The sequence below is a fragment of the Trachemys scripta genome, chromosome 18 (assembly GCF_013100865.1).
Source record: "Trachemys scripta elegans isolate TJP31775 chromosome 18, CAS_Tse_1.0, whole genome shotgun sequence".
Lineage (NCBI taxonomy): Eukaryota > Metazoa > Chordata > Testudines > Emydidae > Trachemys > Trachemys scripta.
The window spans coordinates 8,079,319-8,151,407 of record NC_048315.1 but is presented as its reverse complement, the minus strand read 5'-3'; the positions used below and the strand labels follow the sequence as shown (position 1 = coordinate 8,151,407).

General features: G+C 44.3%; 1 protein-coding gene and 1 long non-coding RNA gene across 2 annotated transcripts; one reads left to right on the top strand and one right to left on the bottom strand.

The window, feature by feature from the left end:
• Window positions 1–42,877: 42,877 nt before the first annotated feature.
• LOC117867467 lies at window positions 42,878–46,497 on the bottom strand. Its single transcript, XR_004643415.1, has 2 exons — window positions 46,274–46,497; window positions 42,878–43,269 (listed from the first exon to the last, which is right to left on the bottom strand). It is a non-coding gene; the product is annotated as an uncharacterized LOC117867467 (long non-coding RNA).
• On the top strand, window positions 45,428–52,990 carry DYNLL2 (dynein light chain LC8-type 2). The gene is made up of 3 exons (XM_034752522.1): window positions 45,428–45,583; window positions 48,844–48,982; window positions 50,989–52,990. The coding sequence occupies exons 2-3, from the start codon at window positions 48,851–48,853 to the stop codon at window positions 51,124–51,126; spliced, it is 270 nt and encodes an 89-aa protein (XP_034608413.1). The 5' UTR covers window positions 45,428–45,583; window positions 48,844–48,850; the 3' UTR covers window positions 51,127–52,990.
• Window positions 52,991–72,089: the final 19,099 nt, after the last annotated feature.

Below are 72,089 nucleotides of genomic sequence, written 5' to 3'. Positions count from 1 at the left end.
AAAAATACATGTTTCTGTAAGAAAACAGCAATCATGATGATTTACCATTAGAAAAATATTTTCAGTGTATTGTCATACCATGCCAATTTGACTATTCTAAATTTTTCATTTTTCCCTCATAGGTTAAAATACAGTAATATATTTTTCTCTAATGACTTTAAGATTGATATTACTTCTCTTTTTTGCTATTTTTTTTAACGTTTGCTACTAATCAATGAAAGGAGTTATATGAAAACTCTTCCTACAGAAACAGTAGTTTGTCTAAGTATATGATTATTTCCATTTTCATATGTTTATGATTTAATAATTGTAGTGACATCAAAATATAAACTAGCGAGGCAGCAAGAATAGTGTCACACTTCAGTTCTGGGAATAGTAAAGTTTTGGATTCAAATCAAGGGCTTGTTTACTTTAGAAAGTTGTACTAATTTAGCTTGAATTGACGTAAACCAATATATTTAAACTGGTGCAAAGGGCAGTATGGAAACACTCATTTTGGTACAATAGTGTTTCATTAAAGATAGTGTGCATCATCTGAACTGTGTGGTTGTTGAGTAAGTGCATTTTTTAAAATGCAGGTATAATGTTCACAGCTGATTATGTCAATTACTCAAAATATTTTCTATATTTTAAGTTTAAAACATAATACTCTCTTTCCTAGCACAGATAAGTCCCACATCATTTTGCCTGGAAATTAGACTTTATTATCAAAAGCTTGTTGATTTGCTCTATAAGGCATCATCAAAAACGGTGAGTCTGCTTGGTTTGGTAAGACGTTATCACTTAATTGTGTCCTCTTTCTTTTATGTGTTGTTAATCCTTAGAACTATGTTAAAAGACTGACTTAATTACCTTTATGAAGTGTCTCTTTATTGAAATATTTGAATGTGTGAATGTTTTCTTCCTTTTTACACTTCTAAATCTTGGTAAGTGTTATCAACAGATACTTTAAATACAAATGGAAATGCTGTAGAATATTTGTTTACCAAGTGAGAATCACTTTTGGCTTTCTGGTAAAACCCAAAGAGAGTCATTAAAATATTAACTTTGTAGAAAAATAAATTACTGGAAACAGGATGACAAGCACAATGTTATCTACAGCAGTCCCCTAATGTAGCAATAAGAATCAGAGTTGTAGAAGGAGAGGTTTTGCTTTCGAGAATGAGGGTGATATGATGCAAGGCCTTCATATTTAAAATATTGAACAGCAAAACCAATATTAACCACACAAACCAATGTTGGAAATGTCTAAGGGTACGTCTTCACTTACCAGAGGGTCCGGCGGCAGGCAATTGATGTTCTGGGATCGATCGATCCCGGAAGTGCTCGCTGTCGACGCCGGTACTCCAGCTCGGCGAGAGGAGTACGCGGCATCGACGGGTGAGCCTCCCTGCCGTGTCTGGACCCGTGGTAAGTTCGGACTAAGGTACTTCGAATTCAGCTACGTTATTAATGTAGCTGAATTTGCGTACCTTAGTCCGAAGTGGGGGCTTAGTGGGGATCAGGCCTGAGGGTACGTCACCCGAGCAACACTGAAAGGTATTGGAGTAAAATTTGGTCCTAAATGCTCCATTGGCTGCTTCTGGCCCTCCCAAGTACAGCAAGAAAAATAGGTAAGTCTTTGTTTAGCCCTTTGTTCAGCAGTTCCCTAGGCCCCCAATTCCAACCCCCGCGCCCCCTTCAGATGTCTTCCCTGTTTTGCATGATGCACTCCTGACCTTTCCAAGCACTTTCTGAATTCTCTTAGCTCAGGGGTGGGCAATAATTTTCTCAGGGGGGACCACTCCACGAATTTTGATAAGGTGTCATGGGCCACACATTTCTACTATATTAATGAAATTTTTAAATTCTACCCCTCCACTGCAGTGCCATGTAATAAAATAATTCGTGCAAAAACTGAGGGTGCAGGAGGGGGTGCGGGGTCTGGGAAGGAGTTTGGGTGTAGGAGGGAACTCCAGGTTGGTGCAGAGTCTTGGGGTGCAGGAGAGGGTGAGGGGTGTGGGCTCTGGGCTGGGGCAGGAGATTGGGGTGCGAGTTTGGGTGTAGGAGGAGGTTCTGACCTGGGGTTGGGGTGCGAGGTGCAGGCTCTGGCTGGGAGCTCCAGGCCGGCAGCACAGGTGGCTCAGGCTGTAGTAGGGCTGTGCACTAGTAATTCAAGATCAGTCCAGTTATGGTATGTGAAAACGATCAGACTTGGGTTCTGATCCTGCTTTAGTCCTTGCAGTGGGATTTTAAAGAATACACAATTGGGCCCTGAGCGTGTTTTTGGTTCTGGCAGCTAAATACCATTACTCTTGTTGCTTCTTTGGGTCTTCTTGCCCTACTCTGAGTCTCCATTAATGCTGCCTGTCCAAGAAGGTCAAGAAACATCCAGTAGCATGAGAGAGTCCACTGTCACAAAATTCACTACAGCTCAAAAACAATTTTCTCTAATGTGAATCCTCTGATTCAGGATTCAGTGTTGTATATGTTATTGAACAATTTTCTTGGGGCAAACTAGTTCCCAAAATTTGTAACAAAATTGTGGTACTATCTTATTCCGATACTCTTTCTTCACCATGTATTGGAGGCTGAGTTGCCTTGGTCAGTGCTCTAAGCATGCGAGTACAATTTTTAAGTATGTATGGAGAAAATCCCTTTTTTCTCCTCCATAACTATGGTCCTGATTTTGCTACTTTTGTAGGAATTGGATTATTTTGGCAATTCAGCCGTAACAATGAAATACATTGAAGATATCCTGAGAGCATGAAATGATACTTAAGGTGACATTTTACAGAGCGCTCAATTTTAAGCCACTTTTTTTTTCTTCCCCTGGTAATGATTTCCACCATCTCATCTTTATTACTAATTTGCTTCTGTATGGAAAATGTAAAAGTTTGTTTAATTTTTGAACATGACTCACCTTTAATGGATAATCACTGTTTGATGTGAAATGTTACAGAATAAAAGTTTTGCTTATATGGGTTCAATGGGAATGTATAAATCTGTGCAAATGATTCTGTCTGCTACTCTGTGAATATACAAAATGCCATTGGGAATGGATATATTTGGAGAGAGAAAGCGTAACTCAGTGTTCATTTTATATCTTAAGAAATTTAATAATCTCAGTAATTGAAGAAAACTTGTAATAGAGCATGGTCAGTAATTTGGTGGCAAAACGTTGTAGCAACTTTGTAGAAGGGACACTGGGATTTCAATTCCCTTGTGGCTCTGAAGTATATCGGAAGAGTAACATAGCTGAGGGTTTGGCAGCTTAATGTCCTGCTTCTTTGAGAGTAGAGATCAGATTTTTTTTTTCACATCAGTGTTGATATGAGTGTTAGTGGAGTCCATTATTTTTCCACGCTGAGATGTCTGGCGTATGCAAAGAAGGTGAAGATGGCAGTGGCATTCTCCAGAGGAAGAAAATGGTAGCTCTGGAATGACGGGTTGAAAAGGAGCTTGAGACGAGCTTCCTGCCTGGGCCAGCTTTGCTTGACAATTTGAAATTGGGGGAGGGAGAGATGGGGACCAATAATAAACCTTGGATTTGAGAGAACATAGAGGGATTCAAATTATGATGATGGATATGGATGTGAATACAAGGCTGTATTTTATAATATTGACTCTTGGGAGTTGGGGAGGGTAAATGAGAATTCGTGCTTGAAAGCTTAAAATTAGTTTCCAGAAACATTCTTCTAGTAAAACTCCTTTTATTTATTTAGATTTGTACATAAGTTTAAAAAATGCACATACACATGCTCTAGGTTCAGACTTAATATTGAAACATAACTAATGTGCAGCTTGACTGCTCAAATGTTTGCTGAAAGCACATGAAAAAGAGCAAACTGCAGGTATAAAGAATAAGCAAGAAAAGCTTCCTAAAAGAAAGAGCATGCCAAATTCACTGATGTCCTCCTTGGACAGCACTAGATAGGTCTAAATGACTGTATTTAGTGCATTGGAACTCGATGTGCACCTGAGACAGACAAATAGAAGTGAATTCATTAAATCATTTAAATGTATATTTGCAGAGGAAAATTGATATTTTCTCAGCTCTAATAACTACAAGTGGTCAGCACCTTAAAAATTTTTTTTTTTGCCTTATCTGAAACACATCTCTGAACAGTACAGAACCATTTCCAATTATAGCGTATTGGATCAATATTGCTTACATTTGTGCATTGAGTCATACTGCTAGTTAGGCCATGATGTTATTCCCTCATGCCTGAATCCACTAGGGGTATTAAGGAACAAACATTCCAATTTTTGGCTATGTCAGACTGGCCGTAACCTCATCAAATATAGCAATGCCTGATGGTTTTCCAAACTTAAGTAGGAAATTCAGACCCCTTAAAATGTAGTATAAAAAGCCACAAATGAGAGGCAGGCTCATAATTAGAAAACAAAAAGACTAAAAAGATTTTGAAAATGTTTTTTTTTTTTTTTTTTTAAGATGTGGGACTGGAGGATTCCTTCAGGGGAGCATACACTATGTGCAAAATGGTGGCGATGCTAATTGAAACCACCTAGCTTGTTGTGATGTCTCAGCACTGTTCCTTGCAGAATTTCTGAACACAGCTGGCTCAATGTATAAGTGAGACTGCTTCTCTGAACAGATGCTCTTCTTCAGAAGCTTGTTTAATACTGGATGGCTTCTGATTTCATTACTAGTAAGCAAGTGACATTGTTCAATTTTTAAGTCAGCATCTAGACCTGTCAAGTTAAAGGGAGAACTGCGAGAAGGATTATATCGGGGTTCTCAAACTGGGGGTCGGGACCCCTCAGGGTGTTGCAAGGTATTACATGGGGGGGGTCACGAGCTGTCAGCCTCCACCCAAACCCCGCTTTGCCTCCAGCATTTATAATGGTGTTAAATGTATTAAAAAGTGTTTTTAATTTATAAGGGGGGGGGGGTCCGCACTCAGAGGCTTGCTATGTGAAAGGGGTCACCAGTAAAAAAGTTTGAGAACCACTGGATTATATGCTCTGCAAAAGTACACAATATTGAAAACAATATTACTGTAGTATTTTTTCTGTAACTAGTTGTACCATTGAAGTAAAACAATATTTTAAAATGCATTTTTATATTACTAATACATGAATAAAAAACTTTTTTTTAAAACAAAAGTCAAACTTAGTTTTCACAATTCATACTGTTTGTTTTGCACTTCATTGGGCATGATAGTGAAAGTAGACTGGTTGATTTCACTGTCTTTTTCCAGGCACTAGCACTGTAGTTTTCAACCTGTGGTCTGCAGACACCTGGGGTTCTGTAGACAAAGATTTCCAAAGGGGTCCACACTACCATTCAAATTTTTTTGGGGGTCCACAAATGAAAAAAGGTTGAAACCCACTTCATTAGCACAATGTGTGTTCAGGGATGGGGTGAGAGGAGCGTTGATTAGGAAGGAAAAGTTTTACGTTTTAAAAATATTTGTTTTCATTGAACTTTATTTCCATGAAAATATTTATATTCATGAAAGGTTCTGCAATCTCTTTCTTCCCACTCTGCATAGCTCCTCGCCTCCTGATGTTGTTAAATATTGTAACAGCCTGTTTCATTTGTTTTCACTTTGAGTCTGAGACTGGTATGTTCCAAGAACCTGACATTTACAAAGGGAAAACGAATGCAAATGTTAATGAAAATACAACAGAAGCTCTCTTTGTGATATTAAGATATAAATAAATGAAAAGTAAAATTTGTATATTTGATTCACTTATTTCTTAAAAAATAATAACCGTCTCATATTTGAGAGACAGATTAGCCAAAAAAGTGACCAAACAACACTGTCAACTGTTCTTTCGCGGTGGAGGGGTTCAGGGATCACAGAACGAGAAGAAAAAAAAAGGGGGAATACCATAGATAGCAGCTTTGCCCATACCTACTTCCCAAATCCTTGCGGAGCTTTAGCAGAAGGGCTTTCAGGGGGTTGAAGGAGAAAAGGGATGGTGCTCTTACTTCCCCCTCCTGCATCCCCTGCCTGGCCTCTGCTCAATTAAGTTACAGGGTAAAGCAGGGCCATGTCACTGTCTTGGCTTTCTGGATAGGAGAGTACACTCAGAAACATGTATTTGCTGCAACTTTTAATTTGAATTAATGTTTAATTCTGACACTTGTCGGAATGTACTGTACCCTGGGTCTTTTGTAGGGGACAATTTACAGGTACAAGTTGTTTGATTGTGTGGTTTGATTTGCTCTGCCTTTCCCCTTTATTTTTGCTGTGTTTCCCTTTCCTCTGATATTTTATTTTCTGTTCATTTTCTTGAGTTGGCTTTTTATCTTTTGATTTATTCCAGTGCCTGAGGATGTGGAGCATATGTCCTGTTAAGCAGCCTTCATGTGGCTTTGCCAGGGAATTGTGGGTAATTTACTCCAGAGGTCTAACTGTGGGCGCTAAGCTTTGTTGGAGTTGCTCCTTTAGCTCACTTCATTAGCCTGGGGATGCTGACAACCTGGGTTCTGTTCCCAATATCAGCATCTCCCTCAATTAATTATAATTAAACTCAAAGAAGATGAGGGCATCCTGACAGAGGTGCATAAAAAAGAAGTGAGAAAGGACAAAATGCTAAATAAGTTTTAATAGTTAATAAACACCCTAAAATTGAATCAGCAAGGGAGAAAAGCAAAGTCAAGAGAGCATTTTAAATTTGTCCATAGGAACTGGCTTGGATAGCGGCTTATATGGTATGCTTTAGGGTAGTGGGGTGTCTCTTGACTAGGGGGTATGACAACCTGTGTCCCTGCATAGCTTTGATTTGCCATGATATTTAAAATAATGGGCCCACATTTAGAAATCATGACGACTGTGGATTGGCTCTTCAAAGTGTTAAGTGATATAGCTATATTAAGTGAATTATCTCTATGCTTTACTAGTTTCCTTGCCCTGTGTTTGGTATGTTTCTTTGCAGGCTGTTTTTATTCCCTGTTCCTTATCTTGTTTGTGTGTCTTTAAATATTCATGTTGCATCAAATCATTTGCCAACTAGGGCTTCATGGGGTCCCAGGGCTGTGCATCTTAGTTCTTCACAATGGCAGCAAGGATAGAACTCAGATCTTTCTGCTCCAAAAGCCAGAAACAAATCCAAACCTCTGTTAGTTGTTAGCGGAATAAGGCCAATGGCAGAAGTGAGTAGTAGTTCTGATGTTCTACTATAGAGGCCAGCGGTACATATACACTAGCCAATTCATTACAATATTCATTCTGTCCTAGTTAATTGTTCTTAAAAGAGAAACCCAACTATTTTAAGCCTTCAATTTATGTTCTTGTTTTTTAAATAAGAGTGTGGAGTACATGCAGGGAAATGAATTTAAAACCCTAATCCAATCAGAAATTAAGAAAAATTTAAATTAAAACTGATTTTTATTTAAAAAAATTACATAAACATTTGACTATAGTGTTAGAATCACAAACACAATAGGATTATACAAAGTGCCTGAGAATAAAAGAAGCAAAAATGACTAGAAACAAAAATGGGTGAGAATCTTTTATTTGGACCAACTTCTGTTGGTGAAAGAGACATGATTTCAAGCTCCACAGAGCTCTTCTTGAAACAAGTGAAACTGATCAGCTTATTTTTTACAACCCAAGCCAAATGAAAGGCAAAAAAGTAAAAGTATTTGGTGAAAAGTAGATTAGATATTTAAAAATGAAATTGATGTGGGAGAGGTGGCTTTACTTATCCTTTGCATTTCTCCTATTCCTGGCCCAGTCCCTGGCATTTGTTGCAGCAGACTCAGCGTTTTCAGGTGGTGCATGACTCCCAAACTGCTGTTCTTGCAGCTAACCGTGCTCTGAGTGTACCTGTTACACTGGAGGTTGGCAGAGAGACTTTTTGCTGATTCTGCACCACCTGGGGAACCCTCCTTTTAGGTTGCACCCCCTTTATAGCCTCTTTACAATATGAAAGAGAAAATTGTGCAGATGATGGCACAGAATTGGCAGATATGGCTTTGTGCTTAGCATAGAGGCTCGCTTTGCTGGTGCTATTTACCTGGGTGGGGGGAATGAGCTTGCACCTGCAATACTGCCCCCTATGCATGAACAGAACTGGTGCAAAGGGGTGTAGGGCAAAGCTGAATCTGGCCCTGCCATTTGGTACTAAAAGGCCCATCTGTAAAGCTGGTTCAAACACTACCGCATTTCATTGCAAACACGAATTAAAAAATAAACTGAAGGAGCCGCCAGAAATGCAACAGCGTCCATGGCTTTGCTGCTAGCTGGTCTCCATATGCGGCACTCCTCTGCTCTCGTTTTCTGCCTGTCAGGTTTCAGAGCTAAAATCTCTCTCCTAATTATAAACGAATATGATGCTTAATTATAGCAGGGCAGTTTGCAGTGTTATAGTTAAAGGTCTGTCGGGTTCCATTATAAAACACTTGGCTGCAGCTCAGCATATGCAAGGCCTTAGTCTGCAAGAGTTTTTACTGTTAAATGTAAAGAAAGATAAATCCATTCATAAATCCATTCTGCTGTTTCTGAGTTGCAGGAGCAGAGATAAATAGCAATTTCAGTTACTTTTGTTTGCTCCTATACCATAAAAAATACCTATTTGCCCCCCCCCCCCCCCCCCCCCCCGGAGGCTCTGGGCTTTTAATTCCTCCTTTGCCTGATAGGATGTTCAAACTCCACACCCAGTAATGAAAAGGAGCAGTTAAGGCTCCATCCTGCAAAGTGCTGGGTTCCCTGGCCCTGAGCCAGGAAAACACTTAGCACCAGAAAAGCACAAGAATAGTTCTATGAATGAATAGGATTATTTGGTGACAATATATATTTCCAGACCAGTGGCACTGCCATGGGCACCTGCATGGCCCCACAATATGCCAACATTTTTATGGCTGACCTGGAACAACGCTTCCTCAGCTCTCGTCTACTCACGCCCCTTCTCTACCTACGCTACATTGATGACATCTCCATCATCTGGACCCATGGGAAGGAGACCCTGGAAGAATTCCACCATGATTTCAACAGCTTCCAGCCCACCATCAACCTCAGCCTGGACCAATCTACACGGGAGGTCCACTTCCTAGACACCACAGTACAAATAAGCGATGGCCACATTAACACCACCCTATACCGAAAACCCACCGACCCCTATGCCTACCTTCATGCCTCCAGCTTCCACCCCAGACACACCACACGATCCATCATCTACAGCCAAGCGCTGAGGTACAACCGCATCTGCTCCAACCCCTCAGACAGAGACCAACACCTACAAGCTCTTCACCAAGCATTCTCAAAACTACGATGCCCACACAAGAAAATAAAGAAACAAATCAACAGAGCCAGATGTGTACCCAGAAGCCTCCTACTACAAGATAGACCCAAAAAAGAAAACAACAGAACTCCACTGGCCATCACCTACAGTCCTCAGCTTAAACCTCTCCAATGCATCATCAGTGATCTACAACCCATCCTGAACAATGATCCCTCACTTTCACAGACCTTGGGAGGCAGGCTAGTCCTCGCCCACAGACAACCCGCCAACCTTAAGCATATTCTCACCAGCAACCACACACCGCACCATAACAGCTCTAACTCAGGAACCAACCCATGCAACAAACCTCGATGCCAACTCTGCCCACATAGCTACACCAGCAACACCATCACAGGACCTAACCAGATCAGCTACAACATCACCGGCTCATTCACCTGCACGTCCACCAATGTTATATATGCCATCATGTGCCAGCAATGCCCCTCTGCTATGTACATTGGCCAAACTGGACAGTCACTACGCAAGAGGATAAATGGACACAAGTCAGATATCAGGAATGGCAATATACAAAAACCTGTAGGAGAACACTTCAACCTCCCTGGCCACACAATAGCAGATGTTAAGGTAGCCATTTTACAGCAAAAAAACTTCAGGACCAGACTCCAAAGAGAAACTGCTGAGCTCCAGTTCATTTGCAAATTTGACACCATCAGATCAGGATTAAACACAGACTGTGAATGGCTATCCAACTACAGAAGCAGTTTCTCCTCCCTTGGTGTTCACACCTCAACTGCTAGCAGAGCACCTCACCCTCCCTGATTGAACTAACCTCATTATCTCCATACTGATTTATACCTGCCTCTGGAAATTTCCCTTACTTGCGTCTGATGAAGTGGGCATTCACCCACGAAAGCTTATGTGCCAATACTTCTGTTAGTCTTAAAGGTGCCACAGGACCCTCTGTTGCTTTTTACAGATTCAGACTAACACGGCTACCCCTCTGATACTAGGATTATTTTGTGTGCTTAAAGTTAAGCGTGTGCTTAAGTGCTGTGTTGGACTGGGGATAGAGTGCCCAGCATCTTGCAGGGCTGAGCTCTTGGTGAACCTCTGGGGAAGGAAGGAAAAATATTTCCCCTTCCTGGAAGGGGAGCATCGGAGTTGTCAGTCCTGAAGGGAGAGCTTCATTAGTGAAGTAGACTTTTAAAAGCCAGTAGTCGGACTAGTGGAGAGGCCCTTGTTTTCTAGGAGGAATATGTCATCTCTGGAGCCAGATAGTCTTTCTAGGGGTTGGCCTGCATGGAAGGGTTGAGACTGCAGGTACTTTACTTTGGGACTGCTGGACCCTTTTAAGCCAGAGGCATCTGTTGTGAGTTAACCAGTCTGTGAAGTCTGGACTAAAACTATTTCATGCCTAGAACTGCATCATTCTTCACTTGGTGAATCTCAGTGATCAAGGTGGGACCTTTACACCTACTGTGAGCCTCAGGTGAAGGCCTTCACCTCTCCAGCTGAGGAGGGCAGGAAGCATTTCTCCCAGGAGTCTATCAGTGTTCACATCTAGCATTGCTGACGAGGAGTTGCAAGAGAACAAGGCAATTTCAGTCACTACTATTCCAGGGATGAGTCCGAGTCTCAAATCTGACCCTTCCTGCGCCCCACACATGCTGCAACCTCGACGTACAGGCCCTGCCCCCAAACAGCTTTGTATATGGAATAACTGAGCTATAAAACACTAGCTGTTTTACTAGCATGGGAATCTTTCCCACAATGCATGTAGGGTGTGCCTCAGTCAAACAGAGGCTAGTTCTTGAGGAGTCGGCTGCTTGTTCTGGAGTCGCTGCTTTACTGATGCAGTGTTGGCCTGGCAGATAGTTCTGCTTGCAGCTCTTGTTTTCATTATAGTCTGTATCATGCAACATAAGCAGTGCCAGCTCCTCTGATGTAAATTTAAAATACAAAACCCTAACCTGAATAGATTTCCCCTCATCCCCATAAAGTGGACTATATGTCTGTAGATTTATTGCATGGGTTGTAGTATGTTTCCACCACATTCTGGTACAGGAGGAGAGGTCACTGCCTTGCAAAGCAAAACAAAGTCACCAGGAGAGTGGGCTTTGAACGGATAGAGAATATCTGTTCTACAGAAATGCCTTGGTGGCCAGAATTCAGACCCCTTCCTTTCAGTGCAGCTGGTAAGAACTTTTAAGATAGCTCCTAAGAGCAGCTGTTGTGTCAGGGCCTATCAAATCTATAACTTTTTTTATGCCAAAGAAATCCTTTCAACCCATTGTGCAGGTCTGGTGGTTAAAGCAGAGGATTGGGAGTCAGGACTCCTGGGTTCTATTCACATAATGTGTGATCTTGGGCATGTCCGTTAACCTCTCTTTGTCTCAGTGACAATGAGAGATGTGTCAGACATTCACACGCTACAGCGGAGGGTGCAATGCAAACATTCAGATATACAACAACGGACAAACAAATGGATTTCAAGCCATTGTAGTGCTGCTTATTGGATGTATTTTGCTTATCCAGAGGCAATCCACAGTATATCTGCCCTCCTAATACTATTTCCTTATCAAATATTCTAAGCAGGTGTTACATGGACTTAAACTCATAAACTCTGGCAATATATATATATTATATACTGTAAACCTCTACTCTTTTTGCTTGCTGTGGAATGAATTCCTTACACCTCCTTCCCATATTTCAGTGATTAATAACTCTCAGACTGAAGAAAGTGACTGGACTTTGCCTAGTAATTCACACCTGGGTGGGTTGTTAGACAAGAGACTGAAGATCGAGTGCCATTTATGGCATCCAGGCATGAATTATTACACAATAATTCAAGCCCTGAAAGGTTTCATTGCATGCAGGAGACAGAGTGAGAGGAAATATATTGCACAGCCGGCTGTGATCTATATGGCAATATACCTACATCAAGGGGGTCAGACAACATCATGTAAGCCATGAGCATAGCTCGAAGGGTTGTGATCTCATCCGATGACGGTGTAACTTTGCAGGTGGTGCTGCTTTCTATGTTGGAAGGAAATTGTAAGTCTTTATAACAAGTAACATATGTTTTATTAAAATCAGGCATCAAATGTTAGTTTTTCCTCTGCCTATTTCTTTCATTAGTTTTTGTAAAAGTTGGTTTTATTCAGAGAAAAATACTGGATTGATTAAAAAAGTTAATTCTGGTTTTAGAGAGATTACTGGTTCTAGAGTGATTCCTTATTCTTAAAGTGCTAGAGTCAGTAATAACTCTAGAATTGGGATGGACTTGGTAAAAGGGCCGATGGTATTATGGACTCCGCTTTAAAAACATAATGAATAGATGATTGTGGAGTGAAAGCATTGGGATTGAGGCATTAGAGGGGATAGAGCCAATTGCAGACTTAACCCTACCTTATGTGCACTGTGCCATCTTGTTGAAAGGGCTGTGGAAATCAATACAAAAACCATATTTGTGCAAGCCATATATTTACCCTAGAAGTTGGCCAGGTCAGCACAATTTTGAGGTGGCTCTAAACTTTGATTGGACTACTCACACGAGTGAAGATACTGACGGGAAGCAAAATTCAACCTGTGCACAACGTCCATGCACCAGTTAAGGCCCACTTATGCCTTATTTTGACAGCTGGTGGTCTGTACAGGGGTGAATTTCACCCCGATGTGTGTCTCTGCAGGATTAGATCCAATGTCAGGGAACTCGCATTCAGATGCTTTGAATAGATCCCATCTTATGCAGAGTTAGCCTCAGCTATATCACCAACAATAAAAACAGAATGCAGCCAGTTTTCCAGTATCAGCTGAACAGCTGCTCTGTATTTACATGGGAGATAAGTGAATAATTTCAATTCTTTGTCTGTTTTGCCTCGAGAATACGTGCGTCACTTTTCATACTGCCGTGCCTTCAGCAAGAGATCAAGCCAAGTCAAAAGGGGGGTGGAGATTAGAAGTAAGCTGATCATTATACATTTTTCTGCCCAGGGTTAGAGGTGCCAAGAGGGAAATAAATATGACTCGAACTCTGCTCTCAGTTGCATTGGGGCAACCCTACTCTTGACTTCAGTCAGGCCTTGGGTTTGCTGTTGGCAAAGGCTAGGATCTGAACAACGCTGCAGCCTTCTTAGTGTGGTGGAGTCTGTGTATCATTGGAATTCATTTTTTTTTATTTATATTTTTAGGGCAGATTAAATGTTGGGTATGGCCACTTTAAGTATCCCTCTAATTAAAATGAAATCCCTCTAGGAGTTTTAAATCCAAAGAGGCATTACATATTTAAGGGATATACGAAATGTATATGTATTGATCTGCGCAGCTGTAGTGGCTCCTTGCATGCTATTAGAGTCTATCGTATATAAATGTGTTATTGACAAGAATGGCCACGTGAGCACTGAAGCGGACATTTGGCTGAATGTCTACTTAAATCTGTGACCTATTGAAGGCTATGCCCAGCTGCTTGTTACATCTACGTATTAATGATGTGCAGGTAGGTGGTAGTGATCAGTTAGCATGTGTATTAGGCTGTAAAAGGGTCACGCAATCTGGCATCAGACCCTTTCACTACCTCAGTTCTCCCTTCTTGGAATTCCCAATAATGGCCCCCAGCCTCTCCTGGGTTATTACAACATCACAGCTCAAACCTCAACTTAAATCAAAACAAGTCTTTCCCTGACTCCGCGGTTTCTTCAGCTCCTTGCTGGGCTCATTAGCTTTTCCCAAAGCCCAGCTCCTGCTGCCTGGAGTTTCCTAAGGCCTCTTCCTTTTCAGGTTTCTGCTCCTGCCCCTCACTGGCTTAATCTGGCTTGGGTGGAGAGACCCTTTGCTGGTTCTTTCTGATTCTGCGGAACCCTTTTTCTCCTCAGTGACAGAACAAGCTCCCGCCTATGGGATAATCCCACCAATGAACAGCCTCCTACATACTAGGTGATTCTGATCATCTGACTCAGCCAGTGGCCCAATCCCAAATCCGTTGCTTGGAGCCAGATAACTAGACATAGGTCAGGCTGAGCCCAGTTCCCTTAAATGGCTGGCCCACCCTGTGATATAGGTGCTTTTAGTGTTTTTTAATGGGCTTCAAACTTGATCGTGTCCCACTGAAGCTAATTGGAGTTTTGCTGTTTGACTCCAGTGAGACCAGGCCCATGCCCACTTTGATCTTCCCCTTTTCTCCCCACACACTAGTTCACTCATACAGCTGGATTCGGTATTACCCATTAGCCCCTTTAAGGACCCATAAACAAGGCAAAAAGGCCTCTCCTTTGGGGAATACCACTGATGTAAGCAGCTCCTGGGCCCACCCCAGGAAGCTCCTTCCAGGCTTTAGGTAAGCAGGGGGTGGACTTGGAAGGAGCTGGGGTGGACTTGGACCTTCCGTGCCACAGGGGCCATTGCAGCAAGGGTGCAATTTAAGGCAGCCCTCAAGCTAGACTGGGCGTGGATTGGCCCCAGATAATCCCTGCGTAGGGGAAGCTTGAGCTTTTCCTGACAGGAATGGGGCCACTCGAGCTGCCCAAGAGTATTCAGCCCTTCCTGCTGCAGTTGCTACCTTCTTAAAAGTGCACAAAAATGCTTCTGGGTCGTCACTTGGGCCCAATTTTGCCGGGCCAGGTACTGGTCTAGCAGAATTTTTTTTCCCCCTCCCAAAACTATCCAGGTCCCTGGGGTCTGCTTTGCTAGGCCTGGCAGGAGATGTTCTTGCTGAGCCTGTTGAGGTTCTTGCTATTGTTGCAGCCCTTGTAATAGAGGCAACAAAATAGCATGTGTCTGCTCCTGTTGGGCTGCCCGCAGGAAGGCTACATCCTCCATGTTCCCCACGGGGGGGAAAAGCCTTAGTCTTTCCATCTGCCACTCATCTTTAAGGTAGTTGGTAGAGAGGGATCCTCTCAATCCCACTTCTAATACCAACATATGGTGGGGCACACTCCCCCTTGGAGCACCTCCTACTGTCCAGGTGCAGTGTCACTGGTATCTTCAGTTCCAGTGCCCCCTGCTGGCTGTTTGCCTCCGGCGGCTCACCCCTGTGGCCAAGTCACAGAGTTCAAATCCCTTCTGGGGTATCGTGAACAAGACCAAACAAATCTGAATAATTCTTCTGCCCCCTTGGGCAACTGAAGTCTTCTTCTCTTTCTACTTTCAAAATCCCTATCTCAGGGCTTCCTCTGCAGTAGCCTACCTTGCCCCTATAGCGTGCTTCTGTCTCTATCCTCCTGTTAAACACTAACCCTAGCTCTGGATTTCTCTAAACCAGAAAGACCTACCTCCTGGGCGGTGGGGGTGGATAAGAGAGAGAGTGTGTGGGTATGTCAATTGAGCTCCTTCAATCTACCTATTATGGCTAGGAACCAATTAGCTATTCACCTCCCCAGGTTCACAGCATGATTAACTGGACGCATTCGCCAGCCTTGCAGGTGATAGGGGTTAAGCCCCATCACAATAAATCATTCTCCATTTGTCCTCCTCCCTAGCAGTGCTGGCACACTCCATCCCAGAGGTAGTGACATTTTAGTAATGGGTGAAGTGATCTATGCACATGCTGTCTCTAAAACCCTTTGGGTTGAAATGTACTAACTAAATAGAAGATATCTGTGCACGCAGGCATGTTGTGATGGGCCCATTCATAAAACAAAGCCGAGCATGCATACTACACTAGTAAAGATAGCGCAGACTCCGTTTTTGAATGATCAGCTCTCACAAGATGTTACCATCAAATCCTGTATGTTACTACTTTTGTGCCACAGCAAATAAAACAAAACATAAACTCATCAGAGTCACCTCATAGTCCCTGAAAAGGCAGACCTACCTTCAGGCCACAATGTACGGTATTTCAAAATTGCTCTGTTAAATGTGCTTTGGCATCACTTGATTGACAAAACCCTCAGTAGATGAACTGAGAGACAACGCAGCGGGGCGTTGAAGACAGTGTTGTCTAGTCGCAAGATCAGGAGAGTTCGTGTCTCATACCAAGGTCTGCACTAGATCTGGTCGGAAAAATGTTAACTAAATACTTTTTGGTTGTAATTTGTTGATTTCTTGACATTGAAATGTTTTGTGGAGAAGGTTTGATTTTGATGAAGTTCTGACAGAACCCTACCTGCCATGCAGCTTTACATTGCAAACCCACCAGGTTTCCTGCTGGCTCACCCACCTGGCTCTCTGGCAGCCCGCAAGGCAGGCTAATGGGGGGGAGAGGAGCTGAAGAGCCCTGGAGACCTGATAATATCACACCGCTAACCACATTAGCTGTGCTTGCAAAAGCCCTGGTAGATACAGTTACACACCCCTCCCTTGATATAACGCTGTCCTTCGGAGCCAAAAAATCTTATCGCGTTATAGGTGAAACTGCGTTATATTGAACTTGCTTTGATCCACTGGAGTGCGCAGCCCGCGCGCCCCCCCCCCCCCCCCGAGCACCGCTTTTCCCTGTTTTATCGGGGTAGAGGTGTACCAGCAAAAAAGTCCTTCATTTCATTAGGAGAACTGGTATAAGCTATACGAGCAACAGCAGTCGTTTGCCATATAAGCTGCATCTGTACTAGGAGGGTTTGCCCATACAGCTGTATCCTTTCTAATGGAGACAAAACTTAGCTGTGCCACTGATTCACTGTTTGACCCTGGGTAAGCCACGTAGCTCTTGGTGTCTAATTACCCACCACTGTAAAGTGCTTTCTAGTCTTTTGATAAACAATGCTACACTTTGAAAGAGCAAAGTGTTATCATTCGGCCTATGAAAACATGCGCTATGCCAGGTTTTAGGTCTGGTTGACGTGCATTCAGCACAGGTTGAAGGGAAAGGTGCAAAGGGGATGTAAAGTTCTTGGGACTGCTGTCTGCAGAACCAGCCCCCCCCTTGTGCTAAACTAGAGCAGCCTCAGCTGTGTTTTAACTTTCACTAGCTGCTAGCAGCCCTGAGGAGCCAAAATCACAGCTGAGGATTGGTGCAACAAAGGGACATTGGAGCCACGCTGCCTTGCCTCTGGGCATGCCCTCCCTGCCAGCCGTGTGTGTGTGTGTGTGTGTGTGTGTGAGAAATAGAGGAAATCCCCTACACTGGGGTGATTCTCCCAGGGCCCTATGCAGCAACTTTAGGGCTAGTTTGCACTGGTGATGTGGTACAAAGCAGGTGTGCTACACTGCAGAATGTGGTGCTATGAATTCTCACCCTGTCATAATAGGAAATATTTCTTAAAAGAAATAGGATTCCTTTTGTTCCCTAGCTATTTAAAAAAGAGAACACCAGCCGTGACTCTGCCTTGATATGCAGAGGGGCACGACAAAAGTTCGGATATATTACACGTCTCTGCTATTCAACAACCTCTTCACCCATTCTGATTTGTCAGTGGAAGTGCTCGTAAGCTCCCAGCAGAACAGCCAGCAATTAGGCTCTTGTTCACACAAGCCATATCAGTGTTGTTGGAGACACAAATAAGACCCAAATTTCAAACCTCGCCTGCCAGTGCAAACCCACACGTATATTTCCCCCTCTAAGGTGTTGCTAGTAACAGCATCAAAGAGCTGCCCGATCTGAGACCGACCAAAGGAGCGCTGCTGAAGGAGGAAAAGTGGGCAGCATAGACAATAGCTGGAGAAGAGATGCTGGGTTTGACTACATGAACGCACCTTCAGATTTATATCACTCGGCAGCAACTTCTCCCATTTAGGGGCTGAGGAAAGAAGTCAACCTCTCTATTGTCATGCCCATGATGGTAGGGGCCCAGGCTGATGACTGGCTTTATCCCAGCTGCGTGATGTCATGCCAGACAGAGTGTTAAGCAGTAGCTCAGGCTACAGCCACGCCATCTTGTGTTCTGATCCTGTCAGATTGCACAAACGGAACATTGTTAGGAATGCTAAGTATCCCAATGGGAGGCAGCCAGGGCGGGCCTGGATTGCAGTGAGAGCGGCTGTGGACACAATAAGTGGTGCTCTTTCTTCTGAACTAACAGCCCAGTGTGGTGTTAGGGGCATTGTGTTGCTGGGGATGCTGTCATTAGGATGAGAAGCCTGGACCTTTTATGGTCCGTAAAGGCTCCCCTGGAAGCCTAGGGGTTGGTGTGTTAAACTCATGGTCCTGGCTCTAGTGTTTGGAAATTACATTAGGCCTCTCTAATGTCCCCCTGCACTCTCTTAACTGGACATGGAATCCTTTTCCATGTCCTGTTTGAAACAGCGGGCTAGTTTCTGCGTGGTTAAATAGCTGCAACATGCCAGCCCAAAGGCATTTCAGCAGTGAATGAGGTGATCCCTGTATAGGTGCATAGTTTGTTATATAAAGTGCTCTGAGGGTTGTGAAAGGTGATATACATTGATATATAACAGGGGTAGGCAACCTATGGCATGCGTGCTGAAGGCGGCACACAAGCTGATTTTCAGTGGCACTCACACTGACTGGGTCCTGGCCACCGGTCCGGGGGGCTCTGCATTTTAATTTAATTTTAAATGAAGCTTATTAAACATTTAAAAAACCTTATTTACTTACAACAATAGTTTAGTTCTATATTATAGACTTATAGAAAGAGACCTTCTAAAAACGTTAAAATGTATGACTGGCACGCGAAACCTTAAATGAGAGTGAATAAATGAAGACTCGGCACACCACTTCTGAAAGGTTGCCGACCCCTGATATATAGTTAATAGTGTGATCTAATAGATTGAGTGCGGGACTGGGACTCGAGACATGGCTTAAGCTAATTTAGAAAAAAGCACTCTTATTCTAGAACACGTGGGGAATTCTGGAATAGCGATTCCCCTTTAAAGTCACACCCTACTTTAATCTGGAATCATTTTCACATGCCCTTAGACTGGAAGTTCTTCGGGCCAGGAACTGTATTTGTATTTGTACAGCACCTGGCATGATGGAATGCCAATCTTGCTTGGTGCTATCACAGTACAAATGGTGGTGGTAGTAATAATAAATAAATAATTGATTAATTAATATTAGAGCTGCCTCACAGTCTTGGAAAGGTAGCTTAGTGAACTGAAAACTGCTGGGAAGGAATGTGCAACGTTACAGCTGTCATGTTTATAAAATATTGGGTGAGTGGTTATTGGAAAGGACTGGCTGGAAAGCAGAGGGAAAGGGGGCGATGAATACAGTGCCACTTTTCTTAAGTGGTCATTCCAGGGACCAACAAAAATCACCTCTTTCATGGAGGCCTTCCCCAGGCCCAAATAAAGGTGGGCAGAATTGTCCTCCAGTACATTCGGAGGATCCCAGGGGGTGGTCCCTTACGAGAGAAGGTTACCCATTCAGGGAGATCTTTAGTGCAGATTTCACTGGATAGGATTTAAACATGCAGAAGCAATAACATATTACATGTCACTTATGCCCTTAATGAATATTTTAGATGGCAAGATGCCACATGGCCCATTTTATTCAACTGTAACTGCAATGTATCTGACCTGAGATCCTAAGTAACATGATTCCAAGGAGTGTTACTCCCAAATAGTAATTCATAATTCAGTGAGGTTAGGGAGTTGGTACTCATCAGAGGCCATGATGCTCCCAGTGTTACCAATACCAGCCATTCCTTGCTGAGGTCAGTTGGGGGGCAGTGTAAGAAAACATATACAGTAGTTACCTGCACTATCTCACATGGGGACATCAATGGAAAAAAAACTCATGATCAGTTAGAGAGACATTGGGCCTGAGTTTTATTTACACTAAGACTCCTTTGCACTATTCTAGCTATGTCAAGGAGCGTCACTTTAAGGCACACTGCCAGAGTGGTGTAATTGGCATAACTGAGAATCAGGCCCGACTTCATGTTCCAGAGTGCAGCTATGTTGCAGATCAGCTGATAGCCAGTGTCAAAAGAATCTGAAGAGTCTTACTTTATCCCAAGCAGGCAGTAACCAGCATATATTTGTTTTGCATTTAAATCATGTTATTTTAGATATTACAACAGGACTCTGAACTCTCTGGGAGGGCAAGGGAAAGAACAAGGTTATAGTCTAACTCGGGTCAGAGTCCTAGCAGTGTGTGAGCTTAACTCTCACACAAACAGTTGTAAGTTACATCCCTTCCAGGTTAGCCTTGCTAGAATTTCATTGCTTCTCATGCCCACAAAGGAACATGAGTTAAGAGGGAAGTGGGGAGAGAGTGGAGTGGGGAGGTGTTATCTAAAGATCTGAGGAAATGCCCAGGAGCGAGGAACATCTGGCTTTGACGCTAGCTTCCTCTTCATCTTGAGCAGGTTACATTAGCCACATCCATAAAACAGAAAATGTCTGTGGCAGTCAGGCATAGTACCCACGCACTCTGACTGCCTCCTTGTAGGGCGGTGTACCCTAATATCATGCTGCACTGTAGTACCCTAGTACCATGCAACTTAGTATCACAGTACTCTGCTCCTCCATAGTATTGAGGTACTCTGCCTCCTCGTAGGGCGCTGTACCCTCATACTTTAGTATCCTGTTGCACTGTAGTACCTTACTACCATGCAATCTAGTACCACAGTACTCTACTCCTCCATAGTACTGAGGCACTCCATAGTGCCTCCTTGTAGGGTGTTGTACCGTGGTTCCATGCTGCATTGTACTACCATAATACCATGCTGTACCCTAGTACCATCAACCTAGTACCATAGTACCCTGCTCCTCCATAGTACCCAGGCACTCTGACTGCCTCCCTGTAGGGCATTGTACCCTAGTACCGTAGTACCATGCTGCACTGTAGTACCCTAGTACCATGCAACCTAGTACCACAGTACTCTGCTCCTCCATAGTACCCAGGCACTTCTGCACCATACTTACTAATACTCTAGTAGTACCATACTGCACCCTAGTACCCAGCAGTTCTGACTGTCTCCTTGCAGAATGCTTCACCAAACGTCTCTTTTAAAGAGGCCAGAGAGACAGACATTGAATATTGTTGGTGCTGTTCAAAAATATGTCTCAGGAAGATTTTTCTTTTCTTTCTGTGGGAGGGAGCGGGAAGTGGGAATTCCATTTTGGCTGAAGCAGTTTTGCCAGTTTTTGTTCCAAAAAAAGGATGATTTTACTCGCTAAGCTACAATGTGGCACACAGTTGTGTGTGAGAATGTGTGAATTTATCCTTGTGTATCTTATACAGGCTTGGAAAGATTAGTTTTTTATCTGTAAATGTCAGTACATATCAATTTCACTGTACGCACACAAACCGATGAAAACATATTTCCATAGATGAAAATAGAAATTTATAGATAGGCAAAATAAAGCAAATGCTGCTTGAGAACTTACTAGAGTCTGACTTAAGGATATTTACTTTGTATATTTACTTTGTATATTTTGACATGTGATGTTGACAATTTGTGCATTAATGGTTATAAAGTGTTAACTTTTGGAATCTCAATGTCTACTCATTAAATCATTGTTGTCTGCCTTCCCCCCTCTTCCCCCCCCAAAAAAAAATTCCTGCAACTTTGAAAATTTAAATTGATGAAAATGCTTAAAACCCATAATTTTGAGCAACTGTGAACATTTAAATAGATAAAAACATGCTTAAAAATAAACATCCATATTATCTGTCAAAATTATAAAAAAACAACAGCTGAATTCTGCCAAGCCTGATCTTCGCTATAACCTGGTGGATAAAGGACAGATTTTTCTTTGGCTCCTCTGTAGGCCCCAGAGGAACCAGGGCATCATAGACTTTAAGGTCAGAAGGGACCATTATGATCTTCTAGTCTGACCACACAGTGCTGGCCACAGAATCTCATCCTGTAACAAACCGCTGACCTATGTCTGAGCTATTGAAGTCCTCAACTTGTGGTTTAAAGACTTCAAGGTGCAGAGAATCCTCCAGCAAGTGACCCATGACCCACGCTGCAGAGGAAGGCGAAAAACCCCCAGGGCCTCTGCCTATCTGCCCTGGAGGAAAATTCCTTCCCGACCCCAAATATGGCCATCAGCTAAACCCTGAGCATGTGGGCAAGACTCACCAGCCAGACACCAAGGAAAGAATTCTCTGTAGTAACTCAGATCCCACCCCATCTAGTGTTCCATCACAGGCCATTGGGCATATTTACCGCTAATAGTCAAAGATCAATTAATTGCCAAAACTAGGCTATCCCATCATACCATCCCTTCCATAAACTTATCAAGCTTAGTCTTGAAGCGAGATATGTCTTTTGCCTCCACTGCTCCCCTTGGAAGGCTGTTCCAGAACTTCACTCCTCTGATGGTTAAAAACCTTCATCAGAGTGCTTCACTGCTTTCAGATTAAAGTGCTGCTACAGTAGCTAACTCCCAAAGTGTTTGATTAGCTTGGAAAACGTTAATCAGCCTTGCAGGCTGCTATTAAAGGTTAAACATCCCTGGGCTGTATTATTATTCTTTGAAGGAACTGTTTGCTCGGTGACAGAGGAGTGTTCTCTTTATCTATTCATGAGGCTATTGATTCTAATGCAGCTTTTTCCCACAGTATTGTTATGGAGTGGCTTCTACTCCAGAGCTTGGGGGAGGCTGGTGGTGGAAATCCAAGAGTCCCCCCCCCCCCCCCCCCACATTTAAACTGCAGACCTTTTGCAAGAATTGTCTGGAGTTCTATAGGGGCAGCTGCTTACCCAGCACCTGCATTTACTGCTGTCCTATAGGTGCTGTTGTTTTGCACAATACTCACATTTCCAGAATTTCATAAACTCTCTTGCTTGTGTGGCACCTGTGTTGCTTGTGTTCCCAGCAGCCCTGCAGGTGCTGTTGTTTTGCACTGCATTTGCTTTCCTGCAGACTGACAGTCGCAATCCTCAGAGCATGTTAGACAGTGTAATGTGACCACTGTTCTGGTCAGAGTGCGTCCAGATTTCCAAGGGCTACAGTTTAGCTCTGAAATAAAACGGGGCCTTTCTTTCGTTTACCGTCAGTCTATGAGATTTCCCTTTGAAGTAATAGGACAATAGCGGCTTAGCGTAAGGTGAAGAATCTACTTGGAAGAAAGCATTTGGAATGCATCTGTCCACATAGACTGCTGGATCTGTCCCAGAGTGGGAGTGGGTTTTCTCCATCTCATAAAGGCAAAGGGCCTGATCTAAAGCCCAGTGAAATCAATGGAGAGACTCTCATCAGCTTTCAGTGGACTTTGGATTGGGTCGTATAAGCATCTTTCCTCTTTACAGAACCTCATCCTGTTGGAGGCTCCCTGCTGCAGCTGCTCTCCTTCCTGCCAAGGAGGGCCCAACACAAAGTCCTTCACCACCCCTTGCTCCTCCTGCTACATGTTTCATTTTGGAATGAATCATGGTTCTTATAAATCATCATCAAAGTAGAACGAAAACATCTTCCATAGCCATGTCGGAGAGTTAATAAGGATGCCAGTAATTGCTCCTTTGGAAGCAATCCATCCTGTAAATATGTCTCCATCTCTCATCCACTTGCTTGTTTCATCCACCTGTTTTGTCTCGACTGTTCAGAATGCAAGTGATTTGGGGCAGGGGCTGTCTCCCGCTCTGTGTGTGTACAGCACCTAGTGCAGCAGAGCCCTGACGTGGTTGAGGCCCCCAGGTGCTACCACAATATAATGATGGTGAAACTAGAAGTGGGACAGGACAGGGGGTATTTATCTGACTCTTCTCCCCGTCAGGACTTTGGATCGAGGGAGGTTTGGGTAAATGAGACCAGATCTGAATTGTCGCTTAATTTTGTTTTCACAAAACAACCACATACCCCCTTCTCTAACACAGATCTGCTGTTATTAACCTAATAGATCTCAATGGCACCTATGGAGCCATTTTTGTCTATTGAGTATATTTGAATATATTGTGATAAAAGCCGCAGGGACTGGCTAGCTCAGTGGATTGGTAATGAGCTTTGCCTCTTGGTCCCCAGTGTGTGTAGGCCTTAAGGGTCCAATCTTGCAAGGGACTGGGTTCCCTCAACTGCCACTGACTTCAGCCACGTAGTCCGTCCTCATAGGATGGTAGCCTAGTGACTGCAAGTTGTTCCCATTTGAAATGAGCTGACGAGCTGCGGTCCGGTTGAAAGGGAAAAGTGACCGTGACCGCAGGGCTAGAAGCATCTGCTTCAGCAGAAGTGAAATAGGCCTGGAGACAGCAGTCCCCGTCCCCACCGTCCTCGCATGCTGTAATTCAATCACAGCTATTGAACTGGAAGGAGGAATTAATTCAAGGAAATCCTATGGCTTATATTAGGCAGGAGGTGATCACAATGGCGTTATAATCTATCCATCCTTAGAGGTGGTCCCTGCGGATCAGGGCTGAGGCCCATTTGCCTGTTGTGTGCATAGAGGCCTTCAGTCTCCAATGCCTTTGGTGGGAAAAGATGGCGGGGTGAGGGGTGAAGGAGATGAAGAAACCTGAATGAACAACAAAATGAACACCCTCTCCAAACAATTTACACCCCCAGTCCTGCAGTCTGATACACATAGGTGGACTCTTATACCCACATAGATCCAGCTGCAGGATAGGGGCCCTTATGTGTGACAGGGAAGATGGTAGTTTTTTAAATGATTTTTCCTTGGTTTTACACAAGATGATTTTCCTTGTATTTATTGTTTTTAAAAGGGTGTTCTTTTTTGAAAGAGGATCAGGTTTACAAAAGCGCTCAGCTCCCCATGCACCGAAAATCTGGCCAGAGGGGCCACAATAGGAGCATCTAGGTGCTTTGGAATAGTTGGCCCCAATTGTGGGTGCCAGTTATTTAAATCTGGACTTGAGCTCTTCTGAAAGTCAGGCCCATAGAGGGAGAGATTGCATCATTTATGCCCAGGAGGGGGATGGTGTGGATGTACAGCACCCCAGGTACAGTTCCAGGAAGGATTATGCCCCATCCTGTCCCTTTGAAGAAGAACCAGGACCAGTCTAGCCTCTTATCGCTTTGACATGTAAAAAGCAGGCTCGAGGGCTCATCCTGGCATCTTTTTCCCATCTCACCCCTCAGTGCTGGTGTATTTGCAGAAGGGTGCCTGTTACTTCCCTACGCTAAGGAATATGACCCTGCCTAGATTCCAGGCACATCAGAGATAGATATTTTTATTTATGGATCTTGCATGAAGTGCGTACCACAAGTTATGTGCAAAAACTTGCAGAAAGCATATGACCTAAATACATATTAAGTCTGGCAAGACATTTAATATTAGAGATTTTTCTATCATATTCACAAAGATGCAGGGACCACACTAAAGCGGGAAATAAAGGTTTTTTTAAAAAAGATCCCAATTTCATTGATCCTGTTGATTTTTTTTTTGTTTGTTTTTTCATGGAGGCAAAGCTGTGCTGGCACCTGAAGTTGGCGCTTGCGTTCACTTTATTTAGTGCTGTTGATTTGGTTGCTGTCATGAGAAAACACTTAAAATAAAAAGATCACCAGAGGGAAGGGAATTAACTGGAGGGAAAACAAGCATGGACAAAGAGAGAAATGCTATAATACCGTAACTGAGGGATCAGGCACTGATTTGTCCCACAATGCACATGGGACAGACAATGGGCATGATTTTCCACTGCTTTGTGTAGTCATTTGCGTAATGCTACGAGGCCAGAATTCTCTGCTCACTTAGACCCCATCTACACTAGAGAAATTTGCACTTGTGTAACTACTTTGACATAGTAGTTACAAAATTTCCTAATAAGAGTCTCTTGAGAATTTGTGAATTGTATAGGGAACCAATCCTTTCTCCATTCCCACCCTCAGAAGTCATGTTTGGTACCCAGGGGCCATCCAAGGAAAAAAAGTAAGGGACAGCCCTCTAATGTTGACATGCTGCACCAGTGCAAAATGAGTCTGATGCCACTGCAACATATTTTGGTGTTTTACCCGACTAAGGGCTCGTCTGCACAAGAAAACTGCACTGTTTTAATTTATGGTGTGAATTTAAACCAAGTTAGTTAGGCTGGCACAAACCTCAGTGCAATCAAAAGGGCTGTAAAGCGAGGCCTACACCAGCACACCTTAGGTCTTGACTACACACAAATTTGCATTGGTTTAGTTAAAGCAGTTTAATTAATTCTCTTTGTCCCTCTACGGGCTAAAGGTGCAGATCCCACTGTGGACACTCTTATTTTGGTTTTAAAATGGCTTATTTTTGGCTGATTAGGTGCAGGTTTAACTTTTATGCAAAATTGAAAAAACTCTTCATAAACCACATTAAGAGGGTGTGCATATGGGGATGTGCCCTGCTTTTATTTCAGTGGGAGTTAGGTACTTGACCTGCTTGGGCACATCTGAAAATCCCCCTGGGCACCTACCTGCATTTTTAGGCACCTAAATCCCTTTGAAAATCTGACCCTGAGTGCTTTTGAAAATCTGTCCGCAATGCTAAGGGAGCTGCTGTGTTCTGAGCGTTTTTGAAACTCTATTGGTAGATTATCAAAGAGATTTAAGTGCCTCCTGGGATTTTCAAATATGTCTAGGTGTCTAACTCCCATTGAAATCAAATGGAAATAGGAATTAGGTGCCTAGACTTTTGAAAATCCTACTCTGCACATATCTACATGTTTAAACAGCTAAATAGTTTTGGAGAGTGGGAGCAAAGCTCTTCTGAAAATCTGGCCTCAGATGAAGAGAAGTGAATAGGACTCAGACATTTCAGCTGTAATGATTCCAGATGCTATAGTATCGCAGGGGTGGAATTTTCTTCTAGAACCCTATGTCTTTTTAAAAATTCAACAGACAATGTGGCATGCATTGAGCTAAGAGGCCTGCCTCAAAGATATTCAGCTGAAACAGGATAGCAGGCAGGCAACCTATTCAGGTGCACATTGTTTTTAACTTAATTATATTTAAGTGATTCATAGACCATGCTTGTGGCAATACAGTGGCTTTGTGTGTCCCTCGCACTAAATGGGGTTTGTTTACCCAAACTCTGAGCTCCTCACTGAGAATTAACTATCATATGCCCCATAATAAGCCTGTCCTTTGTCTCTGTGCACATGTGTTGTATGCTCTGAGGTTACCACAATAGCAAGCCCTTGCGATGGAGCCCTGGCACTCCATGGGTAAAATGCCTTTCAGCCAGAACCTACAATAAATTCACATCGGCTGCTGGATATAAACAATCAGGCTGTGTATGGGAAATAGAAATAATGGCTGGGATAAGAATGCTACTTAGCTCTGGAGGAATTACTTCCTCGAGAGTGAGTCACAAAGACAGGATTGTATCTGGGAGGCTGCACGAGACTTTGGACCTGATTCTCCCTTGCCTATGCTGGTGTAAATCCACTGAAGCAAGCAGAATGATACTACGGTGAAACGGATGTAAGTGAGCTTAGGCTCAGGCCCTGTACTCCCATCGCTAGGGAAGTCACCTCCTCAGCAGAAGAGTGAGATACTCCCTTTGAAAACCTTTCTGCCTCTAGTTCAAAACCTCATAACTGCTTTGCCCCTGACAGCTGAGTTTTACTTCCCAGCACAGAAACTTAGTGTTACAATGTAGCGCTCTCTTTTTATTGCCAGGAAAAGCACAGACTGACTAAACATAGTGACAAGAAAATAAACAATCCTTGTCCTTTTAGAAGCTGTAACAGAACCACTAGATGGTTTCCTATTAATCCTCTGGCGTAAGGTGTTTAGAGAGGGACTGTATCTTCCTGTGGGTTTGTGTAACCTCTGCCACAGTGGGGCCCCAATCCTGGGCTTCTGGGCACTCGTGTAATATATATTTTTTTAGAAATATGAACTCAAGGAATTGAAATTGGGCCTATTGGACTCAGAGGACATCTAATATGCTGATGGTGATTAAACAGCTTCTGGGGATGGAGTCAAATTTGCTTTTCCCACACACACACCACACCACACCCCCCCTCCCCGAATTGTTTGGCATTTGAATCTCTCTCAGTATCCAGGTCTGCCTTGAGACTTCAAACACCCTGGTCTCAGTTCTTCCCTTCTCCAAGACATGTAAGGGCTGACCTCATTACTTCGGTTTAAGTAACAATCTTATTGCATCTCTTGGAGCCAGTTCAGGCTGCAATCCAGTGGCTGCCCTTTATAATCCCACCGAGTTTAAACAAAACACTCCATGTGGTCTGCTCTGGCCTCCAAGGGGTTAATGTTTTCTGATTCACTGAAGTCCTCCATGCCTTGGTGAAGCATCATGCCCATCTGTTCCAGCTGATAATGTTCTGATGCCATTGGCTTCTACTCCTCTCGCTCCATTTGTTCAATGGCAGTGAGTTTACGCACTGTGCACCTCCCTTGCAGGCAAGACTATCACTGTTTAAACTGATCTGTAACACGGGAAGAGAGGGGAGGGATGAGATTAAAGTTGCACTGCGTGATCTTTCTCCAGCAGAAGAGCAAAGAGAGAAGAGAAACTTGCTTCGGGCCCATCTTGCTATGCAGCTGTCAGCGGATAGGACATTCTTGTCTAATTCTTCACGCCATGAAAGGGGTGCTTGAAGTGTGGGGTCCAGTCCTGTGCATCCAACTCTTCTATTAAAATGAATGGGGAAGTCTGCTACCCCCAGAGGTGGGCAGGCAGCTGTGGTCTAATAGATTGAACGCAAGGCTGCAGACTTGGGTTCTTGTCCACTCATTTGCAGAGTGATTTTGGCAAAGCCATGGCATGTCTCAGGTTCCCCATCTATAGCATGGGGATAATGATGCTTACCCACCATACGAAAAGGGCTAGGTGCCGAGTATTATTATTTATATAACCTGAAAGTGCCCCTTGTTTGTGAGTTAATAGCTATACCACAAGGAGTGTGTTAAGCCCAGCATGCTGCTGTTGATGACGTAGCAGGAAGCACCCTCAACTGTGGCTGTGGTCATGATGCTGGAATGTTTAGAGATTACAGGCCACATCTTCAGCTTGTGCTCATCGGTGTAAATTGATTTATGCCTGTGAACTCCAGGTGACGCTTTGGTCCAAGGTTTACATGTTGTTGTTGTTTTTTTTTTTTAATTAGAAGAAAAAGCGGAGGTCACCGTGTTTGTTTTGGGCATATGGACAGTGGGTTCCGAGAGCAGAAGCAAATCAGAGGGCAGGGATGTGCATACTGTACTGATATTGAAACCAGCATATGTGATAGCTAATAGCCTGGAGTATGGTTCCTGAAAACTAGAGATGAGCTGAGTGTGGCATTTTAGTCTGATCTGTGGAAAATATCCCATTCCATTTGGATGATTTATTATTTTCAGATCTCTTGAAACCTCCACTTTTTATCCCTTTCTTCTAGGCAATCTTCTGCCTCTGGAGCTGATCAGCCGTGGTATTGACATAACCACATCCATCCTCAGTCCCTGGAGGTTGGCATCTTAATGAGGAAGTATGGTTGGGGCACAGCCCTGTCTGTGAGTTAGGAAACCTGGGTTCAAGTCCTTGCTCTGCCACAGACTTCCTGTGTGACTTTGGGCAAGTCACTTAGCATCTCTGTGCTTCAGTTCCCCATCTGTAAAATGGGGGATAACAGCACTGCCCTACCTCACAGGGGTTTTATGAAAAAAATACAGTAAGGATTGTGAGCAGTTCAGATGCTACAATCATGGAGGTCATAGAGGTACTTTAGATAGAGCTACCCTCTGTGAGGGGCACTAATTACTCCAGCTCTCATTGACTGAAGGAGAATCTGCCTTCGGATTGGGGTGTGAGAGGAAATAAAGTGAGGTTAATGAGTCCGTACCCTCCCAACGAAAGGAAAACAAATTCACGCCTTGCTCACTCCGAGGCTTTTCTCAGAAATACAAAGGATTTCAGGCTAGAGCATTGGTGGCCTTCGGTCTTCCCTAGTGCCGTTATGATACCAAGCTTCTGCTCCTCTCTTGAAAGCCTCCCTCTTTCTCTGATTGAATGGCCTGGCAGTTGTGCAGAATGCTGATGAGAACACTACGTGACCCAGTCGCATACAATAATTTCTATGAAGGGTCATTTCTCCCAGTCACAGGACTACAGGGACCCATCTCTTTGGTTCTGAGTAGTTGTTGGGTTGGGTATTTTGGGGAATGCTCATAGCATATCTAGTAATTCAGTCTCATACTTGAGTTCTAACCCTGACGTGGAAAGCATATTCTGACAATGGGAGGAGGAATCGAACCTTTCTGACCTTCCTCCTGCTGGCTGGATTCACGTTGTATCCATAGTAGTGAACACAAGATAACCTGATTCCCAGAGTCAGAGGGGTGTGAGACTAGCAAACATTTGACAGAGAAACGTTTCTTGATCAGAATTGAGGAGCTTTGCAATAAACAGAAAGGTAGGTAATCAAAACGTTTTATTGCTTTAAATTCAGGAACAGTAAATGCTGGACCCTGAGACTGAAATGAATGTTAATGAAATCTTTTACGGTGATCAAATTCTTGAACGCTTGTTGTGACAGTTTCCCACTGGAATTTTATAAAGCATTTCACCATTTATATACCCAGAACGTACCCAGGATTTATAAAGGAGATTCTAGATGATTTAACCTGAGCACTGAAAACTGCACCATAGACAGGAATGATCAAAGCAGCTGGAAATTTTTACCAATCCTTGCTTAATGTGGTTTGTAAAACACTTGCCAAAAGTATTGACTCTGGGTTATAAGAAATATTGTGGATATTATCTAGACCAGGAGCCTTGTTAGGCTGCAGCTGATGCATAGCCAGGTTCAACCCTTGATCAATAAAAAGAGCCATCAAGTTCGTATCCACATTCTGAGCCTGCCATCTCTTAGCAACTACCATTTCAACTGAGCAGCTGAAAGCTTTTTCTCAATTAGGAGCTGTGCCATTGGCCACCAGCAGGGATGCAATGGAGTTTGCTGTGAGTGGGTATTCCTTCTTGCCAAGACTGGACTCTCTACTGACTCTCCTAATAGTTTTCCAGGATCTGCGACTGGGGTACGTGAAGTTAAATCTGGAGATAGTTTCTTTCCATCACTCTTGCCTGGTTTGATTTAGGAGGGGGAAAAGGTCTCTACTTTTATCACAAACCTCCTGTTCATTCTTGGTGGATATAAACTCCTGATATAATCTGGTTGCATCAGGTGACCATCCAGGAATGAACTGTAGACGAGATTCCCTGTGTATATATTTGATTGCAGTAGCCAGAGCTATATCACAGAAAGCTTGGTAGATAGCACTGATGTTCTCCCAAATACCTGATTCCAAGGTTGTCCCTTACTTCGGGTCAACCCGCAAAAACTGGCTCCTTCAATTTCTGATGGTTGTATCCAGGATTGCAGGATTCCTAAAGTCTGGCAGACAGCAAAAGTCATGGCTGTCCCCAAGCCAGTGAAACTATTGACAGTCCCAAAGAGCTACTGACTGATTTCTCTGTTGTGTGTTCCATACAGTCGGATGGAGACACTAATCCTGATGCAGATTAAAGCGGTATCTGATCCTCAGCTGCCTTGCATTCAGGCTGGTTCCCAGAGGAGATGATGTACCCAAGTCTAGGTACTTTGTCTGGCCCAATGTATAGAAAATGCATTTGAGTCCGGAAAGAAAGTTGGTGCAGTCCTTATTGATTTGATGGCAGTGTACAACACTGCCAAGCTGCTGCAAGTGATTCCTTATAGGCCGACGGTGCTGATTCACCCAAGAAATGATTAGCATCTGAAGCTTCATTCTGCAAGTCAAGCGAAAAATCAGTCACCTGAAACATCTCTGTAATGGCCTTCCACAAGGGTCAGTCTTGGCTCTCCTGTACATACACATATGACCTCCCTGGAACTCAGGCTGAGAAGTATGTGTATGCTGATTGACATCTGTATTGTGGATGCTGGAAATGAATTCCATAACCTTGAAGGGAATCTCAGCCCAGACCTGGGCATTTTGACCACTTACTTCTAGCAATGGAGGTTTAATTCTCATGAAATCAAGACAGTGGCAACTACTGTCCATCTATACAGTCCTCTTGCCAATCAAGCTACCTCAATCCATGGGCAAGGAATGCTGCTGCCATTCCATTCCATGGTCACTTGGCAATGAAACTTGGCTGTAGCCAGACTTACTGGCCTCATCTGGAATCCCTGAAAATGAAGATTTCTTCCTGTACCACCTTGATATGAAAACTATCAGGCACCTCCTGGGGAGCAGACCCTTTGGTCCTTCCTACATCTGTATGGGCCATGGTGGTTGCTCCACCTGAATACTGCTGTGCAGCCATCTCACTCTGGTTGCTGACATGGAACTGAATTTGGCCACTCGTATTATTAGTAGCTGCTTGAATTATATACCAGTTTCCAGTCTCTGTGTGTGCTAATATGCATAGCTCCTCCAGACCTTTGACAAGATGCTATTACTGTTAAATCTGCCTGGAGAGCTGTGGCCGATGAAAACAACCCATTACTTCTCCAGTTGACTGATGGACCAGTTTTAGACAGGAAATAACATGCAGCTTCGATTCGATGGTCTGCTTATATTCAGGGACGGAAACCTGTCCTTGTGTGACACCACACCTGATCTCTCAACAGTTGCTATGGCAGCCCATGCACTCTTGGATGAGAGCACAATTGGCCTTTTACCATGCACAGACAATCAGCACCCCCAGGGAGCTGAATACTACATCCTTACAGAGAGGAAGCATTGGTGGGAAAGAGTCTAATGCACTAAGTACATTCAGGAGTCCATCGCAGCACCTGTCTCCTTGCCCACTTGATCATAGATCATGGACCAGACTCACAGGCTACTCTCTGGCTCATCCAGAGTTGCTGCAACTATCCACCAGCGTGGCCTGGTTTCCTCCCCATGCTGTGACTGTGGAGTGGTGTTGCAGACAATAACTCATGGGGTGGAAGAGGGCCCAACCCAATATCTGGAGGGTAATTTACAATGCCTGGCCTCCCTTGATACAGAGGCCATGCTTTGGTCCCGCAACTTGGACATTGAACTCTGATGCCTGTGTACGAGAGAAGAAAAGAAATGCTTTGTCCAAATGAATGCACCATCATCAGGCAGGTGCAGTGCTCAGCTTTAGAAACCATGAAATAACCGTGTCAGATCTCACCTAGTTAACAGAATATTAGGGGTCAGGTTCAGTTCTCTGTTAAACCTTGGCAGCCTCACTGCAGCCAACAAGACCTCGTCTGTAGATTTGTAGAATGGCCTGACTCTCCCTGATTGCCCTGCTCCCAGCACAGTCATTTCCACTAGTGCAAAACTGCCATTCTGACCTGGGAGCATTTTATACTCTGGCCTTGTCTACATGTGAAAGGTCTCCTGGTATAACTATATTGGTTAGGACCGAGTGTGATTATTATTTTTTTTTTTTTAGTGGTAGAGTTAAACTGGTACTCTCGGCCAGGTCTGCACGACACACTTCTGCCAGCATAGATATGTCAGCTGGGGGGTGAAGAGGCGTGAGCTCTGACCGACATAGCTGCGCAAGCAGAAATCCTTAGTGTAGACACAGCTATACCAGTAAAAACCACACCAACAAACCCCCCTGTGTAAAGCAGTTATGCCAACCAAAGTGTGCTTCTGTTGTCATAGCTAATTTCATTTCGGAAGTGGTGTTCCTACACTGGCAGAAAAGCTTCTGTTGACATTCGTTGCAGCTACGGTAGGGGAGCTATCCCAGTTTACACTTGGTAGTGTAGACAAGTTAAGTGCACTTCGCTGGTATAAGCTATGTCCACATTAGGAGCATTTTTTCCAGTATAGTCTATTGGTATACCTATACCAGTAAAGTGCGTCTAGTTTAGACATGGCCACAGTGTGGATGCAGTTATACTGGCATATTGGTGCCTTATACCAGTATAGTTTGTTCCCCTTACCATATGGGAATAGCCAGACCAGTATAAAGTGCCTTTATGCTTATCTAATGGCATCCATACTAGCAAAGTGGCACAGATTAACTATACTGGAATAGTTAAAGGAGTACAACTGTCTGGTGTAGAGAGGTATTCATTTTACTTTGTTGCAAATGACTCTACAAGGTGCCTGGCAATGGAGAATCAGGCCCAAACATGGAAGGCAAATGCATACATTTAAAAAAAAAAAAGATTTATAAGCGTTTAGGTTTTGTAAACCTTTCCCCCTCCATAGAACCTACATGCAAGGGTTAAACTAGCTGAGAGTGTCTCTTTTAAACAGTTTTAGTTGTTTCTTTGCTGCTCCTCTTTAAAAGAAGACAAAACTGTCAAGCTCTCCATTCAACGTATCAAACACAAAACAATGATTATCAGTGATAGCGGTGTCTATAAATGAAGAAAAATAACTGTCAGCAGCTCTGAATGTGATTGCTTGTGTTTCAGACATAGTGCTTGAGAGAGATGGTTATGTAAAGTGAATAAACCCCTTTTTTCTTCATATTCCAGTGGCTACACACAATCACTGAGGAGCCCAAAAGTGAAAGTTTTAAGTCTTGACTCAAGACTCCCATTGACCTCAATGTCATATTCATGTTGTATTTAGGAATATATAAGAGTCGACAGACAAATTAGAGAAATTATGACTGCTTTTATTAATAGAGATTGATCAAGTACAGGATGCTCCTGGAAAGTTCAGCCTCCTTCCAGAACGCTATCTGCCCCACCAGATATAGGGACAACACAGAGAAAATCATCCCCCAATCACACTCTCATTGGCTGATCATTCCCTGTGGTCAGAACATTGTTACGTGGCCAATTGTCTTCACAAAGTAACCCATTCATGGGTGCCAGACCTGCTGCTATTGCACAGATTTAGATTCATGAACAAAAGATTTAGAACATCTCCTGAAATTTGTGCTGTCAAAATTACAGTGGCCTGTGGAGATTAGTATCAGGTGGTAGCCGTATTAGTCTGTATCTACAAAAACAACAGAGTCTGGTGGCACCTTAAAGACTAACAGAATTATTTGGGCATAAGCTTTCGTGGGTAAAAACCTCACTTCTTCAGATGCAAGAAGTGAAGTTTTTACCCACGAAAGCTTATGCCCAAATAAATCTGTTAGTCTTTAAGGTGCCACTCTGTGGAGATTGGCCTTCCAGTGGCAGCCCAGTGTAGCATGCAATTAACCTGGTGCATGTCTGGCATCTGTCTTCTGTGCTCTTCAACATTCTGTGGGTTAAGATATTGTGCCCACCCCTTGCTCTCCAGCCAAGTAGGGGCTGAGCACGCTCAAAGATGTTGGTAGGAGAGAACTGTCACCTAGCACACAAATAGCTCTCTATGGCAAGGCCTGGGAGCAGTGCTGATGGGCACCAGAAGAAGCTGCTTCCAACCCTCCACAGACAGAGGACGGGTCTCTTGCAAGCTGACACCAAGGAGGGAGCAAATGAGGCCAATACTGTGCACACAGGTATGTGTAACCCACTCGTTAGTGAGTATTGTGTCCCCCCCCTTGGTGCCCAGTCAACAGAGGATGTGAGTCTGTGCCAGAGCATTACCTTATACAAGAAGTGCCTGAACTGGTAGATCCACAAACTAACAGATGCTCGGAAGCCTTGAAGTGCTGCCCAGAAGTCCCTCTATTACTTCTGCTCTCCCTCCACACCAGCTCCTGATGGCTTTGATGGCTCTCTTCTGCCTGGACCAGAGAAGGAGGAGGGAGCTCTTGTCATGGATACATGGTCAGCTATTATGACAACCAATAAGTCATGCAAAAAAGGAAATTACTTTTAGATCATATTACAGTGGAACAGGCCTTACACGTCCTCATGTGGACATGAAAATAGAGTAGGCGCTGCCCCAGGAAGCACAAGTATAAAGAGACTCCACACTTCACTGTACTTTTCCATCTCTGTCTGCAAGCAAATGTTCAATTTTCCATAAGGCCAACCTCTAAATTTCCTTTAGACAGAACAGAATTGACATGGGGACAGCCTGTGGGTTTACATTTAAAATATTTACATGGCTTTACGATAGCCAAGCCTGACATGCAGAAAAGTTAGTCACAAGAGCAAAGCGGAGGGAATAGATGAAGAATGAAGCCTAAGACAGTAAAGGTGGCTCATTACAAAATGACACTGAAGCAAGGCTGGCCGCATGGAGACTTCTCTTCAGCGAGTCCGTCAGCATAGAGTTCATTTATTTTGCAAAGGCCTTTTCTCCAACCAAGGAAATCCACTTCTGACCAGCATTTGTATGTTCAGTGTTTTACTGGGCTAGATATCAACCTCTCAGGAGTGAAATAACCACAATGGAGGCCAAATCTTATTAATAGTATAGGATTGGTCAGTGGGTGCTTTCAGTATTCGCAGAGGTAAAAGGCAAATAAATAATAAACGGACTAGGCAGTTTTTTGTTGTAATTAACATCATCACCTGCATCCCTCTGTTTGACCTGTGAGCATTCTTTACACTAGGTTTTGTTTGCTCTGACCTCTAGCTGCTTCTCTATAGCTGCCACAGTACCTCTGCTGCCAGCCTCACCCACCCTGCCCATCACACTCCTCCCCTTCCCTCTCTTTTCCTCCCCCGACCATCCTCAATCTCCTTTTTTCCATCCTCCCTTTCCCCTGCTATTTCACTCCTCTAAACTCTTCCCCTTGGTACCACTCCCCATCACCCAACCAAAATGTAAGTGTAGTCAGTTTTTTAAAATTTACATTCTTACAAATCCAACCTTATCAAGCTGTGTCCTGAACATTCAGCGCCATGTAACTTCAGTGTCCTCCCTCCCTACCCTTTCTCTTCTGCTTGATTGTCCCTCATTATGTCACATATTTATGTAGGTCCTGATCCTACAATAAGCTCTGCCTGGGCAGACACTTGTCCACATGTGGAACGCATGTCAGGATGAAAGCCTTAGACTGTAAGCTCTTTGCAGTTGGGACCATCCCCCTTTAATATCTCTAAAGTGCTTTCAAGAATGTACTTGAGGCAGTATAATAAATAGACGATAATTTAGGCCATGACATAGGAAAGCATCCCTCTCTAGTCAGGAAACTTTTAAACATGTGCTTGAGCGCTTTTCTGAATCAGAGCCTTAATGCATAATACACAATGTAAAGACCAACGAGAGGTGCCAAATCTGCCAAATTAATAAAAAGAATCGTGTGAAATTCCATATTTCTGAAAGATGCCTGTAATTAGGCTAGATCTATTCCAGAGGGTCAGTTAATTGATGGGCAATTTGGACACAGTGTTTCCTTGGCAGGAAGTAATTCTTCAGCTTGGAATCTGATCTATGAGTCTTCCCTGCTGATATTGTCTTCTAAGATTATTGGACTCCCTTTCTAGTGAACATATCTTCCTTAAGAATACAGGTGATAGGTTGTCTTATTATCTCTATAGGAGCTGTTAGAAAAGGTGAACCAGCTTTTCAGTCTAGCGTCCGTCAACTCAGTCTTCATATATCTTCATGGCTGTGATGTTTCAAGGAAGTGTTCCTCCTTGTAATAAATAAGAGATTCAAAAGCCTGTGATTCAGTTAGGACCCATCCTTTTGCATGCTTTCATGACCGAAGGTGCATGTAGTTTTAGGACAATTTAGGGCTGAATTCTCTTCTTAGTTATACTGGTGTGTCAGGGACCATGGCTTCGTGTGTGTTCATACAGTGCCTGGCACAATGGAGGATCCTGAGGCTTTTGGGCACCATTGCTACTTTGAGATCTGCTGATAGAAAGTGCAATATGAGAGCTAGGTATTCTTATTAGTATTTCTGTAATGCAAATACATAATGATGTTAATTGTGCCAATATAACTCAGAGGAGACTTTGACCCAATTGTTATAACTTACTGTCACACCAAAGGATTGCAAAGGGTTTTGCAAACTACAGGAACGACTTTACTCCTGGAACGAAGCCACATCTTGGGGTGAAAATTGGAGACCGTTTTGTGCAACATACAGCTGTTACAGCCTGTCCCCAGCCCTGCTCCACTCAGGTACCCTGTCTCTAGCTTGCTGCAGCCAGGCCCTTCTCTCTCTGAAGGCAGAGAGAAGCTCCTGGCTCCCAGCCTCTTTATACAGGCCAGCTGAGACCTGATGGGGCGTGGTCCAACTGCGGCTACTTCCCCAATCAGCCTAGGTTTTAGAGCTGCAGCCCTCTGCTAGGGCTGTTTTAAGCCCTTCCAGGCAGGAGCGGGGTAACTACCCCGCTACAGTAACACAAACTAGAATCTGGCCAGGGTGCAGGACTTAACACTTGCAAAAAAGTGCGGTGGGATCTTTATGCACACAAGTGCTGAGGAGGACCTGAGTTTCATCTCTAATATGAAAAACGGCATCTCCGTCAGGACAGTGCCTCAGTCCTTGGGACAAGACTTCAGCTGGTTTGTATGAGCGGCACTCTTCCATCCTCCCTCAGGCACTGTTTCCAGATGGCTGCTATTGATGTCAGGTGTGTGGATGAGGGAGGGTTGCTGAATCTGTGAAAAGGTGTGGGCACCTGGATAGCTTCCCCCTTTTTTTAATTCATGGCCATCCTGGAAGCAGGAGTTCAGTGTAGAATAGCTACTTTTGCGACCACCTTATCACAAAAACGGTTGCCGGGGATTCTTCCTTAATTCATTTCCCCCCAGCGTTCAACGTGCAGATGTAATAATGGGCCTGCATGTGCTGAGGCAGATTGTAATTTTCTCAGTGTGAAGAAAAGTCCTGTTTCATTAAGGGCATGAAGGTGAAGTGATTTCCCTCCCTGGTCTCTTTTTATTCGTTTCAAGATTACCAGTTCTTGGCTAAGGCCACCTCATTCCTCTGAGAGCCTTCCAATGGACAACTCCAGCTGCAGCGGAGACACTCGCATGTAGTGCCTTCCCTTTGTTTTATTCTATTCCTGTTGAAATCAATTTATTGATATTGTGTGTGTGCATATATTGATATTGAATATGTGCATTCTTTTGGCTAGAGCAAGGAAGTAATGGTAAGGGGGCTCCTGTGCCGTGTGTCCATCTCTGGCACTGACTTTCTGAGTGGGTAAGTCACAGGAATCCCTGAGTGAAATTCTGTGGCCTGTGTTATGCAGGAGGTCAGACTAAATAATCATAACAATCCCTTCCGGCGTTAGACTCTATGAAACTTGTGTCATCTCTCCATGCAGGGATGATCTAGATATACTTGGTTCCTTCTCAGCATGGGGGGCGGGGAGGCTGAACTAAATGAGCTCTTGAGGTCCCTTCTAGCCCTACATTGCTTTGATTCCCTGCCTTGATTTACCCCTCTGCAATTATATTGTTACAGAACTATTGCTACCTAGGCCTTCCTGGTTGTCACTACGGTGCACATCATGATTACGTGGGACCTCCTGGTGACAGCAGGACTAGAACTGAAATCTGATCCTTCGACTCCAAAAGCACAGGTCACTCCCTACCAGGTAAGCTAAAGGAGATCCTCCATTAGTAGCTAATATTAACCACTATGATGTACATAGTTGAACTGATCTGATTCCACTTAGTTGATGGCCATGGTACACATATACACTAGCCAGTTACTTACCTATCTCGCCAGAGTGTTATGAGACTAAGGTTTGTAAAATGCTTTGAGTCCCTCAGAAGCACCTGGTGTTGGCCACTGTCAGAAGACAGGATACTGGGCTAGATGGACCATTGGTCTGACCCAGTATGGACGTTCTTATGTAGGTGCTACAGTAATATAAATAGTAATAAATATGAAGCTCTTCCCTACTCCACCGTTTTCTCTTTTATAACTCTGCTCCATTTGTGCCAGTCTCTGCAGGGCCTTCCATAGGCTTAAGAGGCTTGATGTCCATTTACACCACTCTGGCAGTGTAAGGGGCCTTTATATTTGGCATAAATTATGTGCTACCTTAGTGCAAATGGGACTCAGGCCCAAAGCTTTTTCCATAGGGGTCAGAGCTGATGCTGTTACGCTGAAGTCCACAGCAGCTTTTACTTTTTATACGTATGGGCTGAGTACCAAGTCATGCCTCTTGCTTACACCTCTATGTCTATAGAAGTCAGCCAATGCTTCTGAAGCAACCCTGACTGTACGGAGTGTGCTGAGGGAGAAGAGGAGTGCCAGCGTACAAGAGGCAGTGTGGCCAAGGTGACAAGAGCACTGGACGGGGACTCAGAAGATCTAGGTTCTTATTCCTGCTTCTGCCAGTGGCCAGCTGGGTGAAATTGGGGAAGTCCTTTCACTTCTCTGTCCCTCAGTTTCCCCATCTGTAAAATGGGGATAATGATATTGACCTCCTTTGTAAAGCACTCTGAGATCTATGGATGAAGAGTGCTCTGTGAGAACTAGGTGTCATTATTAAGAGGCCTGATCTTCCTGTCCTACAGGTCAGAGTTACCTTAGTGACTGTCTCACATGCAGTGCCCCTCCAAAGCAGCAGTGAATGAGCAGGTTCCATCTAAAGCTGGCTGGGAACAGAGCCTTCCTTTGGAGAATAGTACGAATACCGAGCACTTGCATATGTAGCTCTTTAAATCTTCACCGTCGCCTACTACTCACTACCTGACTCTCACAACACACCCCTACAAGGGAGGTCGGCAAGGATCATTAGCCTCCTTGTATGGACAGGGAAAATGAAGCACAGAGACATTAGTGGTCTGATTTGCAAAGGTGCTGAACATTTGACTTAATGGGAGCCGTATGTTTTCAGCATCCCTGAAAATCAGGCTTGTAAGTGATTTGCTCGAGGCCACACAGCAAATCATTGTCAAAACCAGGTCCCCGGCCACTAGTTCACACTGCCTCCCTACCATCCGGGACTGTTCTGTACGTGTAGTCAAGGCTCAAACTAAGGTCTCGAAAATGGAATCAGTTAATCTTTGACTATTTTCCATGATCTCTCCCTTACTTTGCCCATTGATTCATTGGAGTGGCTGGATTTTTTGGCTTCATCAGTCATATTTTATTTGTTGTTTTAGTTGTGAATGGCATCCCATTGCTCGCAATCATCACTCCAGAAAATAATACACTTAATCAGTAAAAGGGATGCATCTGGCTGGCTGCTTCTCAGGCAAGAGCACAACTTGAGAATTGAACTCCAGTCTGTCCCCTGGGTGCCATTATCTGCCCTAGACTTGTCTTCCTAGAAGCAACTCTACTATCATGTTCCATAGATTTCAGAACCCCAAGTGGTCTCCATGGATCTCAAGGCCCTTCATGCAATTAAAATTTGTCTTGTTATGAGCCAGATGTGCCCATGAACGCCACACCGATCCATTCTTGGGCATCAAAGGATGCAATGGAGCTTAAGGGGGTGTGTTGTAGCAGCAGCGTGGCGGAGGAGATGGCACTTGCTGTGTTTTTATAGGCTGCTTATCTAAACCCATGACTTCTTGGCACCTATGTGCAAGTGAAATGGAGCAACCAAAATTCAAACCGGCGTGATGCCATCCTGACAGATGGGCACATATGTAGGCAGCCAAGAGACCAGGTATATATAGAGAGCACATTTATTGAGGGCAGGATTCCCAGGCGGGAAAGACTAAACAGCTGTTCATGTGGCGCATATGTGCCTATAGTTAAAGGTATGTTACATGACTGATCACAGTCCAGGCTGCTCTCCCAGCCAATGTATGCAAGTTATCCCTACCATTTCGTCTTGCTAAATCTTATTTACGGGTGTGTAGGAGGCAAAGAGATGAATTCCAACACAACCTTCCTCTCCTTTTCCTCCTTTGTTGGAGGCCTCCAACGTAGCCATTTAAGAAACTAGGCCTAGTCATGCAGCAGAGTTACCCTGACATAAAATTGGAACAACACACCCCTTCACCTTGATTTAGTGATGAATGGAGAGTTTTCTTCCTAACTTGGGATTTAATAGTCTTTTTGTTACCAGTTCCTTTGTACTACTCTCTTTTTACCTACAGATGGGATTCCTGTACCTTCGGTGAGGATATAGGGGTGTGAAAAAGTAATTATTTCCATTGCCCCCCGATAGAATGGCCTCACTAACCTGAGGTGCTCTCTGTCTGTCTTTTCAAGGTGTCGCCATTGGCTAGGGGATGTTCATTTCATCCCTGCTTCCTTTAAATCTCCTTTAGTTCAGAAATGTCTGAGGGTTCTTCTGTTTACTGCCACCATAGCCAAGATTAAACAGCTACAAACTGGATACAGAAGGTCCTGTGGTGACTGGAGATGAAGCTGCTGTAAGCGGCATGTCCCTGTTTGGGAGAGGGACGCTTGTCTGGAGCGGCACCATCTAGAGTTGTGATCTTATCAGATTTCCCATGCCAAGCAGGGCTAAGTCTGGTAGTACTTGGATGGGAAACCTCCAAGGTAAACACAGGCTCCTGTAGGAGGTAGAGATGGTGCTTTAGCAAAGGGCATTATTTCCTCCTTACCATCTTTGCTGGGCTAGGAGACAGTGACCTTTCCTTTCAGCATGAAAAAGGAAAAGCCTGAGAAGAGAGAGAGAGAGAGAGTGAAATATGCCCAGAAGGCCAGCAAACTTTGGCTTTCTTAGACTGAGTTAGGAAATGAGTTCCAGAGCTGAGGACCTTGCACTGCAAACACTACTTCCTCTAACCTGTAAAGATATGCATCTGAGGACTTGTCTGCTTCAGTATCCCAGCTGATCTCAGTTGATGGGTTAAAGCACAAAGAGAGAGGTAGTGATGCCCAGGACCCAAACAATAGATGGCTTTATAGATCATCACCATAACCTTGAATTGCACAGTACAATCACAGAGTACACGTACTCCACGTGCAAAACACTGCTAAGAAAATGGGCCAACTACATTCTGCACTAGTTGATGGTCACTGGTCACTGTTTCTAGGTCTGGGTCTTCCAGGTGCAGATCCCCTATTTGGGCAGTGAAATCCTGCAATCCAGCCACCTTGAACACTGGAACAAGTGCTTTAGCCTTCCTGAGCTGCTAAGACACATTCTCCCAGAATCCACCCGGCTGTGGGAGTTCTGGTTTCTCAATTAACCTCAATTAACATAGCAGAAAAGACAGGAACACAGTCTTAACAGAGAAATTTGTTAACCACAGACACTTTACTCTGAACCAAGCACTCTGGAGAGTTACAGATCTTTGTATAGCAGAGAGTCCTGAATGCAGCCCTCAAAATCTGATCTCACCCCTCCGTAAGTCCTGGGTTTAGTCAGTGACCAGAGGTGATGCAGCCCTTCCTGCCTTCCTTCTTCTTAGCTTGATCTTTTGGCATGTCTTTCCTCCTGTGGCCTATGTGCTTCAGATGGAGAAATTCTGGGTAGCCCCTATCCCATCAGCTGCTGTGCAGAGAACCATTCAAAGTCAATAGCTCTTCTGGTAGAAAACCCATTGTTCTAGAAGGAAAGAGTCACTCAATTTTGATGGCGCTAGCTTGTTCTGTTCCAGCTTCTCAGATGCTCTAATCCACAAAAGAGGCTACAATACAACATCAAGGTCACAATGCATAATGAGGATTACAATGCAAAGTAGAACCCCTGAAACAGAATGGGGTTCACCAAGCAAATTGGAGTTCACTATTACACACAAGACACGCCCTCCCCCAACCTGTCACCAGCTCCACAAGACAAGGAATGGTTAGGAGAAGTTGGAGAAGCACTCTTGGCCACCACTGATATCTAGACCTCCAGAAACAGCCATCCTCCTCAGTTTGGTCAAAGGCCTCACCAGGTTTTTATGTGGTGAGGGGTCCTTTTAGTCTCATTGAGACAAATAAGTTCCGAAAGCACTTGATGAAGGAGGGTATCATTATCCTCAGGTTACATAGGAGAAAACAGGGAGATGGATGTGACTTGCCCAAGGTCACCCAGTAAGTCAGCATCAGAGCCAAAAATGGAATCCTGACTCCTAGAGCTGTGCCATACCCATTGGACAAAGCACAAACCTGCCTCTCCTACTGTCCTTGTGTATTGTATGGTTTTGAATATGTGTTGTTGCAGAGTCACTGCAGGGTGTCAATCAATAGTACATTTCTATCTGAGGTGCTTACAAGTGGCTTTTGATATGTCAATGGGGGGAGGAGGGTCACATGACGGGCATTAAGAGACACAGGGTCTATTCCTGACAGCGATGCTAACCTGCTGTGTGATCTTGGACAAATCACTCACTCTCTCTGTGCCTTAATTTCCTCTTCAGTAAATGAGAGACACTGTAATACTGCCTGCCTACCTACCTCACAGGAGCATTTTGTGAGGTTTAATTAATTAATGTCTGTCGTACACTCCGGCGGAAGGCACTGTAGAAACGTGCATTATCATTACAATTAATTAACATGGGCAAAACACTTTTTACTTGTATGTAATGCCTTTCATCCCAAGAATACTTTACAAACTATGGCCCCGATCCTGCAATCAGATCCATGTGCATGGATCCCTGAACATTGTGACCCTTTATATGGGTGCAGGGATCTACATGTGTAGATCCAGTTGCAGGATAAGATCCCGTATACATATGGCACTATTGAAATGCACCAACTGCTGGCGTGAAGAGCACAGATGATTAGTGCACGCCACTGTAAGACGGGTAGATTTCTATGGCCAAAGATACTGCAGCAAATCCCTTCTTGGATAAAAAGTGCCCTGGGATCTTTCAGAGACCCAGCAATACAATACTGATCTCACTGAGCCAGTGCATATTCCTATTATTAGAGCACATCAAAGTTGACGTGCAGAACTACTGCTCCATGATAAAACCACAAAGCACTATGAATGCATCCAGATAAGCAAACAGAGTAAAGCAATGGCCCTATATCCTTGCCAGACACAGTGATTGGACTTAAGAGATCTCATCCTGAAGTAAAACTCCACTGACATCCACAGGGACACATCAGCATGAAACCTGTGGGTGTAAATTAAATTGGAATCAGGCCTTCAGGACAAGTGCTTAGATTTTGCTCCTGGCTACAGAGGTGTAAATCCAGAGCATCCGAAGTCCAAATATGGGGACTGTGTGTGACAAAGACCCAAAATGAGGGACTCCCAAAAAATGAGCAGTGCAGGAAACGGAAATTGATGTTGGGTCCATTACTTTAGTGCAAATAACTCTGGCTATCCCCTTAACTTTTTTTTCTGATGTCCATAATTGTCAGCAATCAACAATTTGAGAGAGGGGGACCCCAGCCGGCGTGCAGAACACAGGTGACTCTGGAACTGACCTAAGGGCCACTTGGCCGGTTTATGATCCAGAGTGACTCCACTTCAGTCCGGGGGGTTTACACTGCATTGGGGCCAGAAGCAGCATCAGGCCCCAGAATGAGCAACAGATCTGCTGATTGTATCCCCCCAAAAAATGCACGAGGCTCCCCCAGGGAAGCAGATCTGGCCGCGCCCTTTTGCAGGAGGGTCCCCAGGTCCAGGCCACCCCAATCCCTGAGTCGTATTTACTTCCCTCTCCTTCCACCCCCTCCACCGCGTGAGCCAGGCGCGCTCCGCAGCCTGCTCGTGGCATTGTGGGATGAAACAAGATGTAGGCAGAGAGGAGCGAGAGGAAAACGCTTGTCGCTGTGGGCCGAGGCCGCGGCGCAGCCAATGGCGAGGGCGGCTGGCTGAGCCACTGCAAGGGGAGGGGCGCCTATTTCAGCGCGGGGGAGGCGGCCGGGCGGAGAGCGAGCGCTGGGCAGAGCGGGGCACACGGCGGCAGCGGAGCGGGGGGAAGCGGCCGGCGGAGCGGGTGCGAGAGCGAGTGCGCGGCGGAGGCGCTTCGGGTCCGTTTGCCGGTGACTCCCGCGGGGCAGGTGAGCCGGGCGCGCCGCGGCGGGGGCGGGGGTCTGACGGGGATTATGTTGCCTGGTGCATTCACGAGCAGGGGAGGGGGCGGCTCCCCTTCCTCCCCCCCGCCCGGGGCTGCAGCTGCCTGGCCGTGGGAAGCGAAGCCGGCTGCAATGGGGGGGGGCTGCACCCCGCTTCTCTCGCCCGCCTCCAGCTGGCGGCTCTGCCCCGGGGAGCCGCTCCGGTTCCTCCCACTCCGGCTGTAGCCTCGGAGTGACCCCTTCCCGCAGCCGGAGCCGGCTTGCTGCCCGTTTACATCGGTGCATTGATGGGGCTCCCAGGCAGCCCCCCCCCCCCATGGCTTTTAGCAGGGGACTTGTGTGGCTGCTGCTACATCCTCGGCCCGGCCGGCCCAGGCCGAGGAACCGCGCTCTTCCGAGGCAAGGTCATCCTCCTGATCCGAGCTAGACGCCTCCCCTGGGGGCTCGGGACGTGAAGGTCACACCTCTTCCCCCAGACCTCCGCGTGCCTTGGTCTGCTGGGGACTGCACGGAAACCTCCTCCCCTGGGACAGCTTTCCAGTGGCCAGGGGGAAATACACTAGGGTGGTGTAGGGACCAGTCCTGTGCTAGTAGGAGACGGCTCTGGTCTGTTTCAGGAGGAAGAGGGTCAAGAGGAAGGTTCCCTCCCTTAATAGGAAAGGGCAAATGTTCTACCTGCTCTGTGGCATTAATTCTGGTATCCGCTCCTTCCCCAGGAGTTTAAGTGTCAATTTATGCCTGGGCCAGTCTCTCTTGAGGCCTGTTTTGGTGGCTTCTCCCCTTGGGAAATGCAGCAGCCGCCAAGCCTCCTTGGGTAGGGAGTGAGCTGTCTCTGGCCCTTTCTAGGAGGATGAGAGGTGTCATGGTATTGTTAAGGCCCAGCCCTGTGGCTAGGGGAGGAGCTGTCACTCTGATCTGCAGGTGGAGTAGTTGTGCTTGGTAATGCCAAGGCGAATGATGTTTGGCCTCTGCGTGCTGCTCCCTTACCTGTTCACGCTTCTACCCTCCCCTTTCCAGAGGGCAGTGGTTGCAGCAGCCTCACTCAGCTGCTGTCGTGAAAAGGATGCTGTCTCCAGGAGAGGGGGGAAGCATGGCTCAAAAGGGGGCGGGTGGGGGAGGGAGAGGAGACATCTACATACTTAAGCAAAAAGGAGTTGTTTTCTGTTGCACCACTGGCATCGCTAGTGCTTGGCAGGCCTGTCCATGCTCCCAAGAATCCCATTCTAAATAAGACCAGGAAGGAAGACAGTTTCTGCAGGTCTCTCACTGAGTGCTGTAATTAGAGGCCCTCTGAATTGACTCTTCAAGCAGTCATATGTGGCTTGTCCTGGGTGCATTGCTTGGCTGTCTCTCTAGGGCTTTCCTTTGTGGTTGTTGACATACTTGAAGCTCCAAATCTACCCCCTCCTGCTAAACAGTGATTTAAACCCCAATCATCTTGGGGGTGGAAGGCACCTGTGATTGGTTTCCTAAAAACTCTTACGAATGCACGTGCTCTTTCCTGGCATTCTAGATGAATTCCCATCCTCCTTCTTTAATGCTATTAGTGTGTGTTAATAATAGCAATGCGCAATTATACATGGTATCTAAAATGTATAAATTAGGGAGCACTATGAGTCTTCAACTGCAGGCAGAATAAAGAATTGAAGTATTGTAGTCATAGGGCTGTTATGTAACTGGATTCTTTCTCTCCCTGGATAGCAGGCTCCTTTAGTTGCTATAACAAAGCTACTCCTTCAGTTTTTCTGGGACTGCTCCAGGAAACAATCATTGTAGCAGACTCTCTCCTTAATGGAGCTAAACATGTATGGGTTCCCTACCTCCAAACATATAGTGCTAGCCTAGTAATATAGCTCAAAATTTACTAAGCCTTGTTATGGCACTGTAAACTTAATGTGGCTTTGCAAACCTAATTTGACACCTTCTCTGCTGTGAAAAGGCATCCTTAAAATGTAAGTAACTTTGTGGTAGTCCTACGCTAAAGCTAAATATGATAATCGGCAACCGTGGGCATCACCTAGACAGCTGCCCTTCACTAGTGTAGTCCTTCAAATGAAGGCCCTAAACTGGTCAGATATCATGCCTGATTCTCCACTTGTTCCACCAAAATAACAAGGGAGAACTGAGTTTGAAGTGGCTGTATGTTGTTCACGTGCTAGTTGAAATGGGTCATACATCAAAAGTACTAATCAACACAGGTCCACTCTTAGCTCAGGCAAAATTCACAAGTTTGTTGTTAGTGGGCATTTTGGCTGAGTAAGGACTGAAACGTTAAATAGTAACTTTCAGCTGATCTACAAACAGCATATAAAACTAGCTACAACTAGTGGGTGTGCCCCGAGCAGGGAATCTGAGACTTGCATATAGGTGACTCATCACTGAGTAGCGTAGAACTCCCTATCTAGTTTTAGCAGAGGGAAGGAGGTTAAACACCCTGTCAGACATGCCACAGTTCAGGCTCTTAAAAGGTCACAGGTAGGCTCTCTTGTCTTGGATGGAAGTATCCTTCCACAGCAGAACTGGCAACCCTAACATCCCAATGTTGTGATGTGCATGAGACCAGCAAAACTGTTTAGGTTTCATTGGTCAAGCTGAGCAAAGTACAAAAGGAATCCATGACACACTGAGGTAAACTAGATCTGAAACTGCTTCCGTTCTGAACTAGCAAGAACAGCTGAATGTATGACCCTTAACCTTACATTTTAAAGGGAATGTACACACTTGAGTGAAATAATAAATGCTTCTGCTATTATATCCATTGAACGCAATCACCTACAATCTGTGGAGACAAACATAGTCTGGGGGCTGCTGTTGGTAGAGCCATATTACTGCTCCACTCCATTGGCTATACCTGCAAGGAAATCCAGCTTTAGCCATTGCTTATTGATTTGTGGGCCTGCTGCTCCTGTAATTTAAAGGAGTAGAAGATCTCTGCATAGGATTTATGGGGTTTTTAAAGCTAAAAATGTATGTACAGGTGGTGATACTTGGCTGTCTCTAGTCTAATCTCCAAGTGGCTTCCTGTACTACAGCATTCCACAACCTAATAGTATATCCGAGGATTACTGTGTAGTGTGCCTACAGCCAGATGTTGGGCAAGACAGGGGTTTGGTGTAACCTGCAATAGAAATACAGAACACTGTATCCAGAACTGTTTTACGTTATGTAGACCATGTAGTCTAATGCATGAAAGAACTGTAGCAGAATCCTGTGGGCACATCTTAATACTTTATGTTCTGCCTTAGGTTCACAATGTCTGACAGAAAGGCTGTGATCAAGAATGCAGACATGTCTGAGGACATGCAGCAGGATGCTGTAGACTGTGCTACACAGGCAATGGAGAAGTACAACATAGAGAAAGACATTGCAGCATATATAAAGAAGGTATTATGAAGCTGCTATAAAATGGCATAGGGTTGGCTGGGACATGTTGACCATCTTAAGTACCTATTTGACCCTCATCACCATAGTACCGGCGTGGTTCACCACACCCCTGTGAGGTAGGGCAGTGCTCTTATCCCTGTTTCTCCGATGGGAGCTGAGACCGATTCTATGATGTGAAGATCACACAGGCAGTCTGAAGTAGAGAGACTTGAACTTGGGTTATCCAAGTTCTTGGCTAGCACCTTAACCAATGGACCATTCTTTCTGGCTAGCCAAGCTAAAAGGACTTAGTTGCTGTTTACCTTAAGTAGCAACTTAATGTATTGTTGCTATCTCTCTGCAATCTTCTGAAGCTTTGGAAGGCCTGACTTGATTTAAGCTCTGTGGCTACTGTAGTTAAAACAAAACAAACAAAAACCCAACCCATCTAGGGTCAAGTGAAACTTATTTGCTTCTGCTTAGCACTTCTAGACCAAATAAACTTCCACTTCCACCCCCCTCCCTTTTCCAGGCTTTTCTACCTGTTGATATATTCTTAACACTGAGTTTTTGAAAGTTCTGAGCACCAGCTCTAATTGAGATGAATGGAGCTGTGGGTGCTCAGCCTGCAGAGATGATGCAACTTAAACACCTCACATCTGTCTGAACCCTTTACCTGGATTTATCTGAGGAATCCTGAAGATTAGAGGACCTGACTGATCAAAGTATCTTTCAGTTTGTTCACCTTATGTATTTGATGGAATCTTGTGCATAGTTGATGTCCCCTGTTTGTGTAGGCCCTTCACACAGCAACAAGGGGGAGAGAGAGAGAGCACTTGAGGGGAGGGAAACAAGAGGAAAATATTATTATAGAACCAAAACTAGGCAGGGTGGGTTGGGACCCAATGTGGACCTGAAACTACTTACCTCTGTTCGACTCTAATTCAAGTTGAAATTTGATGGTCTCAACAAGTTGAGAATATCTTTTATATTTTCTTAAAATCTGGCCTTTCCAGGTCAAAAAGTGACTAATCCAGAAGGCTCTTGGGACAGTGCAATGAGGGAATGGAATACAACGTAAGAGAACCAAAGCTCAGGAAAGAAAATGGCTTGTTGCGTATTTGCTTCCTTTTCTGATATAAAGGAAATGGCTTACTGCACATTCCCTGCTAATGGAAGAAAGGTTACTTGCAAAGGACTTCAACTGTCTGTCTTTTGTTGGTCCCTTGCTGCTTTCTGGTGTATAGTCTGAGGCTTTCTCACTTTGATTTTTTTCCCTTTAAATCGGGACTGTTGAGTCTGATATTTCCCGAGTTTTGGCTGAGGACTGGGTCATGGGAGATCCATATTAACTGAAGGGATGAGAGCTCTCAATCCTTACCAGAAACCCTTCCCTCCCAATTGCTAAATTGGTTAAATTGTTTATCCCAATGATACACTACTTCACTTGTTTAGCTATCGGCTTCACCAATGTCTTCCCCAGGCAGACAATATGTGAATGTTTCTGCTTGTTTACATTAGAAAGTCTCCTCACAAACTCTTCTGCTGCTTTATGAAGCCTGACTCTTTTTTTTTTTTTTTTTTTTTTCCTTCCCTTTTCCAAGTGACCTTTAAGATCCAGCGGCTTGCTGGAACACGCATTCCAAAATACCGTTTTTGGGGGTTGGCTTGGAATGGGAGGGTTTAAATGGTTTTGTGGAACAACTGGCCTACACATGTGGCTTGAATACCACTGTACCAAGGGGACTTTTAAAATCTGCAGTTATGGCCTGGGGCTTGTGTATAAATCACTCAAGTACATGGCATGGGACCTCTTCCGCACTCCAGGGCAGCCCTTTTGTCTCGTGCTAATTAGCACGTCAGTAATGTAGTACTAAGATCAAGCGTAGTACCTGTTCTTATCAGTTTAGTATCTTCAGATTTCCATTGCATTTGTATCTAACAGTAACCAGATATGAAAGTATATTTCAGACTGTTCTGATGTGGGCTTTCTTGGTCTTAACTACTGTACTCTCTCTCCCTTTTAGGAATTTGACAAGAAATACAACCCTACTTGGCACTGCATTGTTGGCAGAAATTTTGGCAGCTATGTAACACATGAGACAAAGCACTTCATCTATTTTTACTTGGGTCAGGTTGCAATTCTGCTGTTCAAGTCTGGATAGGAAGTCGGAGCAAGTGAAATTTGGACTGTAATGCACTGATGGCTGAAGCCAAGATTCCCTTTAACATGGCTGTGCCGCTGCATGGACTGTATACTATATTTAATGTGTATATGTTGCAGTAAAATCTACTTCTGTTTAGTTGCCTGGGAAGAAGGCGGCATTTTTTTGTTACTGCTTTTTTTTTTTGGTTGTATTGCACTAGGAAAACTGTAAATGCTTAAACAATGGCCTTTCAATGGGAAAAAATAAAACTGTTCCACAAACAGCTCCCCCAGCGGTAACCTTTTCTTTGGCAAGGCGGGGAAAACACTTTTTTGTTTAGCAGACCAAAAAGATCTTATTGAGTTCATAGTAAATACTCTTGTTAGACTGTTTAAACTTCTGTGTGTGTATCAATGGAGGAACGTCAACTTTCCTTTTCAGTTTTAGTCTGTGGGGTGGATGTGGGAGCTGTGTCAATTTGGCTTTGCTGGTCATCTCAGCAGTTGGTGGGGAGAAAGGCCTTATAATGCCCATGTAAGTTAGCCGGGAGGTTTTTTAACAAGGTTTTCATTCAAAAAGTGTATTCCTATCTTGGGACTGCATGGCAAATCATACAACTGGGCCTTGATGTTTTCTCTAGAAATGCCCACACCACTGCCCTCAGATCAGCCTACATGGATCAACTAAACTCACAGCAACTTAATCTAGTCTGAAACTTTTTAAATGTCCCCCCTAAATTATTACTTTTTGTAGGAGGAAGGATCTCTTGGCCTCAGTTGGTTTGTGGTGGGGTGATCCAGAGCTTAGTTGCTGCCACTGAGACTAACTTTCTTAGGCCATCTGGTCTCTGTTCCAAAATGGACTAGAAAATTTTAAATGTAGTGATTGACACCAGAATCTGAGACTTGATTTGGCATGTCTTTATCCAGACAACACTGCCTTAACTCGGGTCTTTCCCTAAAGTAACCTAGTCATCTGGAAGACTTGCAGATGGCCACTGTCTCCAGCAGCTACAGTGAAAATCCTCCAGGAATAGCTTCTGTGTTCCAAATCTCTCTCCTCTCTTAGCAGAAGCTGTTTTGTGAGGGGAAACTTGTGAACATAGTCTCTGAAGACAGAATGTCGTTCTCTCCAATAGGGTCAGCAGTGTTGTCTTAGTGTGTAGTAAATTCTAGTTCAAACTGCAAGAAGGTTCTTCTGGATCATCCTAGGGTGGTGTCCCCTCTCCTTCAGTTCCCCCTCCCCCCAAAATAAATAACCCTCCAAAAACACCTGTGGTGGCTTCTGCAAAACTTGGTGCTTGCAGTAAGAGCCTATTGATCGGTGGTTAATATGGGCAGAATTTCTAGAATGGAGTGAATTCTGTTCTAGGGCAAGGTGACTCCTAACTCTCAAGATGAACCAGGTTGATGGTTGAAAATAACATGCCACTGCTTTTTGTTTGCTGTATTGGGAGAGGGGAGAAAGTGTAACTATTAATTGTGAAATGACTGAATGACCCAGGCTGACTTTTTCCTGAAGTAAAAGTCCTTGTGTCTGTAGACTGTGCAAAATCCAAAGTATACCTAACTTTGTAATATTGATAGAACCATGTTGTAACTAGACAAGATGTGGTGTCATAATTTATTTCATGTTGACAAAAAACTTCCAATCTGGGGGTAAGGTGCCTTGGACTAACCAGGGCACTTTGGCGACTTTTGTCTATACAGAACTCCACTTTTGATCTAAAAAGGAGAATGTGTGTTTGTTTTTCCAAGCATGAGTCTGATGTGAACCTGTTCACACTCTTCTGTGGAGCAAGAGGATGTTCCCTTCATAACTGCAATTGCTCAAATACCTTTTTATTTTTCAAACATTAAAGGTGAATTGACACATTTAAAAAGCTTCTAGTTTTTTTTCATACCAGACTTACAAATCCAAATTGGCTACATTATTTGTAACATTTAATGTTAACTGTTTCTCCATATCTACTGAACTCTGTAGATCCGGCAACACTTAATACTGTCTGTATGGTTGAGTCTCCAGCTCATCAAATTAGCTACTGACCTTAAGATGTTGCTTTCTGAAGTGAGTTTATACCCTCCTCCAGAATGTCACTTGACTAGGCCTGAGCTGACCTCATTAGACTGAGGGTCCTAACTGGATGCTGGCTGTCATTGGTATTCCAGACATGCTAGCTGTCAAATCACTTCATGAGAATCCTAAAGTGCTCTGCTGCAGACTACATGGATGTAGCAACTAAAGCTTTCATTAGCTACTACAACTGGTCAAGCCTTTTGGAGCGTTAACCCTTCCACACTAGTCCTGGCTCCTTCTTGGGTTTGCTTGTTAGATAAATAGGGTCTAAAGGACCATTGAACTTCCCCCTTTTTCTGTGCTGCCTCTTCTGTCCAAAAAGGTAATCCAAGTAGTGAGAGGTGTTAGACTTCTGAATTTAAAGATTTAATGAGCTGTTTTGTAACTTAAAGCCAGTAGCTGCCTGGAGGAATTGGCTTTAAAAAAAAAAAAAAAATCCACATGGGGGAGGGAAGACACTTAAGAATATTAAGTTGCTTTTAACTATGGCTCTTACGCCTTGCACTTCTATCAGCATGATTCTATACTGGAACTTCTGGCCCTCTTGCTGTGGGGGATCCATCTTCACGGTCTCATAGGCAAACATTACTTTCTTATGGAAGAAATTGCTGTATCTTATGCCCTGGAAATAAGGAGAAGCAGTACTCTATGGAGCACCTGTAGACTTCAGTGTGAAAAGTTCTCCCCTTTCCAAACTAGTGTAGAACAGATCTAAATGCACTGAGATAGAGAACTCTTGACTAATGCAAGGGTATGACTACTCCAGCAATCGATCTTGCTTGTCACAAGGTGGGATGCTCACTTGAGGCAGCTAGAAGTCATTCTCTCTCTCTCTCTCTCCCTTCAACATGTGCTGCTCATCTTGGAATGGCCTAAATGAACCTTCCCAGGTGGAAGGATGGTCCTGGGCAGGGAAGTGCAGCCATGTGAATCTGGACACCTGTGTTAGAGCCTGCCCGGTCACAAACTTCCAACATAAGTTTAAGATAAACAGTTTCTTCCTTTTGCAACTGAGGGGTAGAATACTGAGGCTGTCAGGGCTGCTGGGAGGTTCACTAATGCTGGGTAGTGCAAGAAAGTGCTTTCTTTGGAGGATTTCCACGTCTTTGTTTCCAAACTAACTGCACTGGGCTTTACTCCTGTGACTTTGTGTGGGGGAGACTAAAAGACAAAGCAGGTGCTCCCAGCCTATGTGCTAGTGTTCAAATCTGCCAGGAAAGGAAAACTTCCAGGGTTAGACTTTAATCTACAAAACAAAAAATGACCAGTAATTTTTTTTTTAATCCTAATACAGTATTTAGCTATACAATCTTCCTATGGGAAATCAGGAGACTTTAACAGGTATATCAACTCCTTAAAAAAATTTGGGGGAGAAAGTGGATTTATCTAAACCTACTTCACATCAAACTCAGGCGTCCCCCACTTGCACATATTATTAAATAGCAAAGGAAAGAGTCCTGTTGATTGAAAGGACTTTGGCTCAGGCCTTCATTGGAGGAGGTAGTGAAAGTGATTAATAAAACCTGGTTCAACCACCCAGCCCACTTTACGCGGTTATGTGACTTCCATGCCAGCTTCTGATCCTGCTCACTCTCAGCTTTGACTTTAAACAGTTAACTCTAGTTCTTACGCTTTCAAAGGACTTTCAGAAACATAGGCTGCCTCTAAACTAAAGCAGTGATTTCCCCCCCCAGGGCATCAGACTTCCTGAAGCTATAGTTCTGTGAGGTGTGAAGTCACCTGACCCCATTACCTCACTGCGATGTCAACTTTATAGCTTCCTGATAACACTTTCAAGCTCTGACTTTTGGTCAGTGCTGTGTACCTGCTGCTCTCATTGATTTCAACTAGAATTTGGGTGCTCTGCCCCTTTGACAATCTGGCCCTTCATGTTAATTATTTCAGTGCTGATTAATTCTCTAGATGGAGTGGGGAAGAGGCACCTGCGGCAGGGGGAGAGATTCCAAGGAGAAGTGATCTAGGGAAGGGGGAAAAAGAAAGGAACAGAAGAATGGGAAAAGAAGAGAAGAAAAGGGCAGAAATAGCGATGGTCAGTCATAAGCCTGAGCAGATTTTCCCACTCAGTGATGGCCAATATTTAAGTCCCTTAACATTCAGGGTCATAAGGGACAGAGGATACTAATGAAGGGTCAGATTACAATACCCTTACACTAACCAGTGCTGTACTCATCTGTCCCGTTGACTCCTGGTGCAGGGTGCTGTTCAGTGTCACAGGCTAGCCCCAGAAGCACTGCTGCTTCTCCTTTTCATACCAAAGTTGTTCTTTGGTAGAACATACGTAATACTATCGATAAACTACTGGCACCCAGTCCTGGTCAGTCTCACGTATAGGGGAAGCGAACTCATATATGGGAGTGTTACCTTTGTAAACAAAGAACATTTATGGAGGGTGAGTGGGGGGCGGGTTAATAACATTTTTTGGGGAAAGCAGGGGAGTGGAAAGCATATTTCTCTATCTTTGCTTTGCAAATCTTTTGGGAGCCTGACATGCTGTGTACTGATATCAATGTTGTATCCTTCCCTGTTCACTTGGATGTTACAGCTTTTGTTTTATGTATTTAGGACCAGATTCTGATACCTTTACTCAAGTTGAGTAATAATAATGCCTAGATGGTAGATATAGTCCATAGATCGTGAATAACGTAGCTGAAGTTCGAAGTACCTTAGTTCGAATTAGTTCTAACTTACCTTGGTCCACACGCGGCAGGCAGGCTCCCCCGTCGACTCCGCGGTACTCCTCTCGGCGAGCTGGAGTACCGCAGTCGACGGCGAGCACTTCCGGGTTCGACTTATCGCGTCCAGACTAGACGCGATAAGTCGAACCCAGAAGTTCGATTTCCAGCTGTCGAACTAGCGGGTAAGTGTAGCCAAGGCCTTAGTGACTTCCTAAATCTCCTCTTGCTATTTTATGTGAGCAGGGCTGTGTGTGTGGTGGGGGGTGATCATCACCATGCTCAGGGAGTTATCAAATCCTTAAAGGTATGTAGGAAACTAACTCCCATTGGTTACAATTGGATGTAATTTTAGTGGGAATTTGGTGCCTAAATACTGTTGAGGATCTGGGCCTATGTGCTTGAAAGCTCACCTATGGAGCTTACACTAATTAGACTTCAAACTTACATAGCACCTCCGCACTCCAGAGCACTTTACAAACTAAACGTCGTAACACTCCCATGCAGCAGGTACTATTATTATCCCCATTTTACAGGTGGGGAAAGTGAGAGACGGGAGTAACTTGCTGAAGACCCCAGAGGGACTTGGTGTCAGACTAGGATCCAGGAGTCTCAGGGAGCCGGTCTGGCTTTCATTTCCGCTAGGTCACACCTCTCTCTGTCAGAATATGACCTTTTATATGTTTGTCTCATTTAGGCTGTCAGCTTCTTAAATGGCCTCATCACCAGAAATATGTTGACATATGTGATCGCCCACCATTCAGCTGAGCCACTTTTTGGGTTGGGGGAAGCTTTGCCAAGGGATGTCATAGCATGTGTTTACCATTCAGCTGGCTTCCAGCTCACAGATATACTCCATGCGGAGGGTCAATATCAAGATCAGTAAAGCCCAGGATTTGAGCTACATTTTCCTCTCTGTTTTGGTTGCCAGGTTCACGTAGCTCTACAGACACATCCTAGCGCTGGTTATCCTGCTGCCATGGAAACCTTGAGACAGGTGAGCACAGCCTGGACTCCTGGTTATAGGGAGTCGTGTGGCCTCTTGAAGGCTGTTAGCCAGGCTGCTGTAGAGCTTAGGAGCTGTGCAGAGTGCACTGAAAATGTGGGCTACGTATTGAACACGGTAACAAAGAGCTTTGGTTCCCTGGGCTCTGGATAATTGAGGCTTGTGCGTTTGTGCAGATAGTGCCTGTGTTTTGCTTCCCCACCTGGCAAAGGGGAAAATATAAAAAAGCCCCCATGCTGTGTATTTTCAGCTAAAACAAATCAGTGCAGTCTGCTGGCCTGAGCCCTTGGGCACTGCAAGGGGCACCAACACAGCTCTTGCTCAGGACATGGATTTCTGCTTCAGGCTTCCCAAGTTCACACGCTAAGCAGCAGTTTGCCCAGCGGAAGCTAGCATGTGTCCCAAGAGTCTCCCTTGTTAGGCAAAAAGCCTAGATCCCAGTTCCAGGTTGCAAGTTTGAAGCAGTTTTGGTAACGTGGGGCTAATAGGAGGAGGATCCCAGCGGATCTGAGCATCTCCCCAGCTCCTATTTCTTGGTCCATCATAGACCTCCTTATAATATGCATTGTAACCCCACTGATCTGGTTACACGTCTTCCCCAGTCAGCCCCTGCTTCCCACCAGCCTCATAAAAACTTTATCTCGGTGCAGCTGCTACGCTCCTTACTTCTTCCCCTGCTACGGCATCCTTCCATTTCCTTTATTGCCTCCAATGGAGGCAAGTCACAGTGGCAGATTTACAGCTGTTATTCAGCTATCCAGATTACAGATCACCTGCCATCCTATATCACCTGCTCGGCCCTGCACCCCAGCTCACTTCCTCAGCTGCAGCATTACAGGAACGTCCCCACATTTTTCTTCCCACTTGCATACTATTCAGAAAGGACTAAAAAAATCAAGTACAAACTGTATAAAAATGGCCCTGTTGTAGCATCCTTTTGGAATGTAAATGTGTGTGCGGCCTTTTGTTTTGCCTCTAACTTTCCTCCCTCTCACTTGTCTTTGAATGGAATGATTTCAGGAGTGGGAGGAGCTCCCTAAGAGTTGCTATGTGTCCTGACACTGTTTATGACCCATCAAAATATCCCAGGAATTCACCATGGCAATTCCTAGCTCCCATTCTTCCTGAACTTCCTCAGCTTCATTTAAAGCCAGTTCCTGGTGCCACAGTGTATAATTATAACAGTCAGCATTTATGCCGTGCTTTCAGTCCTGAAAGCACTTTGCAAGCATTAATCAAGCAGTCTGTTTATTCTTATGATCTATACAAGTAAATTCCAACCCCCTCTCCCCGGTCTTGTATAGGCAGTTACTGTTGTAGAATCATAGAATCGTAGGACTGGAAGGGACCTCAAGAGGTCATCTAGTCCAGTCCCCTGCACTCATGGCAGGAGGACTAAGTATTATCTAGACCATCCCTGACAGATGTTTGTCTAATAGACAATAGGAAGTGTTTTGTAGACATCTGAGCAGAATGCTGGGAGCTAAGAACTCCTAGAACCCAAAGTCAGAGATGACAAATAGCTATTAGATCTTCCTGTGCCAGGTTAGCTTCTGAGCTCTAATTCTTGCATTGACACCAACGCCTCCTGTAGCCTGGGAAATGTCTCTGAACCTTTGCTATTATTGTTGTCGGTCCTAACAGCCTCAGGGCCCCATTGTGCTAGTGCTGGATGTGGGGAGAAACAGGCCCCGCTCCAAAGGATAAACAATCTGTGTAGACAAAACAGGCCCAGAGAGGCTGAGTGAGTTGCCCATGATCCTGTTGCAGTTCGGGAGAAGTTGGTATTAGAACCCAGGTCTCCTTGGTTCCACTCTCAATGTTCAGTTCACCAGACCAAGACTGCCTCAATTTCCACAGCTGTAAAATGGAGCTAGTGGTCCTTAGCTACCTTATTATGTGCTGTGAAGTTGTACTGCTTTAACTATGCTGGTATATCTAACGTGGTAAAACTTCCCTGGTGTGCCCACAGTTATACTGGTATAAATATGCTTTATTCTGGTATAGCCATTAGTAGGAGAAGGGACTAGCCTATATGCCACCTTTTTCCTGCTGTAACTGTGTCCAGTGACTTAGCCTGCATCCTCATTGCAAAGTAGGTGGGTTACCAGCCTGAGTGAAAGCGCCACCAATTTTAGTCTATAACCTGAGGACAGACCAGCTAGCCCAGGCTGAAAACACCAACTTGGGTGAGGTTTTGTGTGTGGATAGGAGAGGGGTGTGACATTCCCCAGGGTACAATGTGGACTATTGAATGGAAGTACCCTCTTAATTCTCTAGCCTGGGACACCTCTTACGCTGCTTTGCTGCCAGAACAGCCACATCTAACCTGCTCACACACCGCCTCCAGCAGGTAACTTGCTCCCATCCACACAGTATTGAGAGCTATTAGCTAGCCACACAAAAATGACTTACAGGGCGACACTTGCATATCCGCAGTCCCAGCCTTGTTCCCCAGAAATGGGCATCTTCCACTGCTCAGTATTCTCCTGGACAGCGTAAGCTCATAGGAAGCCTGTCGTTCCAGCACCGGTTAATGATTATGCACTGTCATTCAAAGTAGAGATTCCCAAACACTTCAATCCAAACACACCGGTTGAGATCAAACCAGTTTATTAACTAGAGAAAGATAGATTTTAAGTGATTACAAGTGATAAGGCATAAAAATCAGAATTGGTTATAAAAGGAATAAAAGGATAAAGCTGCTAGCTAATATCTAAATCAACTAGAAAGCAAAATGTCTCTCTCACCATAAGCTGGAACAGTTTCGGCAGTGGATTTCCTTTCAGCCAGGGATCCCTCCCCCAGTTCAGTGTTCTTAAGGTATTCGTTGATGTCATGAGCAGAGAGATGGTAGAAAGAGAGGGGTGATGTGGAGGTAACTGTCACTTATTTTTATATGCTCCTCCCCCCTTTGAGGATTACCTCCCCCTCGCCGTGGTGTAGACAAACAGTCCCCTTTGAACGGGAGATTTGAACTGTCTCTGGGAGGAAATGTAAATGTCTTGTTTATACCTTCTCCCCTGCTGATGGATGGCCAGTTAAACAGGTAATGGCCCTTTAGTACCCTGCTGGCATGCTAGTGTGTCTTTGTCTCTGAGAAACTGGTTTGTGGGCATTACCCAGAACTACAACATATTTCAGTAGCAATCATATAGCAAAATCTCATCATTTTACCTACAGCCTTGTTACATGCATTTCAACAGGATAAGCATATTCAGCAGATTATGAGTTTTCAAATGATACCTCACAAGGCATACTTTGTAGAAAATAATTCATACCCATACACAAGTGGTGAACATGGGATACAGGGTGTCACAAGGGATACAGGGAGTCAGGGCTCAATACCTGAGTAAGAGGCTGAATTGAGTGAAGACGTACCCTGAGTGCTTGTCTTCACTGTTGAGTTTGCTCGAGTATGGGCCCTAAATTAAGTCCCATCCACGCACACCCTTAACTCGGTTTGGCTGGCCGGTCTGGAGGAATAGGCTGCTGCTAACACAACCGCTCCATGAAGCTTGAGAGTTATTTTGCAGCATGGCGCTGCTCCCACGTGAGCTAGGCTAACTCGAGCAGAGTTAACTCTAGTGTAGATAACTTGAGATAACTTTGCAGTGAAGACATAGCCTAAGGTAGAAAACAGATTCTGGGTTCTGACTGATCTCCATTTGCACCCGTGAATCACAGGAGAATGGCAGTGGTCTCACACACACTGAAAGGGAAGAGAAGATTGTAGCCTGTAGATTTGTTTGCCCCTATTTTGGGGCAAAAGAACATAGTTGCAGCAGTTGAACTCCCAGGAGATTAAATCTCTGGAGTCTGAACTGACCGCGGGCACTGCTCCCAGTTTGGGGTCTCTAGATGCAGATCCTCTATCTAGCAACCCCTCCTGCGAGCTGAGATCTCGTGGGCCCCTGGGACCAGTTGCTGACCCTTCAGGCTCTCCCGTAGCTCCAACAAGCCCTCTCTCAGAACTCCAGCCATGGGGTGTTCTGAATCCACTGGTTACCTCTTCAAAGAGGCACATGGTAGATGTAGCACAAACTTTGCATGGCATTCTGAAACCCCATTGCTCTTTCTTTAATAGCACAAGAACTGCACAGAGTTTAAACCAATAAGAAACTGTACACGTTTCCCTGCTTCAATTTCCTCACCGCTCTGGAGCATTCTTTGGGCTGTGATCTGGGTCCACTGGGTGTGTCCAGGACCCTTCTGCTGCAGCTCATGCCTTGACTTCTGAGCCACGGAGCGTCTCTCTCCCGCTAGATCAGCTTGCTTCCTCTGACTTCAGTTGGTCTTCAGCTAAACCATCCCCGCCCCTGCTACGAAAACTGTTTCTTCCCCTCCTGCCCAAAGATTTTCCATGTGGCTCTCTGAGTCTTCCCCTTGTGAGTCCTTTTTAAACCCCCGTTTTGTCACCTCCGTCTTTTTGTCTTGTTTGGGATTTTTCCATTCTCCGAACGCCAGCAGACAAGTAGGATAAAACTGGTTTTCCTAGCTTCTGCTAACCGCTGGTTCCAAGATGCTTCCACCTGAGTAGGTGGTCACTGCGGTCTAATGACCCCCCGTTGTACCTGGTCTGGGAGGGACGTGATACGGCCTTTGTCAGCCTATGATAGAACCACACAGAGAGCTAGTCAATGATAGTGCAATTTTCATAAGAATAACTTCACAATATCAATAAGCTGTACAGATGGATTCCCCAAATCGTCACATCACGTGACCTGGGTTTGATGGATTTACATCTAGAGCCACCGGTTTTCACATTGCAAAACTACCCGCAGAACTGGACATTTTAAAAGAGAGGCCAAGATAGACGCATCACAGGAACTGAAGGCTTCACTCAACCTCTAGTGATGGTTCCCTCCACCGCAGGGCCACAGTGCGCCGGCAGGAAGGCAGCGCAAGAGAGTTGGAAAGGCCACATGCATTTTTGTAAACAATAATTAGCATGAAAGGAGAAAATATTTTGTGACTCAGCAGATGCTCAAAGCCGAGCCATTGTTTTCATGGTTCTGATTGTACTTCAGCAGAAGTGACACATATGCGAGCCGAGAACAGCCTGGGCCATCTGAAGATACTATATTACATACAATAATTTATAGAAAATCATTAAACAATTAAATCTGGCAGATCTCTCAGCAAACAAAAAGCAGCCTGCAGTTTGTATGATAAACAGGGCAATTCCAGTTTTTTCTCGGCTGTATTCTTGAAATCTGACTTGAATCCTTATTTCAGAATAACTATAATTATCTTTAATTGCCATTATTGTTTAACATTTTTTAACATTTACAAGTGCAAACTGTTTCAGTTTTCCATGCAGATACAATCAGAAGCCGGGGTTCGCAATGAAAGCAATTAAAATGCTGCAATCATTACAAATATGTGTGTATGTTCAAATGCGTGTGTACGTTCAATTTGCATAACTTGCCAGTATGTAGGCTAGAAATTCAGATAAGTTTAGCAGCATTTATTTAGAAATTCAGCAAAGCTAGTATTTTCTTGCCATCTCCAGTGATTTGCAGCTATGGCTCTTTTTGGACGGGCAAGAAGGGGGGAAAAAAGCACTTTCTATCTTACATCCTTGGAGAATACATAGCAAAGATAAAATTATGCACATGAATTATGCATATGAACGATGCTTTCACTTCTGCTTTTGCTAGGGATTAGATCATGTTTGGTGTTAATCCTTTGTGAATATCTATATGTTCTGTAGCCATCTGAACATCCTCTCTGAATGCTACCAGCTCACAGTAATTTCAGTGGTAATGGCTGAAAACTGCCACATTTCACTTTTGTGTGGGCAATAACCTCAGATGGAATTTCAGATCTTGGAAATCAAAAGTATTATTAAAAGTGACATCCTGTGTTCCCTAACTGATTTCAGATTTAGAGCAAGTGATTTTGCTGCCCAATGTGTGATGCTCCTTCCAAACAAACAAACAAACCCACCAACAAAAATACATGCAATAGATAGAAAAAGATTTAGCTATAATAATAATAATAATAACAACACAAGTCTGTGCTATTTTATATATACGCTTGGGAAAAAATATGCAATCCTTTAGGCAGATACTTCCTACGCCTGTGTAACTTTGAAAAATCTCAGCCTTAAATTCAGAAAGGTGGCTAGTACACAAGAAAGTCAAAAGCCAAGGAAAGTTAATGTTACTGCTGCCTCTTCTGGGAAGCAAGATAAGTGGTCATGAGAAATATACCAGCATATCCTGGATTTTATAAAGATAAAGCCCAGCAAAGAGGACGATAAAGGAAACCCATCAGATTAAAGCACATGCAACATAAATGTAAAGTATTTATGCAACAGAGTACAATTCAGGCCCAACAGCTTTTACTGACATAACTTAAGGCACACATATAGTCTAGAGCAGAGGTTCTCAACCTATTTACCACTGCGGGCCGCATATGCAGCTCTCTATCTGTCATTTGGGCCACAGCCACACAATATATTTACTACCTGTATGGCCCTGAGGCTGTCACATGGGCCGCAGCTGTCTGCTGATTGGTAGGGTGACCATATTTCCCTATGCTGAATACGGGACACCTGGTAAAATTACTCATATTTAAGCGAGTTTAACAGCAATCAATTGTACAAACGTTCAAATTAACATCAAGTTGACTGAGCCCCTGTTAAAAAGAAATACCGCCTAGTTGGATTCTTTTTATTTACCTTCTTATCTTTAAGGCTTTAGTGTTCACATGGGGAAGGGTAACACAAACACACCCCTACTCACACACACACACACACGGGGAGGGGTAACACACACACACTCCTGGATACCTCTCTCATACGGGGGAATGAGCGACTGACCTGACCCTTACTGCCTGGCGCTCTCCACCCTCCATACCTGGCTGGGCCCCCGGGATGGACCCGCCTTTCCTGGCACCGCGTCTTCCTGAGGCAACACATGCGGGGGATGCAGGGTCACATGCTCCTCCTCCCCTGATTTCTCCAAGGATTCATACCAGAACTTGGCCAGCAGCAGCCTTCCAACACTGTGCAGGAGGAAAGGGACGGGAGCTGCTTCCAGCCACTGGGGAGACGGAGGGGGGGGGGGGCGGGAAGGGATGACCTGGCCTATGTTTTTGCAGAGCTCATCTCTTCCCACCCCGTACTGCTCCATGTGGCTGGAAGCAGCTTGTCCCTTCCTGCCCGCACAGTGTCAAAAGGCAGCTAAACACCTCCAAGCTGCTGCTGGCCACCGACATAACCCGGGCGCCTCCTGTCCTGTCCCCCGGCTACAGTGCAGGCAGGAAGGGGTTAAGCCGTAAGGATGCATTGTGTGCCAGGGCCCAGGGAACCTGACTGCAGTGAGCCTGGCCAGAGAGGTGGGTCAGCAGGGGACAGAGCAGCTCTGCGCTCCTTGGGGGCAGGCCCCAGGGAGGGGCGTGAAGAGGGGGGCTAATCCCCTGCCCTGGGGGATGCTGCGGAGCCTGCAGGTTCGGGGCATGAACAAGCTGGAAATCGCTTCCCCACCACCACTCCAGAGCTTAGCTGACGGGCAGAGAGGCTTCCCCGTGCCCAATGGCAGCTCTGTGCCTCTGGCACATGCAGGGCTCCGCTCCTCCTGGGCTGGAGGGTCTTGGGCTTTCCCGGGGCGCCAGCCCCGCCAGAGGCAGTGGGGGAAGGAAGGAGCCTGCCAACCAGGCTGTTGGTGAGCTGAGCGTGCAGACCAGAGTCTGGTTCTCCGCATAGCGCTGGGACCAGGACGTGCCCCGCTGGGGGGATATAGAGGAGCAGCTGGGTTGGCGGGGTGAAGGGGCAAAGCAGGGAGAGGACAATGAAAGGGGAAGCATGTTAAGGGGTCTCCCACCAGCCTTGCACACCCATCCCCATTGTTAGCTACTGGATCCCCCCCACTCACCGCTGGTGGGTGGGTGGCTGCCGAGCAGGGATCCGGCCGGCAGTACGACCCTCCAATACTGATGGGGGGAGACAGAAAATACGGGACAATTTGCCCGTTTTTAAGAAATAGTTGGGACACCTGAAGGAGGGCTTAAGTGTGGGACTGACCCTTTAAAAACAGGACATCTGGTCACCCTACTGATTGGGCTGTGGGTTGAGCACCACTGGAGCATAGTACCTATAGAGATGATGTTTGCTTATGTTTATACAGAAATGTGTTCAAATGTAAGTAGGCCCAAAAATCTATTTTCTAAAAATAGGCTTGACAATGGTCAAGTGAGGCCTAGTAAACTCTGAGTAAAGGGAAGCGGGACAGTTCAGAGGCAAGTTGCAGGTAACTTAGGACACAACCCCTGGTCATGTTGTAGACATATTTTGCCTAACTGGTTTTCACAAGCATCTTAGATAAAATGTTAATGTCTCGGAAAATGCTCTCTGTATTGACAGTTATTGGTGGCATTTACACAGGCGCTAATTAAAGATGAGCTTAATGTTCAATGGCCAATGAGAAAGTAGAAAATATTTAATTGTGATTAAAATGGTGGATTTAATGTTAATTGATTAAAGGGCATTACTATAATTTTTTATAAAAAGGGTAGCATGCTAATTTTAGATTGGGCACGCCCATCTTCCATCAGGGTACCATTAGAGAACGGGTTATCCCCAGTCTCCTTATTTAGGGACTGATCACCCCATAATGCATCATTTCATCTCAGAATGTGTGTAACAAGGCAGTGTATGGTAATAGTACGATTCTTGTTTGCTTAGCTTATTATTTTATATTCAATAAAGTCTTTAATGACTCATTCACTGTGTCATTCACAGCCCTCTATGAAATTCAGTGTTGATAAATGCAAAGTAATGCACATTTCCCATATGATACATGCAAAATGATGGGGCCTAATTTAACTGTTACCACTCAAGAAAGAGACCTTGGAGTCATTGTGGATAGTTCTCTGAAAACATCTACTTGTCTCAAGTTAAGACTGATACAACCAGATGAGATGATAGTAAATTTGGAAAGTCTTCAGCAATAAAGAACTGAAGGATGACTTGGTGAAATGGTTAAGTATGTATGGCCAGGAGATCCCTGGACTAAAAAGGAGTCTGACTGAATTTTTCCCCTGAGCAATTCTCTTATCAAGGTCTTCCAAAGATAGACGTGATGAAGCTGAATTCTCTCCACATCTCTCTTTGATAGGGACAGACATGGCTGAAAAATATGAAATGCAAGAAGACAGATAGAAATGATGCCTGGTCGTAATTTTGTCAAAATGGCATTGATACCCAAGAGCAGTGTATCATAGTTACAGGTTAGTTTAACTCCCCCTGGCAGCTGGCACCCTTCCCGTATTATCAAATCACCTGACTGAATTTCAAGGAGCTCTTCAATATATTCAACTGGAGCATTCAATCTCAAGAAACTATCAGAGTCTCTGGGATATGGATGTCTCAGACTGGAATTATCCACTGTTACGTATCAGAGTTGAAATTTTCTCCAATTTGATATCTGCTAAGTTTCAGGGGACTGTATCCAATTCCACCATGTGCATGGGGGTGTTGGCAGGCCTGGGCTCAGGTCAGAAGTTGTAAAGCCATTGATTTGGCTGAAAATTCCTCGCCGTTAGTTATTATGTATCCGTTATTTGAAATAATAGCAATCTTAATGGATTGAACCTTTCTGTCCTTCTTCAAGGGAAAACCCTCATTTGAAAATCAGCTTGCCTGAGTCAGGACTGCAGGATATGGTCCAATAATAACTTGGCATCACAGAGCACATTTCATCCTGCGTGGTGAAGCTGAGAGACAAGGGAGGGGATCTGGCTGAGGGTGTGATCTGTGCTGAAGTCATTTCCCTGGCCTTTGCCATTATTAGTCTGCATCTTTCTTGGGCGTGTTGTTGGATCCATGGCTGCTTCTAGATATGCAGGTGACAGCTATGGCACGTACTCAGTGTGGCTCTACGCACTAGAAGAGGACAAAGAGCCATGCTGGTTAACATGAGTTAATCAGAGACAATGAACCTTCCTCTCTAATGAAGACCTCATCATGCTGAACCACAGCAGCGATGGCTTTAGTGTGAGTTCAAACTTCAGGGGTTCAGTTGCACCCACAGAAATCATGAAACCAAGGGTACAAAACCAGGCAAACGTACACTTCTCCTGACCTGCTGTGGAGAGGAGCCCTGGTGCTGGGAGCATTGGAGAGCTAGCCAGCCAGCCTTGCACTCATCCTGCAGCAGCAGCTCTTGTCCCATAGGGCTGGCTCCCTGCTCTGGGCATTACGACCTGGCGCCCAGGGACTCCGCGCCACTCAGGTTTGGCCTGTCATGATGGAGGCGTGGCTGGGCCAAACCTGAGTGGCATTGCAACCCCATGTGCCAGGTCACAACGCCCAGAGTGGGCCAAATCTGAGTGAGTAGTATTGCAACCTGCTGCACAGGGTTGCCCCATAGCTCAGGTTTGGCCTGTCTGTCATGCCCCTCCGCACCGGACTGGGATTAGCGTTGTGGTGCCGGGTCGGAGGGTGCTGCTGCCCCTTTAGCAGCTTAGTCTAGTACACCCACTGAATCAAGAGGCTACATCGAGGGTAGATGATTGCTATGTACTGTACCCAGGGCTATTCTTATGAGCTGGTGAAGGAGTTCTGCAAAGAGAACATGGGGTCTGTCTGCCAGTCAAATATTTTTTATCAGTGAGACAAAGTGTGACAGCTCTGAAAATCTCAGCTGCCTTCAGGGGGGAATCCCCAAAATGGAGGGGCTCAAAGTGAGAAGCCGCTTTTGCAAACGTAGGTCTAAGTAACTTGCACACAATGTGTCAGTGGTAGAACCAGGAGTCGAACTTGTGTGTCTAGACTCCAAGGGACAAAATCCCAGCTCTATTGATGAGCGTTTTGCCTTTGACTTCAAAGTGGGCCAGGGTTTCAACCCTTGTCTCTTGGCTCACTCAGGGATTCGCTATTTCCTTTGCCTGTCTTATCTTTTCAGATTGTAAACCTCTGGCTCTGAGTTCCTAGCCCAATGGGACCTTGATTTTGGTTGAGGCTTGTAGGTGCTACTGTTAATACAAATAATAATGAATACATCATGTTTTTCATCTATGGTGTAATAACCCAGGTAGGAACATTATCATTATATATGATTTTTTTCAGTCAAAAAGTGTTCCTTTATGCAGTATGGAATCAGTGCAGGAGACTCAGCCAGGGTATAAGGAATTCTCTACCTAATCTGTACTCAAATCTATGGGTGGGATTTTCAAGGAAGCTGATGGGAATTAGCCATCCCATTGATTTAGGCTCCTTTGAAAATCCCAAGCTAAAATGTTAATGATAGCCCAGTGTGATACATGCGCAAAGAACCCACAGGCTTTGGATTGTAAAAGCTTTGCTCTCCTGAGAAAGGAGTTTTGATGATTTATTAAGACTTTCACTTTTAACAATATTATAGCAGTTGATACTGGAAGATGTTCACACAATTAATGAAAATTTCATAGACTGTCTAGGGAAGAAAGAGACCATTTTATGTCCCCTACCAGATGGCTTAAACCAGCTGCTCACTTTTTTCTTTGAACTGTGAGTCTAATAACAGCGAAACTTATATGTCCTTTGAAGTCTGTTTCTCTGCTGCTGAACCAGATGTATTTATATGAGAGTACCAGAGCTTATTCAACAATTGCAAACTTCTGCCTCTCCCTCCCACCCCACACACTGGATATTGTGTAATGTTTGTTCTGTTTTTTTGGTCTTGGAGTGGAGAGCAAACATTGACTGATCTAGCAGACATTGGTGCAAATTCATCCCTGGTACAACCCCACTGGCTTCAGTGGCATTACAGCCACAATGAATTTGGCTCAGTGTCTTTATATGGCATGATGTCTGGTTTTGTTTGTTTCACGAGTCCACAGAATGTTTCAATCTTGTCCTCAAAGATTTGAGTCAGGGAATCAATGAACTCCAAGGTAAGGAATCCCTGGTCATGAATGTTTAAATGCCCATTTTAAGCAAGAACATTGAAAAGACAAAGGGAACTCTGTGGTTTCAAAAGCAGAGAAGCCCTTGGGCCCATTTTCAGCTGGTGTAGGTCAATGTAGCTCTGTTGGAGTCAACTGATTTACATGAGCTGAAAATCCAACCCCCTTATGTAAGTAGCCCATTGGGTTAAATGAGGTTACTCACGTAAGTAAAGATTGCTGGACCAGGCTGTAGAGTTGAAACTAACAAGAAAGAATGCTCAAATTTGTTGATCATGAGTGTTGACTGGATTACAGAGAATTCTGACTTGGTTTGAAGCTTTGTTTTCGAAGATGTGCCTGAGAGAGTACCCTTACATAGCTCTTTTTTTTTAACAAGACTTTAATAAATTTTGTATAAAGTATGCAGTGTGAGGTATCATTTTAAAGTTCATAATCTGCTGAATATTATTGTCTTGGTAAAATATGTGTGGAAACATCATATGTAAAGTTATAAAATTCTACCATATAAGACATGTTCCAAGTCTATGGAATCAGCTTTAAATCAATTCCCCAGAGACAAAAGGCTAGCCATGACCTTAGCCAGGTATCAGCATAATCAAATGCACTATCACCTGATTAAGGGGCCATTCTATGGCAGGAAAAAGGGTGTGAGCAAGAAATTTACATCTTGGCAATGGAACCTATGTAAACAGACTGGCTGTTGCCTGAACCCCAGCTGGAAATGATTTTCAAAGAAAAGGAGAGCTATAAGAAAGGAGAACAGAGCCCACAAAATATTCCTCCTTTCTCTCTATCTATGGCAACCACAACACCAGAGGAACAAAGAAACAGCTTTGAACTGGGGGGGAGAGGGGTAATCCTGTCTGAAAGGAGTTCGGCAAAAACACTGCTAAAGCATGTGGTGAGATAACTCTTTGCTTTTAATTCACTTTGGCTTGGTACATTAGGTATTAGTTTGTGTTTTACCTTTTATTTCTTTGTAACCAATTCTGACTTTTATGCCTCATTACTTGTAAGCACTTAAAATCTTTCTTTCTGTAGTTAATAATCTTCTTGTATTGTTTTATCTAAACCAGTGTGTGTTTGGATTGAAATGTTTGGAAAACACCATATGAGATAACAAGGTTTGTGTATATCATTTTCTATTAATGAAATGACCGACTTATATGAGCTTGTATTGTCCAGGAGGTACTGAGCAGTACAAGGTTTCAGAGTAGCAGCCGTGTTAGTCTGTATCTGCAAAAAGAACAGGAATACTAGTGGCACCTTAGAGACTAAAATTTATTTGAGCATAAGCTTTTGTGGGCAACAGCCCACTTCTTCGGATGCAGTGGGCAGTAGCCCACAAAAGCTTATGCTCAAATAAATTTGTTAGTCTCTAAGGTTCCACAAGTATTCCTTTTCTTTGAGCAGTACAAGATGCACATGTCTGGGGACAAGTCTGGGACTGGGAATTTGCTGGTGTCACTCTGCAATATAATTCAGGAATGGCTGGCTAAAAGCACTCATATTACTCAGCTGGGAGTAATTTACATGCTAGAGGCTGTGTGTGAGCAGGCCAGGAGTGGTTGCTCTCACAGTGAAGCAGTGTAAAAGGCACCCCAGGTTGGAGAATTGAGGGGACACAGCTGTTCAGCTGTCCAGATTACACCCTGGGGAATGTCACAATGCCTAGAAAAATGTTTTTTCTTTTTTAAGGGGGGTGGGAAACAGGGAGAAGATGGCACTGAACATGTATTTCAAAATTGGGGATTAGAGAGAGTTGTCAACTGCTGCAGAAACAAGCGCATTAAAGCGTGTTTCCATTCTGAGAAATTACTCTGAACAAATAGCATTCTGAGGTCCTTTATCTATGACTCCCAGAGAGAATATGCTCAACCTCCAGATAAAAAAAGTAGCTGCCAGCCCTGGAAACTCAACTTGTGAACTGAAAGTTGACCGTGGTTTTTCTGGTTTATGCCTCACCAACAATTGCTACAATCAGAACTTAGTTAACACTTATGTCAAAGATGTGTGAGCTATCTCTGTAGCTGCATCAATTTTTTCAGTGCCAGCAGCAGTCAACGGTAGTCAAATCTTATTTTAATCAGTAAAGTGAGCAGAAATGACAACAGATACACACAAGGGTTGGGCAAGAGGTTGCCATTTTTGCGTAGTCACTTTTTAGAAGCGAGCTGGGCCGCATTTGATGTTATCATGTGTTATTATTCACGAATGTGTTCTGGAGTTTGATGAAGTTCTTCTGTGCAGTTTATATAGGGCCTCATCCAACTTCCATTGACATCAATGAATATTGAACCCTCACAGGTCTTAAAATTAAGACTTTGACTGGTGCCTTATAGACACGACCCTGTTCTAAGTGTTAAATCTAAATAGGCCTTTATGTAACACCCAAAGACAATGCTCCAAGAACCACAGATCAAGATTTTAATACGTGACTAGTGATTCTAGAGCCTTCAATGTTTGGGTGGCCAACTGGAGACACTTAAAAGGGGTCAGCTGCTTAGGACTGTCTGAATATCTGGCTCCTTTAGGTTTGTGTTAACTTGGGCACCCAAAATCTCTAGCATATTTGAAAATGTTGGCCAGAAGGCTTAGAGGAACGGAACACTGTACTCAGATACTGAGCACAGACAAAAGAACCGCTGCATGCCATCTTTCCAAAGTAAAGATGCCAGTGCTGGAAGCCATGCTTACCAAAAGATTTTAATAAAGAAGTACAAATCCATGTGCTTTCATTATACATATTTTCCCTTTTTGCTTACTTGAACATAGTTCAAGATGTATAATTTTCCAGCTGAAAACATACTGATCTTGTGTAACTTGAATAAGACTTTCACTTTATAATCTTTCTTAATTACCCCAAAAGCCATGGCACAGGTCTGGGGAAAATGGGGCTCTAACTAATTTCAAAGTGACATGTGGGGAATTAAGCAACTTTGGTGTTAATGGAAGTTGCATAGCTAAATTCCTGCATACATAGCATATGGGACTCATAGATATTCTGAAAAGAAGGAAAGGAATGACACATGTTTTGGTGTTTAGTACTTAAGTGTTTTTACTCTAACATGGTAAGCCCCATAAGTCTCCATTCCCAACTATTGTACTAGAAATTGTTCCTGATCTCTGTCCACGGTGAAAATAGTATTTGCAGAGTGGTATCTGGCTGAATAAAGCATTAACAACTCCCCGAAACAATCTGTGAGCACTACAATATAAATAGAGCTCTGTGTTTTACAATCCATGGCTTCTATGCAGATTTAGAGCAGAGAAGATGCAGTCTTCCATGCACTATTTACAAATGTTGC

Coding starts and splice junctions, on each gene's coding strand:
- DYNLL2 (XM_034752522.1), top strand. CDS start 48,851: ATGTCTGACAGAAAGGCTGTGATCAAGAATGCAGACATGTCTGAGGAC. Junction 48,983..50,988: donor TTGCAGCATATATAAAGAAG/GTATTATGAAGC, acceptor TCTCCCTTTTAG/GAATTTGACAAGAAATACAA.